General features: G+C 41.7%; 4 protein-coding genes across 11 annotated transcripts; 3 read left to right on the forward strand and 1 right to left on the reverse strand.

The window, feature by feature from the left end:
• The first annotated feature begins 13,064 nt into the window (after positions 1-13,064).
• LOC109895020 (pleckstrin homology domain-containing family F member 2-like) lies at positions 13,065-15,930 on the forward strand. Its single transcript, XM_020488676.2, has one exon. The coding sequence runs from the start codon at positions 13,336-13,338 to the stop codon at positions 14,236-14,238; it is 903 nt and encodes a 300-aa protein (XP_020344265.1). The 5' UTR covers positions 13,065-13,335; the 3' UTR covers positions 14,239-15,930.
• LOC109895482 (protein C19orf12 homolog) lies at positions 15,750-26,573 on the reverse strand. 7 transcript variants are annotated; one of them, XM_020489187.2, is made up of 7 exons: positions 26,416-26,573; positions 25,680-25,762; positions 25,371-25,551; positions 25,059-25,209; positions 24,719-24,846; positions 18,888-23,609; positions 15,870-17,130 (listed from the first exon to the last, which is right to left on the reverse strand). In XM_020489187.2, the coding sequence occupies exons 2-6, from the start codon at positions 25,743-25,745 to the stop codon at positions 23,419-23,421; spliced, it is 717 nt and encodes a 238-aa protein (XP_020344776.1). In that variant the 5' UTR covers positions 25,746-25,762; positions 26,416-26,573; the 3' UTR covers positions 15,870-17,130; positions 18,888-23,418. The 7 variants fall into 7 exon arrangements, with proteins under 7 accessions (XP_020344777.2, XP_020344778.1, XP_020344779.1 ...); XM_020489185.2 differs by lacking the exon at positions 26,416-26,573 and adding an exon at positions 25,836-25,981; XM_020489188.2 differs by lacking the exons at positions 24,719-24,846; positions 25,059-25,209; positions 25,371-25,551; positions 25,680-25,762; positions 26,416-26,573 and having other exon boundaries at positions 15,750-17,130; positions 18,888-19,061; positions 19,746-19,862.
• Positions 20,247-23,408, forward strand: LOC109895484 (tumor protein p53-inducible nuclear protein 2-like). 2 transcript variants are annotated; one of them, XM_031830750.1, is made up of 4 exons: positions 20,247-20,296; positions 21,786-21,952; positions 22,156-22,276; positions 22,388-23,408. In XM_031830750.1, the coding sequence occupies exons 2-4, from the start codon at positions 21,826-21,828 to the stop codon at positions 22,614-22,616; spliced, it is 477 nt and encodes a 158-aa protein (XP_031686610.1). In that variant the 5' UTR covers positions 20,247-20,296; positions 21,786-21,825; the 3' UTR covers positions 22,617-23,408. The 2 variants fall into 2 exon arrangements, with proteins under 2 accessions (XP_031686610.1, XP_020344781.1); XM_020489192.2 differs by lacking the exon at positions 20,247-20,296 and adding an exon at positions 20,385-20,530.
• Positions 26,574-26,672: 99 nt separating the features above from the next.
• On the forward strand, positions 26,673-31,500 carry LOC109895481 (G1/S-specific cyclin-E1). Its single transcript, XM_020489184.2, has 12 exons — positions 26,673-27,014; positions 27,517-27,564; positions 27,748-27,835; positions 27,937-27,996; positions 28,220-28,389; positions 28,757-28,892; positions 29,331-29,477; positions 29,585-29,680; positions 29,961-30,095; positions 30,295-30,406; positions 30,548-30,705; positions 30,815-31,500. The coding sequence occupies exons 2-12, from the start codon at positions 27,551-27,553 to the stop codon at positions 30,929-30,931; spliced, it is 1,233 nt and encodes a 410-aa protein (XP_020344773.1). The 5' UTR covers positions 26,673-27,014; positions 27,517-27,550; the 3' UTR covers positions 30,932-31,500.
• Positions 31,501-71,168: the final 39,668 nt, after the last annotated feature.

The raw sequence follows: 71,168 nt of genomic DNA on the forward strand, positions 1-71,168 counted from the left end.
CTCTAGGCTCAGATTAAAGATATGACAGATAGGAGTGGCTATAGAGTCATCTACCATCCTCAGTACCTTTCTATCTAAGTTGTCATTGCCAAGAGCTATGTCATTATTGATCGATAACAATAATTCGTCCACCTCTTCCACACTAACTTTACAAAATTCTAACTTTCATTATTACTTTTTTATGCATGAGTACGATGGCTCACTGTTTGTTGTTGGCAATTCCTTTCTAAGATTTCCCACTTTGCCAATGAAGTAATCATTAAAATAATTGGCATCATCAAATGGTTTTGTGACGAATAAGCAATCTGATTCGATGAAAGATGGAGTTGAATTTGTCTTTCTGCCCAGTTTTTTTTTTTCTCCATCATTCTTTATATAATTGATCTTGGCTTCATAACTTAACAGAGCTGCAAGGAAGAATGTGAGAAAATCCCCAAATCCAGATATGCAAAGCTGATACAGACATACCCAGATCACAGATCACTCAAATCTCATCACCGTGAAAGGTGCTTCTATAAAGAATTGGCTCAGGGGTGTGAAGACTTGTGTAATTGAGATGTTTCTGAATTTAATTTAATGAATTTGCACAAATTTCTAAAACCATGTTTTCATTTTGTCATTAAACATTTTTTAAATCCATTTTGAATTCAGAATTCAGACTGTACTTATGTGGTATGAATACTTAATTTTTATTTTAAATTTTTATTTTACCCCCTTTTTCTCCCCAATTTCATAGTATCCAATTGTTAGTAGCTACTAACTTGTCTGATCGCTACACGTACGGGCTCGGGAGAGGCGAAGGTTGAAAGTCATGCGTCCTCTGATACACAACCCAACCAAGCCGCACTGCTTCTTAACATAGCATCCAACCCAGAAGCCAGCCAATGTGTCGGAGGAAACACCGTGCACCTGGCAACCTTGGTTAGCGTGTGTGCACTGCGCCCGGCCTGCCACAGAAGCCCTCCCTAACCCGGACGACAGGCCAATTGTGCGTCGCCCCACGGACCTCCCGGTCGCTGCCGGTTACGACAGAGCCTGGGCGCGAACCCAGAGTCTCTGGTGGCACAGCTGCCACTGCAGTACAGCGCCCTTAACCACTGCGCCACCCGGGAGGCTATGAATACTTTTTAAAAGCACTGTATGTTGCATCACTTCTTCATCGGTATTGCTGTCACAGAAATGCAGGGCTCTGAAATGGACCGATGGGAATTTTTATGTGAGCAGATAGTTAACAGAACACCCTCTACTTGGTGCTACATTTGAATAATTGCTCAAAGACAAAACCACTGACTTTTATAGCCAGACACATGGTTATAAGCTTTTATTTTGCTTGTCAGGGAGATTTATTTTTGGTCATTCATTGTGACAGACATTTTGAGTCCTCCTAAATCATTGAGGACCTTAGATATCAAGCTTTCAATTATTATACATTTTTATATGTGATTAATAGTGTCAATTACGGCACTATTCAGTATACAGAGATTAGATTTTTTTTAGCATCCAATTACATTCTGCTCTTGCTCTTTAGTTCTACCATAGTTCTTGGGATACTGTCTGTAACCCTATGGCTAGGGTTCCAAATTTGTTATTCGGCTGTCCCAATAGGAGAACACTTTTTGGTTCCAGGTAGAAAGAACCCTTTTAGGTTCGAGATGCACACACGTTCCTTTTTAATTTAGTAGACAATTATTCCTACAGATTTGCAGTCCCTACAGTTGCGTATTGCTCATTCAATGATCAAACCCCAACTGTGGTATTATTAGCTGTCTGTTCTAACCAACTGAGCTAACTCGCCCCCAAGCAAGTGTAAAAACCTGGAGGACAGAACAACTAAGTCTAAAGAAGAGCAAAGGTCAGTGAAGCCCAGCAGAGCTGCAGAGGCCGAGGGCCAGTACATATCAAGTGAATTAAAACTGATGTGTGACCTTCCCAAAAACACATCAGAGCACACCAGTAAAGGAGAGCTCTAATCCCCCAGGTATCCCCTGGGTAGCCTAGCTACTGTGGCAGCAGGCAAAAAGGGCCAATGTGAATTTTAAGAACAGCCAAATCAATAGTCAAATCATGACTTAATTCTCACTTCCGAGGGCATAAACCAGAGTACAATAATGTAGTATTTAAGGTAAAAAAAGAAACAGGCACAAGAACACAAGTCAGTCAGCTAGATAAGGAAAACAGGGGTTGAGTGAAGATGCTGAACATCTTTTGAGGGCCTCCTTAATAATATTTGCTGGAGTACATTGAGACTTCCTAAACTAGAAGAAACACACACGTGCATTTAACAAAGGAGAGCAGGTATCAGGGGAGCAGAAAGCAGGTGGGCATAACATAGGCTTAGTGTACTTTATTTCCCAACAACAACCTTTCGATAATTCACTGAAAACAAGTTTTTAAAATAAAAAAAGTTATGTAACTGTTCTGGCGCTAAATTGATCTGTCACTCCAAATAAAACAGCATGCTTGTTTTGAGGAGGGGGATTATCATTGTTGGTGCAGACTGACTACAAAAGAGAATGTATCGGCAGCAAAAAAAGGTGACTAATTGTAACATTTGTCTGGATGCCATTTTTGTTTTGAAAATGCTATACCTATGCTATTTTAGGAGCCGGATGCATGCTCTGACTGCATGACTTATGGAGAATAACTAGCTAGCAAAACATTCAGTAAATGACTCACTCACGTATCAGCTAAATAATGTGATAACCATTCATATTAAGCCTCTTCGCACATTAATCTAATTGTACGGTAGCTAGTATCAGTGGACTGGAGCTCCGATGTCACATAAAATGACGTTTTATAAAGAAAATACTGATTTCAGCACCCAAAGAATAGCCTGCAATTACACAGAACAATGGCGTATGTAATTGCAGGCTATTCTTTGGGTGCTGAAATCAGTAGTTGTATTTTTTTAAATCGAGAAGATTGAAATACTGCTAGGTTTAATAACTGATAGTCTTTTGTCAGTATGCTAGGCTAGCTAATGCTGTATGCAGTCCATTGGATCAGATTTGGATATAATGATGAGATGCCAATGTCTCCACCCTAACAATGGGATATATTGCCCACAGAGCAGAACGGCGGGCTGTCAAGCTCCTGCCTGTTCCTCTCTTTGGATTGGTGGATAAAACTTTTTTAAATATTCGATGTGGGATGTTGACGTCAACTGCCTGTATTCAATGGAGAGATACTATACTACTAACCTCATGTCATGAATATGCATAGCCATCGAAACAACTCCTATATGAAGTGTTTTTTCTCAAAGTTGCTCGTAACAACCTAAGCATTACAAAACTTCTAAACCTCAAGTAGCAAATAAGCGCAAAAATGTTCTGTCGACCTAATTCGACACTCTCATTGACCTCCATACAAAACTCCTCGCTTGGTGAGCAAAATAAATGAAATAACGCCAAGTCTCCATTCTCTATTACTCCTCAGCTGAGTTCACATTTAGGTCGCAAATGTTGAGGATTTGTTTGCCGGCGCAAGTCTAGACAGCATTAGCTCGATTATGCCTACAACAGTGAAGTTTCAGTCCGCTAGGTGCATCTCTACAGCATGGGCATATCTCTGGGTGAAGTGGACATCCGCATGCATGCATCTTATCAAAATATGACTAATTCAGTAGTACACCATCCCATTCTCTGGGCTCTGGCTGCAATCATAACCAGTAGTATATACGAGGAATAATTAATCATAACCAGTAGTATCTACCAGGAATAATGAATCATTACCAGTAGTATCTACCAGGAATAATGAATCATAACCAGTAGTATCTATCTGAGGGGCCCCTGTGTTGAGGATTGTAATATTTGTGTTGTGAAGAAATGACCAGGCAGAAGACGGGAGTACAGTTAGTTTTCGTTTAGTCAAAACCCCTTGTACTCTACAGTTCGCGGCACCCCAGTGTGCATGTGCATTTCCTATTAGGTGTAGTAACGTAACACTGCCGTAATACATTATATTAGTTACTAGGCTGTTACTAAGCAGTAAACAGATGTAGATCCCAGATACTACAAGGATCAGCGTGGCAGATGTGTTGTTACCGACTCTTACCACCTGGGGGCGGCCCATCAGGAAGTCCATGATCCAGTTGCAGAGGGAGGTGTATAGTCCCAGGGTCCTTAGCTTATTGATGAGCTTTGAGGGTACTATGGTGTTGAACGCTGAGCTGTAGTCAATGAATAGCATTCTCACATAGGTGTTCCTTTTGTCCAGGTGGGAAAGGGCAGTGTGGAGTGCAATAGAGATTGCATCATCTGTGGATCTGTTAGGGCGGTAGAAGGCCAACATCCCGGAGTCGACTCTTCACTGTTGACGTTGAGACTCGTGTTTTGCAGGTACTATTTAATGAAGCTACCAGTTAAGTACTTGAGAGGCGTCTGTTTCTCAAACTAGACACTCTAGTGACACTCACCCTTTTGCTCAGTTGTGCACTGGGGCCTCCCACACCTCTTTCTATTCTGGTTAGAGACAGTTTGTGCTGTTCTGTGAGGGAGTAGTACAATGTTTTACGAGATCTTCAGTTTCTTGCCAATTTCTCGCATGGAATGGGCTTCATTTCTCAGAACAAGAATAGACTGATGAGTTTCAGAAAGTTTTGTTTCTAACCATTTTGAGTCTTATCAAAACTACAAATGCTGATACTCCAGATACTCAACTAGTCTAAAGAAGGCCAGTTGTATTGCTTCTTTAATCAGCACAACAGTTTTCAGCTGTGCTAACATAATTGCAAGTATGTTTTCTAATGATCAATTAGCCTTTTAAAATGCTAAACTTGGATTAGCTAACAACACAATCCCCATTCACGCTAATCTATTTTCCTACAAACAGCAGTGCAACAACACTAAATCAATGATGAAATCATTTTTGCTTGTCTTTTTTGTGCATTTGTGGACATCTGCATTCAAAAGACCGGAGCATACATAAACACATACCTCTCCTCATCACGCTTTGAGCAAACTGAGGAGTAGAAGCATGGCTCCCGTTGATGACATCACAACATTAACACAATTTAGAAAATAAATACACTAAAATAGTGAACTCTTGAAAGTAGTGTAATACATCTCAAAATAACCTTAAAATAATACATAAAAATAAACATGAGGGCTTTTTGATGAAATACATAAAGTATATTTTAAACCTGTTACACATATATTTTTTTAATTCTGATTTTTCAGTCACCGATCCCGTAAAACGCCTCCGTACAGAAGACGCCTTCCTCCAATGACTCTTATATGTAATGTAATACATAGTAATGATCAAGGGCTAGGTTTAGGGTAGGGATGTCTCAAGGATCCCAGATAGCACGAACCATAGCCTCAGTGTGTCAGTGTTTCAGCCCTTAGCCGTTAATTGTGTGTTTAACACTTGTATCTTTCATCAATGTTTATGATGAGTATTTCAGTAATTTGATGTGGCTCTCTGCACTTTCACCGGATGTTTGTTTGAGCGCATTTTGGAAGCTGTTTTTTTCTGGATCAAACACGGCAAATTAAATTGACATTTTGGATATACAGCGGGCAAAAAATTATTTAGTCAGCCACCAATTGTGTAAGTTCTCCCACTTAAAAAGATGAGGGGCCTGTAATTTTCATCATAGGTACACTTCAACTATGACAGACAAAATTAGAAAAAAATCCAGAAAATCACATTGTAGGATTTTTTTATGAATTTATTTGCAAATTATGGTGAAGTTGTACCTATGATGAAAATTACAGGGCCTCATCTTTTTAAGTGGGAGAACTTGCACAATTGGTAGCTGACTAAATACTTTTTTGCCCCACTGTATATGGATGGAATTAATCAAACAAAAGGACCAATTGTGATGTTTATGGGACATATTGGAGTGCCAATAAAAGAAGCTCGTCAAAGGTAATGCATGTTTTATATTTTATTTCTGCGTATTGTGTAGCGCCTGCAGGGTTGAAATATGCTACCCTCTTTGTTTACTGTTGTGCTATCATCAGATATTAGCGTCTTATGCTTTCGCCGAAAAGCCTTTTTAAAATCTGACATGTTGGCTGGATTCACAACGAGTGTAGCTTTAATTGAGTATCTTACATGTGTGATTTGATATCATTTTTTTTTATTTGCCGTGCTGCATTTTCCCTGGCTTTTGCCCAATTGGGACGCAACCGTCCCCTATACCATAAGAAGTTAATGCAACCGCTGTGTCAGATTTCATTTTTTATTTACGGTAACAGCACACCATTCAATTATGTTAGGTCAGCGCCTAGCCACAGAAAAACAAACAGCCATTTTCCAACCAAGGAGAGGTGTCATAAAACTCAAAAATAGCGTTATGAATATTCACTTACCTTTGATGATCTTCATCGGAATGCACTCCCAGGAATCCCAGGTCCCGAATAAATGTTTGTTTTGTTTGATAAAGTCCATAATTTATGTCCATATACTTTTTTGTTCTTGTGTTTAGTTCACACATCTAAATTCACAAGACGCAGGCACTTAGTTCAGATGAAAAGTCAAAACAGGTCCATTACAGTTCGTAGAAACATGTCAAACAATGTATATAATCAAACTTTAGGATGTTTTTATCATAAATCTTCAATAATATTCCAACCGGACAATTCCTTTTTCTTTAGAAATGAAAAGGAACGGAGCTCGCTCTCACGGCCGTGCGCATGGCATTCTGCCAGGCCCCTGAGTCAAACAGCTCTTAATCGCTCCCCCTTCATAGTAGAAGCCTTAAACAAGGTTCTAAAGACTATTGACATCTAGTGAAAGCCTTAGGAAGTGCGATATGACCCCCCATAGGGAATTCCAGAGGTCCGGACAACAGGCCCTCCGATTTGACACCCTGAACATTATCTGATAAGTAGTTGGTGAAACAGGCAAGGCAGTCATTTGAGAAACCAATGCTGTGGAGTCTGCCGATGAGAATATGGTGATTGACAGAGTCCAAAGCCTTGGCCAGGCCGATGAAGACGGCTGCACAGTACTGTCTTTTATCAATGGCGGTTATGATATCGTTTAGTACCTTAGGCATGGCTGAGGTGCACCCGTGACCAGCTCGGAAACCGGATTGCACAGCGGAGAAGGTACGGTGGGATTCGAAATGGTCAGTGATCTGTTTATTGACTTGGCTTTCGAAGACTTTAGAAAGGCAGGGCAGGATGGATATAGGTCTGTGACAGTTTGGGTCTAGAGTGTCGCCCCCTTTGACGAGGGGGATGACCGTGGCAGATTTCCAATCTTTAGGGATCTCGGATGATACGACCGAGAGGTTGTACACCAGACTGGTGTGCGTAGCCGGGAGGAAAGCATGGTCAGCCGTAGAAAAATGCTTATTGAAATTCTCGATTATCGGTGGTGACAGTGTTACCTAGCCTCAGTGCAGTTGGCAGCTGGGAGGAGGTGCTCTTATTCTCCATGGACTTAACAGTGTCCCAAAACATTTGAGTTAAAGCTACAGGACGCAAATTTCTGTTTGATAAAGCTAGCCTTTGCTTTCCTGACTGACCGCGTGTATTGGTTCCTGACTTCCCTGAAAAGTTGCATATCGTGGGGACTATTCGATGCTAGTGCAGTCCGCCACAGGATGTTTTTGTGCTGGTTGAGGGCAGTCAGGTCTGGAGTGAACCAAGGGCTATATCTGTTCTTAGTTCTAAATTTTTTGAAAGGGGCGTGCTTATTTAAGACTGTGAGGAAATTACTTTTAAGGAACGACCAGGCATCCTCGACTGACGGGATGAGGTCAATATCCTTCCAGGATACCCGGGCCAGGTCGATTAGAAAGGCCTGCTCGCAGAAGTGTTTTAGGGAGTGTTTGACACTGATGAGGGGTGGTCGTTTGACCACCCATAGCGGATGCAGGCAATGAGGCAGTGATCGCTGAGATCCTGATTTGAAAACAGCAGTGGTGTATTTGGATGGCAAGTCGGTCAGGATAATATCTATAAGGGTGCCCATGTTTACGGATTTAGGGTTATACCTGGTGGGTGAGAGCTTGTTTATTTGGTCAAAACACTTTTGCTGTTAATGTCACTAATCGATGCCAATCTTCAGGACCTTAATTAGCACATCTATGGCACAATATACATAATCCTGTTGATGTAACCCTAATGTTTTTGCGTGTGTGAAACAGTGGCCAGGTCAAAATGCCCCTTGTATGTAGGCACCACAGGAATCCTAGTGCAGGAGATGAAATGTCTTCAAAATCATCACAAAGGAGGACAAACTGAAATGTTTGTACACCACATTTCGGTAACTTTGTTTAGGTACCCGTTCAGTCTGCTGTTATTGAACTGTTTTTCAACTGCCAAACTGACATTCAATTTACTGCCTTATCTCTCCCTCTTCTGCAGTCATACCAAGCGAAACAGCGTGTTTGCCGTGAAGATTGATGTCTTTGTCTCCCATATCTACGGCAGCAAGTTTAAACTCAGCTCAAGCGAACAATCGGCAAAGGATTTTAAAGTCAAAGGAATCATAGACCTGTGATGGTGTTGATGGAGTACAGTACCGCCTGTGCAAATGACAATGATGAGTGACGACCTGACCTGCAACTGCAGGTGGAGAAATAAGACTGAGCTCAGACACTCAAAGTACAGAGAAGTAAACAGCTCCTGTCAGGATCTATAATAAGGACTCTCACCATCTTCAATTCTTATTTTCAAGTCATACGGGAACCTCAGCATCTATTTTGGATGCAAGCCCTGTTCTATAGCATTTCGTACTGTGGCAAAGACAGGAGACCTGACAGACTCAAAGCAATCAAAACATAGTTGTGATTAGAGAGCATTTGTGTTGGTATTTTCCTTTTTTGTAAAGTTATCCATTGATGGGTCAATGATTTTACATAATTGTAAATACATTATGATCGGTTTTCAGTTTTGAGCAACACTACCTATATCCACAAGGTGGCACTAAATAATTTGTCTTCCTCAATGTATGTACAATAAACATATCTATCTCCTTGCATTTTTGTCAGGTTACATTTACTTGATTACATAGTTTGAAGTAACACAATGAGTTACAATATAATGATACTACTATGTGGAATCTGAAGATGCTTAATTTCCCAGGCATTTGGGAATTTCCTAGTTGGCCAACATTTGTGGTGGTGTGTGTATGAGACAGACTGGAAGCGAAAAACTAAACGTCATCACTTCTTCACTGGGACTTCAAATATGCTTGCTGTTCTTTCTTTTCACAAGGTGTAAGGTCTTCGTCAAAAGGACTGGTGTATCAGTCCATACAATGCAACATGTACGTCTATGACCATGTTTGATGCTGCAAAAGGCATACATATAATTAAACCCCCGTATATTTAATATTCAAGTGCAATGTTTCTTGCATGCAAAAGTGCTGTCGATTTGTACTACCCTGGTGACTTGGCATTCTATGCTAAAGAATACCCATACTGTGACATTGCTTTCCCTCATAAAAACCACAGGATGCACAGTAACCAGATTTCACAATTTAAAAAAAATCCACATCTGTATTCTTCTAAAGTGCAATGCTTGTTGGAAATCTGTCGTCTTTGTCATGGTATTACAGCTAATAGTATTCCTTGAAACAAACTGCACATTAATCTAGTGTTTTTTTTCTAATGAAAAAAAAGCCAACCTTATCAGCTGTAATAACTCTTAGCACCTAGTTCAATGATACACATCATGTTTGAGCTAACACAACACAATTACATTGTTTACGCATTCTTTTGGTGAGATGGTTGTGTTTTAAATGGCAAATTTGTGCGTTGGCTTTTTTAATCTGCTTGTTCCATCATAATGTGGCCTGAGAAGACACCCCTACTGAAGGAAATCCCTTATGACATTTTTAAAATTGTGATGACATTACATTTTTCAGGCATTATTGCTTCCGCATCAGAAGTTGGTCTTCGTGTAGGCCAATATTTAAGTGTAATGCCCGAGAAGCGGTGTTTATATATTGGCACGTGCTGGTTAGGCCTGAGACAAAGTCGAGGCAAGCCTTGCCAACATATCCTCAAGACACCGGCTTCGACGGCTTTGTTACCTTCATACAACAGGTTACCAACATATTCAAATAATGATTTACATATTTTCATTAAAAACATTATTTTGATTAATTTATTAATGGTATTTATTTCTTCCACAATAAATAGTCCCAACACAAATCTAGGGTTGCTACCCAAGCTGGCTGGTCATTTGTTCTATCGGTTCGGTTGCCAGAGAAGCGACCCAGTCGTTCAGTCTTTTTTGTTCTGTATCTATGGACGCGACCCAGTCCTTCGTTATAAATGTTCCTTTGCCATACTGGCTGGCAATGTTCTTATCCCTTGCTTGCTAGCTAGCCAACTACGGCTAACTTACAGTCACATCACACATTGCAGACAGAATAACAGCAAAGTAGCTGCATTTGTTTTGTTAAAGCTGTTTTCTAGTGACATTTATTTGGATACACCCATAACAATGAGCTACAGAGGCGCAATTTCGCCTGGCATAGAAAATGTGCTCACTCGTCAGGATACTGTTGTTCAGAGGAGCTAGCCAACAACACAGCTACAGTACAGTAACACAATCACTTCAAACAGAAGCTGGAAAGACTGCAAACTTGCTGCACTTCATTTTGGCCATTTTTCAATTGACATTGTTTTGTGTATATCCATAAATGATGCCAGGTGATTCATGATTTCGACTGGCTGAGAAACGCTGCCTGTCTGTCTGTCCCGTCCCGGCTCCCCGACATGTTCCTTACTATGGGACAGCAGGATATCGAATTTGAATATTGAAACAATATTGCGAATGTCGGAGAGACAGTCAGCAAGGTTTATACAAAAAAAACAACTAAATGTTACTCTAAAACAAATGTGAGATAATGTCTAGATGCTTTTTAGAGTGGAGATCAAGTTTCTAAATTGACTGGCTGGGCGGATGAGACGGTGGATTGTGCAGTCAGATGGAACAGAGTAATAAACAGGCATAGATTTAGCAGTGGTAAATTGTGAAATAGGCACCGGCTGGAATGTGGTTTTAACCAATCATCATTCAGGATTAGACCCACCCATTGTATAACCTAGTTTAAACAACATTCCATAAGAGTGATCAATCAAGGGAACACTTTCTCATACTACCCGAAACCTGATACTCTAATATTTGTGGTTTTCCCTGGAGCGAAAATCTGATCAACATACCAGCAACCATGATTTCTGTTTTTCCATTCAATGCTTCTTGTCAATTATAGCAAGTACATTTTTTCATTTTTCAGTTGCAACGATTATCTAGTATCACTAACCATCACAATTATATTCCTCTAATTTATAGCCATGTGGTTTATTTCCTATCGTTACATTGTTATTAATATTTCTTCCTAAAGCTGGAATCCTAAACTGTTACATAAATGTTTGGACCTATAAATTAATGATATACTTTGAACGGGGTATGGTAGTAGGCAGTGGTGTAAAGTATTTAAGTAAAACTACTTTAAAGTACTCTTTTAAATAGTTTTTTGGGGTATCTGTACTATTTATATTTTTGCCAACTTTTACTCTTACTTCACTACATTTCTAAAGAAAATAATATACTTTTACTGCATACATTTTCCCTAACACCCAAAAGTGCTCGTTACATTTTGACAGGAAAATGGTCCAATTCACACACTTATCTAGAAAACATCACTGGTCATCCCTATGGCTTCTGATCTGTTAGACTCATTATACACAAATGCTTGTTTGTAAATTATGTCTGAGTGTTAGTGTGCTCCTGGCTATCCATCAATAAAAATGTAAATAAAATTTTGCCATCTGGTTTGTTTAATATAAGGAATTTAAAATGATTTATACTTGTACTTTTGATACTTAAGTACATTTTTAGCAATTCCATTTACTTTTGATACATAAGTATTTTTTTAAACAAAAACTTTTAGACTTTTCCTCAAGTAGAATTTTACAGGGTGACTTTTACTTTAGTAATTTTCTATTAAGTTATCTTTACTTTTACTCAAGTATGACAATTGAGTACTTTTTACACCACTGGTAGTAGGTGCCAGGTGCACCGGTTTAAGTGTGTCAAGAACTGCATTGCTGCTGGGTTTTTCACTCAATAGTTTCTATATATAAAAAAATGGTCCATTAAAAGGGGGTGCAACTCAATTTCCGATGGTGTTCTTAATGTTTTGTATACTCGGCCTCAATTCGTCAGGGCATGGATTCGACAAGGTGTCAAGTGTTCCACAAGGTGCTGGCCCATGTTGACTCCAATAGTTCCCACAGTTGTGTAACGTTGGCTGGATGTCCTTTGGGTGGTGGAACATTCTTGATAGACACGGAAAACTGTTGAGTCTGAAAAACCCAGCAGCGTTCAAAGGCACTTAAATCTTTCGTCTTTCCCATTCACCCTCTGAATGGCAAACATACACAATCCATGTCTCAAGGCTTAAAACCCTTTCTTTAATCTGTCTCCTCCCCTTCATCTACACGGATTGAAGTGGATTTAACAAGTGAGATCAATAAAGGATCATAGCTTCCACCTGGATTTACCTGGTCAGTCTATGTCATGGAAAGAGCAGGTGTTAATGTTTTGTACACTCATACCCATTGATTATTGAATAATATAACTTAGAAATTCCACATGAGCTTAGTTCAACTTTTGTTTTCCAATGTTTGTAAACAATGTAAATGTAAACAAACACTGTGTAGCCTCAAAACATGGTTAAAACTGTAATTTTGATAGCATGGATGGTCAGTCCTTGCATCCATAACTCTTGTCTTTGAATTTGAGAGTGTTTACATTTCTCCAAGGCCCGTCCCTCAGCTTTTTACCAAAACACAGGCGAGATGACAGCTTTGTTATTGTTTCAATTAAGGATGCTAGCTTTAATGCTGTCCAACAGTTTTTTTTCTGTGATGTATTAATAGTCATAGAATTAGCAATACTGTTGTTCACTGTAATTTAATAGGATCTCTGAGTCACATCCCATCATCTTTGGGAAACTGGTATGGCCTGTTTTCCCTCTTTCTAGTTGCTTTCTCTCTCTTTCCCCATCAAGTTGTTTTGGAACTCCCCATGCAATGCGGCTCAACAGGAAATGTGATTTGCACATATAAAAGGGACCTCTCGTGGCAACTCACTCTTCAATACAGAAATTACTATTTGACACTGACAAAACATACTGTATGGTGGTCAGACGGGAACTAAGCGACTTACTACCGAGACAGACTGTTACAGCGTAAACAAGAGAAATCACAAAACAGAGTAAAAGGACAAATTAACTATTTTTCACTAGCCATTTATTTGATCATTAGTGACATAGGCCTACCATTTGTCTCATTTGTAAATAGATTTATTTTTTATTTTTATTTTGTTAATTTCCCGTAGTGCTGTAATCTTGCTCATCATGTTGGACCAGCTGGCTTTCACGCAAGAGAACAGAGAGCGGATACAGGCAGTGGAGAACTCCTTTGGCCCCTCTGGGATGTCCCTGATCAGACCTGACCGGGTCTTGATAGGCGAGGGGCGGCTGATGAAGCTGTGTCGACGCCGCCCCCAGTCTAAAGTATTTTTCTTGTTTAATGACATTTTGGTGTACGGTAGCATCATCCTTCATGGACACTGGCACAGGAACCAGCATGTTATCTCCCTGGAGGATATCCAGCTAGAGGACCTGGAGGACGGGGTCATCATGGAGAACCAGTGGCTGATCCGCACACCACAGAAGTCCTTCTATGTGGCAGCTGCCTCTGCTGAGGAGAAGCGTGCCTGGATGGAGCACATTGAGGACTGCAGGTGTAAGCAGCTGCAGCATGCCGGCTGCCAGCCCGGGTGCACCTTCGCCACCACCTGGATCCCTGACCGGGCGTCCGCCATCTGCATGCGCTGCTCTAAAACATTTCGGCTCAACAAACGTCGCCACCACTGTCGTCGCTGCGGCTTTGTCGTGTGCAACGCCTGCTCCAAGAACCGGGCCGTGATCTGCCACATCTCTACTAAGCCCGTGAGGGTGTGTCGACTGTGTCACCTCAGTCTCCAGGACCATGGGGAGCTGACTCAGGATGAGGTGCATCTACGGGGGGACAGTGATGGGAGGAAGTGCTCTGATGAATCTGACCTGGTCATGCCTGAGTACGAGGCGACTAGCGACGATGAGGCGAATGAGCGGGTAGAAAACCACGCACCAAGCAATTGGGTTGACTGTCACAACTCTTGGACCCCATTTAACTATTTAAAACCGGACCATCAAAGTCTCAATCTCACTGGATTGTCAAGTCAATGTGAGAGGACCCTGAAAAGTATTTACTGAATGAGTAGGTGGAGAAAAGTGCCAAATCAAGACGATACATGATCACATGTAATCATAAATATTGCACAAATATGAACACTAATCCTACCCATATAATGTATGCATTACATCAATTTTTTCCTGTTAATAATTATAATAATAATATTCCTTTGAGTAAAAGGTTAACTTGTAGTATTCATTGTTGACTAGCCATTATGCACACACGGAGCATCTTATTTTACATGAAACACATTTCGCACTGAACACTTTTATATTTGTCCTATACTTATCGTGTTTTTAAAAAAAAGGCACATTGACTACGATAACGTGCCTATATTAAGTGTACCTGTAATTATAACTCTAAATGGCAGCAATAACTATACCTCTTTATTTATCACAATCACATCAACCATTTATCTTGAAATGAAATATTTTGATAGCAACCTTTGGTCATCCTTGTCCTGAACACCTGATAAGACTGCTTATTGACCCCCCAAAACAGCTGTAATCAAACTATTTCGTGCTTAGGTGTTACAAGCCTCCTGCAGACACATGAACCAGTCCTGAGGCAACAGGTGCAGTAGATAAGCCTTTCGAGAAAGTTCTTGCGTCATTTCATTTTAACAACTCTAGTGTTGTCAATGGCAATACTCAGGCCAACTGCCAATGACTTTTTTTTTTAAAGAATGTATTCAAATGCAACATGTCAATCATTAACATTTTATAGGCATTTCAAACCAAAAAACAGTTTAAATTGTGCTCTCTGGTTTCTGAAAAGAACTGTCTAAAAAAGTTTTTTCTATGAAGATATAAGACTGCTCTCACATCCCCAGACTACCAATAAAGTGGTGATGGAATATGATATCTTGTGACTTCAATCCATTTGAATTTGGAAAAAGCTGCTAAGACACTGTTTCTTAGTAAGCCATAGGTACAAGACTGACATCCATCTCTCAGAAACGAATGACATAACTTCTAATGAAATTTCCCCTCAAGATTAATGACCAATCTTTCGCTGTATGATGTTATGAGAACCGGCAGGTCCAAGCTTGCTTGCAAAGAATGAACAAGGAAACTACTAGAACTACATTTGAAACATTGACAAAGAGGAACTATATTTCATTGCGTATGATCTCGGGAAACCCAGAAGAAAAAAATCTTGCGAAATTGCGACAGAGGAGATTACAGGACTGATTACATTGCGTAGCATTGTCTTCCTTCTCTTTTAAAATTTTTTTTTAACCTTTATTTTACTAGGCAAGTCAGTTAAGAACAAATTCTTATTTTCAATGACTGCCTAGGAACAGTGGGTTAACTGCCTGTTCAAGGGCAGAACGACAGATTTTGTACCTTGTCAGCTCGGGGATTTGAACTTGTAACCTTTCGGTTACTAGTCCAATGCTCTAACCACTAGGCTACACTGCCGCCCGTTCTTCCAGAATGTGTTAAGGGGTTGAATTTCCCTCACGAAACTGTCAAGTTGATCCACTGAAACAACATGTTTTCTGGCTTAATGATGTCATACTAAAAGCTCTTGGTGATCATACACGTCCCCGTTGTCCTTTATTTCATTTATCATGATTTTCATACAAACACTTTAGTACAAGAGCACTACAAGATTTCCCCAATTAGTTCATTCTAGGACTAGGTGGCACTTATCACCATTTTATGCGCCAGAAGTATCAAGGCCGGTTTCTCCGAAGTACTCATCTCTTACAATATTCACATTGCATGAATCACTTGAGATCCCAGGCACACTTACAAGAGGAGTGATCAGGGTCCTTTTTTTTCATTGTCTTGCATTTGTTGCAAATCATGTCAATTATACATGACCAACAATATTCAATGTGTACATTTCAGCGCAAAATATCGGCAACCAATTATGCGCTACAATATATATAAAGTGCACCTTTCTGGTTAATTGCTGGACTGTTCGTATAAGATACGTTTCAATCATACCGCGACATTCAGAGATAACAATTTCTCAACTAAAACAAAACAAACGTGTACATTAAAGTGCAATTCCGCCACTCTTCCACCTCATATTCATTATCTCCGAAACCATAACAGTGTCTACACACAGTATGTGAAAACAGCGAGTTTCTATGATCTGTGGTTAAAAAGATAAGGTGCAAAAAAAAATTTCAAATGCTTCTCTGTAACATCACATGGTAGCATTAAAAGTAACAAAACAGTGATTTTCAAAACAGAGGTTTTCTAGCCAGAGGGAGGGTGTTTTCTTGCTCCTCACATCACTGGGAATCTCCTAGTGCCTGAAAAGCACTGTTTTTAAATATGTTTTACTTTTGATGGCGTCATTGGGTAGAACTTTTAACTTTATATTTGTTTTGTAGAAATGTGCCGTTTTCACATATGCAGACACTGGTATTGGGCTGGGGATAATGGAAATGACGTAATGAAAGTGGCGTAAATGTCATTTAAGCGCTTCATCAAAGGATATTAAATGGACATGATCAGATATTAGGTAACATGACAGGTCTGACATGAGTCACAATGTAACTCTCATAAGGCCTCTTTCAGTGAACCTACAGTATAAAAGGTTCTTTCAGTCTCCAGGAATAAGCTTGAGTTGAATCTGAGTACAAATGTTCTAAGGAGTTTCCTCCAGATATTCAGTCTGTGTAGATCAGTCCCCATATCTCACCTCTGCTCTCAGTTCCTTTGTGATATAACGGAGTAGGGCAGCAGTGACCTGCTGCTGGAGAGTAGCATTCCCCACGACCAGGGCGGTCAGCTGGGCCAGGTCTGTCCAGTCCAGTGAGCCCAAAACGGCCATGATATCAGCATAGAGTCTCTGCTGCTGGTGGGGAGGCAGCTCCATGATGATCTGAGGGAGAGGTCTGAACTGTCCACTGGTCATCCACCATCCCAACAGGCCACCTAATGCACCACCTAAAGAGCAGCACAAACAAGATCTGTGTCAGAAGATCAAGAGGGGAGAAGAGCTCACAGATTTAAAACACTCGTGGTTATAAGATCTACAGAGAAGACAGAAATGCCAAAAGTGGAGGTGTGGCTGTTTATATTCAGAACCACATTCCTGTAAAGCTGTTTAAGTAATATGGCTACAGGTTAATCTGCTTCACCTGAAGCCCATTCTGGTGGGAAGCTGCTATAGACCAAGTGCTAACAGTCAGTATCTGGATAACATGTGTGAAATGCTTGATACTGTATGTGATATCAATAGAGAGGTATACTTTCTGGGTGATTTAAATATTGACTGGCTTTCATCAAGCTGCCCACTCAAGAGAAAGCTCAAAAACTGTAACCAGTGCCTGCAACCTGGTTCAGGTTATCAATCAACCTACCAGGGAGTTACAAACAGTACAGGAATGAAATCATCAACGTGTATTGATCATTTCTTTACTAATGCTGCAGAAATGTTCCTCAAAGCAGTATCCAAATACATTGGATGTAGTGATCACAATATAGTAGCCATATCTAGGAAAACCAAAGTTCCTAATGCTGGGCATAATATTGTGTATAAGAGGTAATACAATAAGTTTTGTAGTGATTCCTATGTTCTTGATGTGAAGAATATTTGTTGGTACGCGGTGTGTAATGACGAGCAACCAGACGCTGCACTTGACACATTTATGAAATTGCTTATCTCAGTTACTAATAAGTGTGGATTGATGAGGAATTGAAAAATTGCATGGTTGAGAGGGAAGAGGCAAAAGAGATGGTAAATAGGTCTGGCTGTATAACCGATTGGCAAATGTACTGCAAATTGAGAGATGGTCACTAAACTGAATAAAACAAAGACAAAACTACACTATATTAAAAAGCTTTGGAGCACCTTAAATGAAATTTTGGGCAAAAAGGCAAACTCCGCTCCATCATTCATTGAATCAGATTCATCACAAAACCAACTGATATTGCCATCTACTTTAATATTTTTTTCATTGGCAATATTGGCAAATGTAGGCATGCCATACCAGCAAAAAACACTGACACTACACATCCAAGTATATCTGACCAAATTATGAAAAACAAACATTGTAATTCTGAATTCCGTAAAGTGAGTGTGGAAGAGTTGAATAAATGATTGTCATCTATCAACAATGACAAGCCACTGGGGTCTGACAACTTGGATGGATAATAACTCTATTCCACATTAAGTAACTCATGCCAGCAGTAAAGTTAGATTAAAAAAACAGATAAAAATACACTTTATGGAACCGTGGGACTGTGAAGCAACACAAACATAGACACATGCATACAAACACGGATAACATACGCACTATACAGATGTACCCATGGATTTTGTGTTGTAGATATGTGGTAGTAGAGTAGAGGCCCGAGGGCACACACTTAATATGTTGTGAAGTCTGTTATGAATGTATTGTAATGTTTTTTAAATGTATAATAAAATGTATCCCTTAGCAGCAGCTAATGGGGATCCATAATAAATACAAATAGAAATAAACACCCGTATTTATCAAAATCGACCTCCCCACTCATAAGACAACATTGGCTGAGAATTATTCTACCCTAACGCCATACTTTATAGGCCTACCACATATACACTGAAAATCTCATAGCTGCAATCAATACAATAGGTTTGAGAAAGGATATGGCTCCACCTTGTGGTTGAAGTAGGGAAAAGCAGATCATAATTTCACTTACTAAATTGAAAGGATCCTTACCAACAGCAATCCCTGGGGGACCACCTAGAAGACCTCCTAAAAATGCAGTCCCTCCTGCCACTGCTGATCCTTTCCCAGAATTCTTCACTGCTGCTTTTATCTGCTGATTTGCAGACAGGTCACAGCATAGTTGCATGACATCATCCATACGTGGAGCCATGGTAGCTGCTCTCCCTGGTGTGATGATACGAGACACACCGAAGATCAGTTTGCAACCAACCCAACTCATCGGATCTCTAGTATAAATTGCAAGTACAAATAGCCACTACCAATTTAATACTAGAAGAGATGTATGACTTGACTTCTGTCAGATATCCTGAAGACTAGGAGTAAGCCATCTTCTGGTAATGAACTGCATTACACTGCTGAGAGTAGCCTCTACCAAAAGTAAAATAAACGATTGTTCAAATAATGTTATAGGTCTTTTTTACTCCAAATGTTGACAAAACCAGGAAACGATATTATTGTAATCAATTCAGTTATCATATTTAGCAGACAGAGACTGGTTAAATAACTGATGACTTAATGCAGACCATTGTCATTAGTCAAAAACTTCTCACACAAGAGATTCGAAATGCTTCCCTCCGATTGATGTTATGACCACAATAATAACAACCGCAGTTAATAATAATTATACTTCCCTTATGATATATAGGCCTTTTTTAATGGCGTAAAACGACATCTAAAAATAGGAGATAGTGTTAGTGTGTCATCATGTGGCCATCAGCATTTTCTCTCCATTTAAAGTGTGGCAATCACCTTTACATAACGACATAGTTGTCACCATCACACAGGACGGACTCTCACGTTGGCCTACATGAAAATAGTCTAAAGTACACATTGGTGGCGAATCCCTACCGTCAGATCTCGCACTTCGATGATGTGTTAATGTTTGTGTATCATGAGTGTTGGTAAAAACTATGACCGCGGTGAATGACGGGACATTTGTTTTAGGACAAGCCCACATCCTGTTAAAACGATTCGCGGTTGTTTTTAGATGCACAATAAAACAAACATAGCCTAATACATAGATCTCAGTGGGGCAACCTGGCATAATTGTCATTTACTCCGCAAATATTTGCAACAATGTTTCAAGAAAAGCCATTGATACAATTCCCTCCTTTTCATAAAATTGGTGGGGTTCGTTTTGCAGGGCCCGGTGCCCGGGGTGGGTGGAGATTTCTCTTATGAATCAATATAATTATTAAATAAAAACAAACTCCGCTCACACGGGCCACCGGGCCATGCAAAACGAAGTCGACCACTGTTGTGAAATGCAAACCGTTGTACATTGAAAAAAAAAATATATATATATGTATCTTCCACTCTAATGTATTTTGTCTTGTTGTTATAGACTACACGCCTAGACTATTCGAAAGATTGGACGTCGGTTGAAACCAGGTATTTAGGTATGTTTCAAGTAAGGACACATTTATTCACTTGACAGCTAGTTATGAGGACAAATGTTAGTTGTGCGCAACCTTCTGAAGCCACGCCTTCGAGTTGGGATTTTCGCTTACGTTCACCACCCACCAAAGCAAAAGAGTTGGTGTTCAAAAACAAGTCTGTATCAAAACAATTGCAGACCGGTTATAGTTTCAAGCTAACCGTCGGCCACCACTTGTTAAATATACATTTGTGAGGTAAGGAAAAAATACATTGTAGCCTTCAGCATTGTGCGACATGTTGTATCCTAAGTCTTAGTTCGTGTGTAGCATAGACACTTTTCTTTAGCCTACTAACATATCTATCCATTGCATGTTTTTATTGATTTCTACATCCCAAAAGTGTCCTATTAGGACAACTTTTTAGTTGTGTAGACTACCATGTAATTGTAACCATGTCATGTGTCATTTTGTATGTAGGTTGGGTTATTTGTTTGATTGTCAGTGAATTACATAAATGCCGTGCTTAATGATTAACTTATTTATTGAAGAAGTTTAAACCCAATTAATGCCATATCAAGTTCACCCAAACGACCCTCCTATGTTTTTTAATGATTTGATTGTTTCTATCACACATTTATTATATATTAAATAAGGCTAATGTAAGGATTGTCTGACATGTCTTTAAACTTCCAACTTATGGACCTTTTGATGGCATACCAGAAAAGATATGCAAGTGTATATGTAATCTATACATTTTGCACCTTATGAGCTAATTCTGTCTGGGCACTATTGGATCTTCCCTTGCTGGCAGGCTGGGGTGTAGCTGTATATTGACAGTATAGGTTTACAAGTACACCAAGGCATTCAAAGACCGTGGGTGTCTGGACAGCCCTCAGTCTAAAAGTGGATGTTGTGGTATTCTGTCTAGTCTATGACACTTTAAGCCTGAAAGATATACCGTTTATACCTGATTCTATTTTTAATAGGCCTATTTGACCAGAAATGTCAAAATACAATTATATACACTAAAATGTATACATATATATATATTTTTGCAAACCCTTTGTTTTCACCCTAGTTTGGCCGATTGGCTTCATATTCACCATATTAGTTTATTCATAACATGTCTTAAGATTCAAATACAGGCTTGAAATGAGTCAGAAAGGATGCCATGACCTTCCGTCTGCAAATAGCTTCCAAGGGGCATGCTGTTCCTGATTCTGCTGTGCTGGCAGGGTCATTAAGCCAGGACACAATGTTAAAAACTAAAGGTCATCATGTAAGGTGTTGTTCAGATTCTGCTTTCTTGAAATCATTTCAGATCTATCTTCTGTCAATGTGGATATTAAACTACACATACCTTTTCAGGTTGTGCTGTTTTCTTGTATTTGATGCAATGTTTACCATGATCAGTTTTACCAGTTTAGCAGTAATTGTATCCGGTCTGCAAATTTTTTTTCCTTATGGGGGCAACATACTATAACACTATGTTAACTCATTTTCTTTGCAGACTGCAATAAGAGGGCCAAGGGAGGCAAAACATATACACAATGATTGGAAAGATACTTGCCCATTTCCTTGGTAGCACAGATGACGATTTTTCCACAGATGACAATGAAACCTATGAGGAGCTCATTGAGTTTGAGGCGGGAGGATGGGTGGTTATCAACATTCAAGGTAAGCCGATAATTTTCACCGAAAGTTGAAATCACAAGTTAGTTGTTAAACTGGTATGGGCATTGTTGTCTGCAGTTACTTGTTCTGTAAATGGTAGTATTGTAGTTATTTGGATAGTAGATCTAATGGACACTATTAGAGGTCTCACTGGTGTTTTTCCTCTTTGGTCTCGGTTTAGTAAATTTGTGGTCTGATGTTTCCAGAGAACAACTCCCTGACCCCCCCTGAGGAAGACCCTTTGGAGAACCTGCTGATTGAGCATCCCAGTATGTCTGTAGACCAGATCAGACACCAGCTCAGCGATGAAGAGGATACTTCTCCCAGGTCAGTTTTCATCCAGGGGATCCATCTACTTTAGTCAGTGTGATAACACAACCATTATCCTAGAGAAAGGAGTGTCACATTACAGTTATTCTGTCCTTCCCCCCCCTGCAGACCTGTGCCAGTCAAACAGCATGTGTCCTGGAGGCTAGCTGCCCGGGGCAGCCCGCTTCCATGCAATATCCAACTGCTTGCCATACAGCGAGCCAGGACTCACTTGGAGTGCAAGAAGCTGACCAGGAGTGCTCTCCAGAGACAGAGCTGTGCCAAGGTGCGCTTCTCCCACTCTGACAGACGCTTTGGTCACTTCAAACAACCCTGCCAGCGTCTGTACAACTACTGAGTGTCTACTGAGTAGCCACGCCACTGTCTGAACCCACTTAACACACAGACCTTAGACCTATGACCTACCTTAGACCTATCTCTTTACCCTGATCAAGGGAACCACATTTGCTGAGTATGTTATTAACATACTGAGCCCAGTTTGAGAGTGAAATAGCCTTGAGTAGATGTGTGTGTGCATGTGAAAAGTATTATAACTGGCTTGTTACAGTTAAGTCTTATGGCTCTGATGAAAACTTTTATGTATTGTATAAAATGCAAAAGGTTTTAGCACTTTGCAAATATTCATTCTATTGTATATAGAATACTTTTTTTGTATTACTTTGCGTGCCTTAGATTTAGATACGTTGTGAGTATATTGCTTTAAGTTGTTTCATAGCTATGAAAAGCTATTTTGTATATATGTGATGATGACACAAAACATCACTCTTGAGTAATTGGACCTCTTTCGCTATATTTTTTAATAACAAATACAATGTATGTAAGGATTACCAAATAATGATGAAACACTGTTACTAATGTATGTTTTGTACTTAGTGATTCACTTTGTTTTTATACATTTATTCCCAGTGTGTTCTTATGTTTGCTGTACTGTTACAAGCCCGGTTTGTAAATATATTCAGATTTATTTGGTATTTTGGTGTATATTTAAATGTTAAAAGATGTTAAATAAATATGTTTTGTTTAGGTATTATTTGTGTTTTATTAAATAGCATGAAACATAACTTCAGTAATTACATGTATTATTACCAACAAATGTCATTGTTCTGCAATAAATTATTTTAGCAGCAAATTGGTGGATTTCAATTTCGAAGCAAATGCACCTTCCCCATAAACTTTTTAACGCTTTCTGGATCAACAGCATTTGCCCAAACTCCTCCCCTCTTGAAATGAGAGCCAATTATCATTGCACTAGCATCAAGGTAGTATTCCACGTTGTCATAGGTCACTCCTGAGCCAATAAGAACTGGGAGTCTTACAGACCCTGCAACATCTGCAAATAGAAAAGAAAGGATTGCTGTAAATATTTTGAGATGCTACATTAAATTTACTGAGTTCATTGTATTGGAAAGCTGTGCGTGAGCTTACGAATACGAAACAAATACCTAAATGGTTGGATTTAGGAATGCATTGCAAGTGTCACGCATCATCTCTGATAAGTAAATAGTGAATGTAGGTTCAGAGATGATATGAGTAAAACACATGAAGAAAGAGATAAATCCAGACCCTGGCAGCTCCATTTACCCATCTGACAACAGAGCCAGCCCAATGGAATTGTACTGGGAGACTCTAGGAGCACCTCCAAACTAGGCAGCAGGGTTGTGTAGCAGTCTGGCCTGAGCCTGCCTGTGTTTACATCCTTCTGTGTAAGTCAGCCATCTGTAGGCTGTGCTTAAAAATAGCAGACGATGTTGGTGTCTATATACGCCAAGCAGGCAAGGGCAGGACCGGGCTGTGTGCCCATGGTCAGCACGATCCAGACTCGGGGGACTATGAGGCTGCCATCCTCTCCCCAGACGAGACTGCTCTTTATAAGGCCAGCAGCGAGGCTCAGAGGCTCCATGGGCTTTAGGGAAGCTTAACCTCTGGGCTATATGAAAAACTAACGCCAGGAACTATCTGTCCTTGCAAACGTAGGAAGTTTGCAATAGACTGGTATGCAGTGGGAGTGGTATGAAATTGAGTGAAGTGACTGAACATACTTTTGTTAGGGTGTGTGTTATGGTTTATGAGAATGTATGAGATTTAGAAAAAAAGGGCCACTCCCCTATTAACCAAGACTACAAGAGTGTTTGAGAGAAAATGAAAAGGGAGAGGAAAGTAAACTTTATTTATACTAAGGTACACGCTGAGCATTCCTAAAATGATACACTGAGCATTATGCCTCAGATATATAATGTGCTGAGTGTTGGCTGCCCTTTGATCCAAATGGTAAAATTGTGATTACACCTATGCATTATTTGTTTCTTAGGAATTAATTTAAACGAGTTCTGGGTCTTTTTCTATTACTGTATGTGTCAGTATGTTTGTGTGTCATACCATACATGTGCGTATGTGTCATACATGTGTGTATGTGCCAGAGCAGTCAGAGACAAGACACACCTCTGAGCTCCATTGGATCTGCCTGAACCCCTGTGGCTGTTCCAGTGATGATGAGACCATCAGAAAGGAAAAACTCAGCTGCTCTGGCCGTCTCCACTATGCTCACATCTGAAGTCAGGGCATGGGAGCTAGGAACACAAACACATACTCACAAATCTGAAAACATCCCATTACACTTACTACAACAGTCAGAAATGTTACTTTCATCTCCTTGCAGTACCGTTTATGGATAATATTAGCCGCATTGCCTGCATGTTGAAAACCTTCTGAAGTACCATATCAGGACATCTAGGCTAGCCAGTGGGGTTGTCTGACTGGAGTGTTTTGAACGATTGCTCACCTGTGCTTCTTTTTTATGTCAGTAAAGATCTGCACATGTTCAGCCTGCATTTGCTTGCGGTATCGTAAAAGGTCTCCGGCACATCCATTCAAAAGGCCTTCATCAGCAACATGTGAGAAGACATATCCCTCTGCCCTGATAAAATCCATACCTTGGAAAGAGACAACAATGGAATAGGTAGCTAAACATTTGCTTTTCCCAAACTCTTAATACGGATCTTTCTATTAAACTAAAATCCCAGGCTAACCTGAAGCACTCTTAACCATGCATGTATTAACCAGTAATAAGCAAAGCAAAGCCAGCTATATCAACCTGAAGCCAGTGCAACAGCAACAGCTGAGCTGTTTGCTGCAGACAGGATCTGAACTCCAAGAGGCAGAGACGGACAGATCCCCCTCACCGCTGCACACACCGCTGTCATAGAGGCACACACCTCTGGTCCAACTGAGAATGTGTATGGAATGTCATGCATGTTCTCAATGATCAGCCCATCCTGTTCAACAGATCAACAGACAACAAACAATCCATTTCCAGTCACCCTTGAGGATGAATATTGTGGTTTACATAGTCAGAGGCTACAGTATTAGTAACATCAAAAAGTGTGTTTTTGCTTATACTCACAATTCCCGCATTGTGATAGATTTCTGCCTCGTGGCATGCCTCCTCGATAATTTGAGGAATGACCATGCTTCCTAAAGGTGTGCCTGAAAAACATAACATCAAAGTTAAAAACAAAAAGAGAGTAAAAAACGACATATGCGTCCCAATAATATTTACCTGGCAAGGCTTGAACATGAATCATTCCAATAACCACAGATTTAGCACGTCCAAAGAGTTTCAGAAACTTCATTTTTTTGTTGTTGTTTCAAACCAGTTGCAATGTGGATGCAAAGGTGGCTTTGAAATGAGACTCGTTCACGTGCAGCTGCTAGCTTGATCACGTGCCTGGTCAAAGTGTAAGTTAATACAGGTTTCAAGATCTCTGAGTGGTCACCCAATACAGTGTGTTTTTTTCTTTCGTGTGGCGCATGAAACATATTAAAACACAATTTTAACAGTTATGACTGAGACAAGACACATAGGTTGCAGATTAGCCTCCACATTTCCTTTATCTTCTGATAAGAAAACGTAAAAGTATGAATTACATATGAAAGCATAAGATGGTGCCTGAAATGTATTTTACTAAACCAGCACTGTTTTTATCTCCAACAAATAAATTGTGTAGACGAGAGGAAGGAGACGAGGAGGAAGCCACTAAACGTAACTAATGCACTATAGCGCAGAGCCGCGCGCCATCACCATTATCGTTGACCAATATTACCGGGCATTAATTTGATTTAAAAAAATTATGACATACCTCTTGAATTGTGGACATTGAAAGTCCATTATGTCGGCTTGATAGAGACACATTTAAAAAATATATATGTCTGTCAAAATCGGCATAACGTCAGGATTTGCAGGTTTTTTGAGAGGGGCACAGTCTTTGTTTACATCCGTCTTCCCTAGCCACGCGGTACTTCGTGGTTCCGGATTCTAAGCACCGCCCCCCCACTAGCCACGCCTCCCTTTTTGCCGGCAAAGTGCAATATTTCTCACAGTATTATACTGTATATTTCGCACACAACATAATACTTCAGATGATTTGACTCTTCACGTCTGAACAATTAATGACGAATAATAATGTTCGTTGAAATGTAACTGCGAAGGATTACTGAACAGCGCCAAGTATTTAAATCACCCGCTCGGACCGCCCCATATATGTAGACTGCAAGCAGTTTATAAGCCAAGGCGCAAAACTCACTGCGCCAGCAAAGAACAAGTAGCTAGCACAACTCGCAGTTAATTGTTTTTGATGACAAACAGAGGCCACGAATCGAATAACTAGCTAGTAACTTGTCATATTTTCTCTGATCCTTTCAAGCAAGTGTGGACTTCTTCGCGGGGGAATATTTTTAGGTAAGCTGGCAAAAAAAATGAAACATCTCTTGCTAACTAGCAGTCTTGCAACTTTTCAATCGAACTCCCTCAACGTGATTCGAAATGAACGTGTTAGTGAGAAGATTGTAAATATTCTGAATCTGAAAGACTATGGACAACATTGTCTTTTTTTTTTTTTTGTGGGAAAGCTTATTAGAGCGGGTGAATGGAAAATGGCATACTTGATGGCTCGGCCATTTTCTGGCCAGCGTCTCTCTAATTTAGTAGAAATGAACTAGTTCCCATCGACTGTATGTCAAACTGTTAGGGTTTGGTGATAGTGTGGAATCCGGTGTCACTGTATGCGTGGTTTTGTGACAATTATTGCATTATTTCAAATTGTTTGTCGTCCTTTAACATGGTCCCACTTCCATTTGCCCGCGCCCACATCTTTTGACGAGTTGGCTTTGTAGGACTTACGTGGGGGGTTGGTTGTGGTTATTAGCTAAATAAATTAAATGCATACATTTCATGTTTCCAGGGTTTATATATTGGAGGGATACGCGTGGGATATAATGCCAAGCAAAGGGTAAGTTTCAGTTTTGTAATTTGACCTAGTCTTGTCAATGTCGCTAGCTAGGTGACGAAAAAAAAAGTTGCACGTTAGGTAGCAGGCTTGCTAACTAGCAGCTAGTTAGCTAGCACTAACTAACGTGTCTTACCACTTCAGTAGGGCGCATATCATAATTCAATATTTACCTTGCAATTTCAGGGAAAATGTGGAATCCAGGACAATTGATCATGAGATGCCCAAAGAAACTGCAGTGAGATCCAAGAAAAGAAAATCCGACGTTGCCGTTGTAAGTTCTTGCGATCTGCGTTTTGCTACTGTAACGAGCTGGTTGCCTGTGTCTTTTTAAATGGTTTGTCATAATGAACATTCTCATGATTAAATCCTCAGTATTTACAAGACCCAGATGAAGTGGCAGAGATGACGAAAAAGAACCAGTGTGACGCTTTGGTAACTACATGCATTTCACAATTCCATGGCATTCCCTTGCCATGCATTTGTTGGATTTAGCCTACACACACCTACACAGGTTAATCAGGACTGGTCAATAACTGACACAATTGTGTTTAATCAGTTGCTATTGGTGGCACTGTCTCAGAATTCTCATGCTGTTTATTTTTATCAGTCGGTAAACTTTCTTATCCTCCCCTCTTCTTATCCCTCTCCTGTGCAGGTGTGCTGGAATCCTGAGTCGGTTCACACGATCCCGTGCAGCCGGATCCCCACGCCTGACAATGAAGTCGATCAACCAGTTGCTTTGAATGCCACTGGGTTTTCTACTCAGTACACCTTCAAAAACATATTTGTCACCCCCACCAGGTCTTCCCCTCTTCCTGTGCTATGGTGAGTCACTTCTGGTATCTGGGACAATATGGGCAAGATGCCGCAACGCTGCTAAGTAACAGGAGCGGTTACCTGCCACATTTGATGTAGGATTTTCATTGGGAGGTTGCTTGAACTCATACTTTGAGCTCTGCACTTGCGCTGTCTAAGGCTAAGCATTATGATGACCAATGTAACACACACAATGTAGTCTAGTGTGTAATCTGCTGTTATAACAAAGGCTTGCCACGCATATTATGTGTACCTGTATACTATTTCATCTTACAGTTCTGTGTTTGCACTCTCTAGTTGCGGGGTTCTTTGTTTATCCCGTTTTGATAAATACAAGTGAACTAGACGCCAACCCTCTGGATATGTTTCTCTGTAGCTGGGCAAGCAGCGACGACGTATGGAACAACCTGTTGAAGAAAGACGACACGTATTCTCGAGACATCCACGTCATGAAGAAACACCCACACCTCCAACCCAAGATGAGGGCTATTCTTCTCGACTGGCTAATGGAGGTTTGTAGCTCCCTCTGTGTCAAACTCCTAGGCTAAATTCCTTTCCCACAGCAGTATCTGCTGCTTTATCAAATCCCTCGCGTCACTTGATCAGTGTCGTCCATGTTTATCTTAAGGTGGTGAGTGGATTAGCTTTAACAGTAGACGTATGGCCCCAGTTAACTGTAGTTGTCTGTACAATATTAGCATAACCTATTTGAGAAATGGCTGTCAGGTGATGCGTATTAGCTGAACTCTTAACAGATTCTAAGGGGAAGCATAGTCTGCTGCACAATGCATTTAACCCAACTCTTCTGACTCAGCATTGTTCTTAGTTTGGATCGTTTCAAACCCATTGTAAAGAGAACTATGATCAATTTTCTTACATGGTGTAATCTTCCTTAGCTACTCTGTGATATTGCCTTGGAATTGTGTTCTCAACCTTGTTTTCTCTCTCAGGTGTGCGAGGTGTACAAACTTCACAGAGAAACCTTCTACCTGGCTCAGGATTACTTTGATCGGTTCATGGCCACACAGAGCAATGTTTTCAAGTGCACACTACAACTCATCGGCATCTCTTCTCTGTTTATAGCTGCCAAGATGGAGGTAGGAAGAAGCCTCTTCTACAACCTGTGTAAAGTGTTCTTCATTCTCTATTTTGTATATTCCAGCGGGAGTTTTTTAAAACATGTTTACAACTGCTTCTTTTTCAGGAAATCTACCCTCCAAAAGTGCATCAATTTGCCTATGTTACTGATGGTGCCTGCACTGAGGATGATATCCTATGTATGGAGATAATCATTATGAAGGTATACCTCTCAAACACTTTACATCCCAGTGGTTTTCACTACGGCTTGGGTCACAAATCCTTACTGTTGTCTGAAGCTTGTTGAGCCATGAGCAACATTTAGCCGTTACTAGTAAAAAATTACATGTATTCCAAATGATGCTCTTCCTAATGGTAGTTTCTGCCTAACTTGATAGTACACAAGTTTCTTTGAGTCTCTTAATATCTGTTCTGGGGAACACTTCACTGTGGAATGAAATCATCATGTGGCTCTTGTTTCTACCGTGTGACCCTTTGCTCAGGAGCTGAAGTGGCGTTTGAGTCCCCTGACACCTGTGTCCTGGCTAAACATCTACATGCAGGTTGCCTACCTGAAAGAGTCCGAAGAGGTTCTCATCCCACAGTACCCGCAAACTACGTTTGTGCAGATTGCCGAGGTAAGTTTACGACTGAGGTTTCCCGCCACTCGCATGTGATACAGTGTCTTAAAACAAGGCAAAATATCATGTTAATTCTCAGACGACACTGTTATTGCTTATACAAGTTGGATTTGTAAGACGATGGTTTCCCATTTCCTCCCCTTAGACTGGCTCATTGCCTCTGAAGTACATATGTGGTGTTGTGCTCTCTCTATAGCTCCTGGACCTCTGTGTGTTGGATGTGAAATGTCTGGAATTCTCCTACGGTGTGCTTGCTGCCTCTGCCTTGTTCCATTTCTCCTCGCTGGAGCTGGTGGAGAAAGTCTCAGGTAGGGCGTGTTCATTCGGCGGCTGTTCAGGTCAATCAGCATCTTCAATCCAACTGAGTTATCGTGGCTTGGTAGACTTCCCAGGGGTGTTTTTTATTTTGATAGCCCTAACCAGATCTCTTTCTGTCTTGCTCTGTGCAGCTCTGAAGTGGTCTGATGTTGAGGAGTGTGTGAGGTGGATGGTCCCCTTTGCCATGTCCATCAGGGAAGTGGGAAGCTCAGCCCTGAGGACCTTCAAAGGAATCCCGGCAGATGACATGCATAACATCCAGACCCATGCTGCCTATCTGGACTGGATGGTGAGTGCATTTGTTTCTATGGCTTTCAATCAATGTCCTATACCAATGTGTGGCATTGTTTCTTGTGTGCAATTGCAGCCTGTATTGAGAGCTCTGTTTTCTTCTTTAGGCGAAGGCATGCGCCTACCCACAAGTGGATGTAGATCGCAGCCAGAATTCACCTATACCATCCGGAGTGCTCACTCCGCCCCCTAGCAGCGAGAAGCCAGAGGGCACAGTCTCTTGATTTCCATTGGGTTAGTATGGGCACGGGCTGAGGAAGTCTCAAGACAGGACCAAGATATTGCAAGACTGGGAGAAATCCATGGCCTTACACACGTGCTCACATGATTTTGTTACATGTGTGCACATGTTTTATTCTGTGAGTTGTTTTGGTGCAAAGGTGAATGGCTGTTTTTTGGATGTCTCTGCCTTTTTTGAGTGAGTGATGGTTTTTAATTGGAGTGATGCCAAGCTGGACCACCTGCCAAAAACTCCAGAGTTGTCACTGGCTCTGAGTGCTGCTAAAAAGGTGGACTTAGCTTGATGGAACAGTGGATGGGTGTGTGTGCAGCTAATGCCTGCCATTTTGATGTTTGCTTGTGGGACCAGTAGCTCTGCTGCCAAATTGGACAAGTGGAACAGCCTGCATCAGAAGCAGAAATATGGATTGTATTTAAGATTTTATCTCCAGTTTTCTCTTCTCACATTTGAGTTTTTACCAAAATGTATGATTTTGTTTTGAAATGGGATGCTGCTACTTTATCTTTATATTTTTAAAATAAAGTCACTGTCGCTGACAGCTTTTATGTTTTACAATGTTGTGGGTCTTTGCTTTGGCCAGGGACTGGGATTGTAGCCTGCTTGAACAAGCCTGACCATTGTGCTCGCTTTTGTTTAATGCAAGTGAAATGGATTGGTGACCTCCATGATCAGGTTGGTTCCACCAAGCTACAGGGATGGGTCAACATGCATGTTGGCCGTGCGCAGTAGGTCATTGGCTGGTTGACTGTTTCGGGTGTGGCCACGTTTTGCGATTTGTCTTGAGTTCTGGATGGAGCCAATAGTTTTTCAATAAGGCATCATGTGCTCGAGCCCAATGAAAGCAGCTGGCAAGCCAACAGCATAACCATTTGACTGTTTAGGAGCCTGTGGAAGTCCTGCTGTAGCATGTCGTCTATGTTATATTATTTTTGTCCTGTGTTATCGGTGGCCTGAGCGTAGGTCTACTGTCTCAATTTTAAGAGGACCACAATGGAAATTAAGTAAACTTGTCTTCAAATGTGTTATCCATGTGTGGTTGTATGTCCAAATCTCTTTCCTAGATTAGGATCCTAGATGCATGCACAGTGACTTTCACAGGTATGTAATGCATGCAATATGTATAGAGGAGTTGGACGTTTCGTGGGCAATGATGTGCGTCTACGACTCCTTAGTGTTCATGCTTCTCAATGTGTAAAAAAATATTCCCCCCCCCTCCTGTCGGTGCACCTCCCCAACTGGCTCGGGTGGTGAAGGTCATGCCCTAAGCCTTATCCGTTTTATACTTGCCTCTTGCTAAAGTTTATGCTGAAAGTTCAAGTGCATAACGTAATACTTAATGTTTTAAGAGTGATAAGCACATGTTGCTATAAAATATAAATCACTAGAAACTGCTGCTTTTCTTTAAAATCACAATATTGTAGAAAGGTAATGTATTGGTCAAAGGGGACATCTGAAGTAAAGTAAACAGGAGCGACGTGAAAGGTGTAGATGTTTACATCTTCAGTGGTGTCTGTTTGTGCTCACTGTAACTTGCCCTAATGGGGAGTCAAAGGGGACAAAAATGAATGTCATCTGAATGAAAACAAAATGGAGCATAGGGATGGTCTCTATAATGGCTGTCTCTTTCATGCATTCACTGACAGACAGTGCCCTCTGCTTGCAGTCAAGGAGTGTGTGTGCTTAAAGATACACAGGACTAATCCACTAGATGTCAGTATGACGCTTCCACTGTCAAAGCTGCTCCAAGACTTGTCGGGGACTACTCGACAGATGCTGCTGGGAGTATATCTTGGACTTGTCTAATTCTCTTGTCCTTCACTTTGTCACAAACCAGATTGGATCAACTAAGGGTTGTTTTTCATCGGCCAGCTGAATTATCAGATGCCTATTTCAAATGGATTGATAGTATTGTCTTACTAAATCATTTGGATTTTGTCTACATCAGTTCTTCCAGAATATGAATGAACCATGCCATCTTAAATTGTGCCCTATATTCCTTCTCAACCATTTCAAACCATTGTTTAAAAAATATGGACTGTTCCTTTTCTGCTCTGGTACTCCACACACCCATCGACTGTTCTGCATCAATGTTCAGTAATTAACGCTGCATTAAAGCAGCAGGGGCCCTTGCTGTCTCTTTAAAGAGAGGGGGAGGGCTTCACCCATCAGACAGGCTCTTGGGGCATGGGGCCCTCAGGCAGCCAGGCAGGCAACAGCACAACAGCTGTTATGCACTCAATGGCCCCTTTGTTCTCGCAGCTCAGACGCTTGTGGCAGCAGCAGGTGCCCATTGGCTGAACCACCAGTTCACACCTAGATAGGGGGTACAGGAGACGCCAATCACTGACCATGCTAAAGGGATTTCCACCTACATAGTAACAGTCATAGGCCAACGTTTGTGTTTTATGTCATTCAAAATTGCAATTAAAAATGGCAGAATGAGTCAACATCGGATTTACTAAATTGATGTAAGGATTCTGCTTTGAACAAGAAAAAGGTGCACGTATAATACCAATCTGGTCAAAGGTGCAAGGGGAAAAATGTGTTGGTGTATTTTTCAATTGGGAGTCTGACTGTGACACTTTAGGGTCGATGGAAACATGTTTTGTCATGTCAAGTAGGCACTTGGTGACACATTTTATCCCTGAGGCAAGGCAGGGGGCAGCAGAGGGACGGTAACAGTAAAATAGCACTGATATTCATCACGTTTTCAGGTTTCCCATAGTCCCACATGCAGTATTTTGATTTTTAAATGATTAATATCAATCAACATATTCAATACAATGAATATGAGTTAAGCTCATATTGTTTTAAGAATACATACCTACACAAATAATCTATATCTACCTAGGTTATTTAGTCAGTTTTGTGGTCTGAAGTTGACGGGTGTGTGTGGGGTGGATGGTTGCCCTTGCTATGTTCATCAGAGAAGTGTGGCAGTTCAGCCCTGAAGACCTTCAAAGGACTCACAGAGATGACATACACAACAGCCATACCCATGTCGCCTATCAGGACTGGATGGTGAGTTTCTGTTCTTCAAGGAGCTAGAAAGAATGGAGGGAATGAACACAACTATGTGACCTAGAGTACCAGTCATAAGTCTGGACACACCTACTCATTCATGGGTTTTTCTTTATTTGTTCTATTTTCTACATTGTAGAATAATAGTGAAGACATCAAGACTATGAAATCAAACATATGGAATAATGTAGTAACCAAAAAAAGAAAACAAATCAAAATATATTTTAGATTCTTTGAAGTAGCCACCCTTTACCTTAATGACAGCTTTGCACACTCTTGTCATTCTCTCAACCAGCTTCACCTGGAATGCTTTTCCAACAGTCTTGAAGGAGTTCCCACATATGCAGAGCACGTGTTGGCTGCTTTTCCTTCACTCTGCGGTCCAACTCATCCCAAACCATCTCAATTGGGTTGAGGTTGGGAGATTGTGGAGGCCAGGTGATCTGATGCAGCACTCCATCACTCTCCCAATTGAAAACAAATTATAGTCCCACTAAGTGCAAACGAGACAGGATGGAGTATCGCTGCGGAATGCTGTGGTAGCCATGCTGGTTAAGTGTGCCTTGAATACTAAATAAATCACTGACGGTGTCACCAGCAAAACACCCCCACACCATCACACCTTTCCTTCGTGATTCAATGTGGGAACCACACATGCGGAGATCACAAAGACACGGCGGTTGAAACCAGAAATCTCAAATTTGGACTCATCAGACCAAAGGAAAGATTTCCACCGGTCTAATGTCCATTGCTCGTGATTCTTGGCCCAAGCAAGTCTCTTCTTATTATTGGTGTCCTTTTAGTAGTGGTTTCTTTGCAGCAATTCGACCATGAAGGCCTGATTCAAACAGTCTCCTCTGAACAGTTGATGTTGAAATGTATCTATTACTTAAACTCTGTGAAGCATTTATTTGGACTGCAATACTGAGGTGAAGTTAACTCGAATGAACGTATCCTCTGAAGCAGAGGTAATTCTGGGTCTTTCTTTCATGTGGCGGCCCTCATGAGAGCCAGTTTCATCATAGCGCTTGGTTTTTGCGACTGCACTTGAAGAAACATTCTGACCTTCATGTCTTAAAGTAATGATGGACTGTCGTTTCTCTTTGCTTATTTGAGCTGTTCTTCCCATTATATGAACTTGGTCTTTTACCAAATAGGGCTATCTTCTGTATACCACCCCTACCTTGTCACAACACAACTGATTGGCTCAAATGCATGAAGAAAGAACAAAATTCCACAAATGAACATTTAGCAAGGCACACCTGTTAATTGAAATGCATTCCAGGTGACTACCTCATGAAGCTGGTTGGGAGAATGCCAAGAGTGTGCAAAGCTCTCATCTACGGCAAAGGGTGGCTACTTTGAAATATCTTAAATATAAAATATATGAGTAGCTGTGTCCAAACTTTATACTGTAGGCCCACTTCGTTGTACCCTATAGGGTAGGCCCTCAGATCAGGCTGTTGTTAGCAGGCCAACCTCACCAAAGCCCCATTGCTGTCTTTTTAGGAGGGGGTGCTAATGAACCACATCCCACAGGAACTTTCATTCAGTCAGAGCACCTTTAGTGAACAGGATAAAGTGAGCAGTCTCTGAGGGTGACCTGTCTAGCTGTTCACATAGGCCTATACAGTACATGTTGTCCTACTCTCATGCAAATGAAACAAAAATGATATCGTAATTACAGTAATGCAATACAATGTTATACTAATTTGGGACAGGCTATAGAAGGGCTTAGATGCTATTTTGCATGATATATTCAAATCCAGGCGTCAAGGTTCGTAGCACTGCTGGTTTTCATCCTTCCCCTCTAGGACTGATTGGGTCCTGGGACCTGATTGGCTAATCAGTAATATTAGTCAATCAATTAACTACAAAGACAAGAGCTACAGTTCTGACCTCAAGCCCAGTATTTACATTTCAACCTGTAACAGTATACTAGTTCACTCGATAAGCTATGATACCACAGTTTAAAGCAAGAATCCTTAGTTGCTACATAAATGATTTGACTTATGAATTAATCACGTGTACCCATTGATTCTTGAAGAATATAACTTAAAAATAGCTGATGAGTTAAGTTCAACTGTTATACCCCACCAGAACCCCAAAATATAAGCTCCAATGTTTGTAAACAACATACAAGGAAACAAACACTGTATAGCCTCAAAGCATACATTTGATATCATGGATGGTCAGCCCTTGCATCCATAGCCATATCAATACATTTGAGAGTGGTTACATTTCTCCAGCCCCCTCCCGTAGCTTTTTAGCGAAAATGGGAAGGTAGAAAGCTTTGTTATCGTTTCAATGAAGGATTATAGCTTTAAATCATCAACTCTCACAAAAATATGAAAATATTAGAACGGATGGAAACGTCATAATGCCAAAAAGAAAAATCCTGATAATCAAGAAAAACAAATAGATGAGCGAGAGAGAGCTGCAGTATCTGTCACTGTCACAGAAGCTGTCAATAAGGGACCACGTGGGTTTCAGACGGCATGCCAGTGTTTACATATGCGACAAGACGAAACACGCCCCGTAGTTCTTCTCACGCCCACAAAGGGAGGGGCGGGGAAACTCTATTTAAATAAACCACACCCCAACATTGAATGAGCAAAACGTCCCTGAGCACTGAGCGGAACGAAATCTTGGGCTGACGCTGTCCTTGTCCATTTAATTTAGAAAATGTGTTGTGTCCAGAAGTCGATTACAATTGAAGATGGAGTTGTGTCACGCGTTAAATGTAAAGTGAATGCATTTGCAACCTTTTATTATACTGAACGGCAAACGTTCAATTTTCCCGACCGGTAGTAGTTGAGAGAGGGAAGTGGAGTCATTTTTGAGACAGCATAGCAAGAAGGAAGTCATTCGCCAAGGTAGTGCCGCCGAATCCCCCCCCCCCCCCCCCCCCCAAAAAAAATCATTGTTTTTCAAGTCCAACACATATGTTGTTGGTTGCACTTGCAAGTGACATAAATACAGTCCAAGAACCTATGTAGGCCTACAAACATTATACCGGTAGACTGCTGACAAACACAACATTTCAATCTTGAGACATCTTATTTAAGATACTCTTTGAAGAGGTGTTTATTTGAAACATTTAAAACATAAAAAATGCTAGTTTTTTTTGCCAAATTAAAAGTTTAGATTCATTGTCCAATGGGGAAGTGTATTTTTATCTACATATAGATGTGCAAACTTATTTATAAACTTTATAATTCAAATTAGCCTATATTCATACAGACTAGTTTTGGTTGACTTACAATATGTTGTGGATTATTAAAAGTATATACTTTAAATTGTCTATTTGTAGACCCATAGGCCTATGACGAATAGTGTCAACTAAAGTGTTTGTTGTGTTCTAGCCCATGCAAAGACAGTAAGCTATATTTGTGTTTGGTGTATGATTACAGACGATCTTGAAGCACTCATCAAAGACACTTGATGAAGCCCTACCCATCGGATAAGAGGTTTGTGATATACTCTACTGTGAAAATATGAGTATTTGAAAATATTCTACTATACATTTACATACTATGAGGTGATTTTTATACTGACCTCAGCCACAATGGAGCCACAGGAAGTTAGGATGGAAATACTGGTAAAACTGATCATGGAAAACCAACAGATTTTAGATGCAGTATTATTGTAACTGTGCCACAGATATCACCTCAAAATGTTCTAAGCATAATCTTATTCACTTATTTATCTAAATTGGTTTCAGTATCCCTCATAACTCAATGCATGTTTACTGTATGGTCTTTATCCATCTTCCACCATCTGCATGGCAACTGCAAGTGTCTACAACTTTTTACTGCTACATGTTACATGTTGCCCAGAACTGTAAGAAGTAGGTTGAGGGTGGAGGTGGGTATGATACGTCCTAGAAAACACTGCCGTTTTCTCTGCTGATATTTCATACTTCCCACAGCGAGAGGCTGTTCACAGCACTTGTTTTTGGTTGCTAATAACCAGGCTATTCCCTTCAGGGACACATTAGCTCTTGTAAACAAGTTGCTACAGTGTGTATATATGCTTTGATGTCACTGATTTAGTATCTATCTCTTACGCGTCAATATTTTATTAACTATATTCATCATTACGATATAAAGCAATGCTCATGAAGATATTAAATAAATGTAACGCCTCAGCTAGCCAACAGTTCAGCTTTTTGTTTAGGTTACAGAAGTGGAACCATGCTCTTAGCCAAGCATGGTTTCTACTACTTGAATACTTGAATATTAGTTTTTTCTACATGTTCCATTTGTGCTATTTTCATCAAAGCCATGGTTGCTTGTTGCAACTAAATTACCGTACAATACACTTCATTGTTGCTAATTTGTCCATTTGGTTCATTATAATCAGTTTACTTCACTTCTCCCTCAAATAACGTAGTCAGACCAAGATAGCGTTTGCCCGTCAACATCATTTTTGTCAGGACACAAATCTTGATTTGGTTATGATGTTGCTATACATCTTGTGAAGGCTTATCTCACTGATATATTGAGGGAAACATTAAGGAGCGTGGCATGGTAAAATGAACCTTATCATAGTGGTAATTGTTATTAATGACAATAACGACTGTGTTGATAAAGGAGATTAACGCAAAGTAAAATGTCAGGGAGGGTTCAGTATTATAATGCAATCGTAGAATTGCCCTGCTGCCCTGCTAGATGAATATGGACTCTATTCAGGAACGAATCCTGATGTTTTGCATTTGGTACATGTAGTTCTGAATATCCTTATGGCTACTGTTAAGCTCTCATGGTGGTGATCAACAGCTGTGAGCACTAGAGATCTGATCTAGTTCATCTAGTGCTCTTCTTTTATGTGAAATCTCTGTTGAACAGACACTGGAGCAGAGAGATTGAACATCATTCAGGTTTTGTCATGCTGTTTAAGTGTGCATCTGCCACCCCCTTGTGGCCTCTCATATTAGCTACAGGGTCAGTGAAGCCATGGCTTTCTAAAAAAAAGCAGTTTGGGAGGGAAATTGTGACCATTTCCCTTATTCTTTGCTACATCTGCACATTTGGAGTTAAATATTCTCCTTTCTTGTGATTATATATTTAGTGAAAGTCTAATATGATCCATATTTTTTTAGATGGCCCATATTCTGCCTCCATAGTGTTTGGACGACAATAGCTCTCACAACTGCCAGTAGTGTAATTTGTGATTTGAGATCTTGCTATGATGTGTAACCTAACGAAGTGTTGATTCAATGTCAGAAGAAGAAAAAAAAATCTCCTACGATCCTCTTATTGTTATTTGCTGTCATTTCACAAACAAACCAGCAGGGTTATCAATTGCGTCATCCTTGTTAATAATGAAAAACAAACATTTCATTTGTCTAATTTTAACATGATATCTGTAGTTGCCATAGTACCAGTCTTTGGCCTAGTGTTTTAAATTGAGGAGGACAGATATGATCAAATCTCAAACCAGACTGTACAGTGCTGTGTATAATAAAGCATGAGGGAATTATAGGCTTATTTGAAAAGGGCAACACAAAGACCCTCTTGTTCCTTTAAGTCTTTATGTTTTTGGAGGGAGTGTGTGTCGAACACGAGGGCCGCTTCCTGTCAATTCTGTTCCACATATTCCCGGTTCCTTTCCATTGTAATTCCTTTAATTAAAGTGATTTTATTCACAGGCACACAGCTGGCGTCGGCTACTTTCCATTAGGCATCTGAGTGGCCGCCTCGTTGGTTGGAGGACCCGCACTGGGGCTGCTTCCTAGGGAGCACAATACTATTTTCATCTCCCCTCTGAGTTTGTTGTGTGTTTTGAATTTATTAATCATTGATTTTAATGCGCGCCTCTTGACAGTGGCAGCTACCCGCACATTAATTAATTCCAGTGTCCCTGTTTAACAAAATGGCATTTAGAAACAATGTGAGGTCGGCTGGTGTTCCCTCTGACCTATAAATGAAGGCGTTTGAATGCAAAATGTCAAAATTTGCTTTTATTTGTTCTTCACTATTTGTACTTGGTTCTATTTATTTGATGGGCGTAGATATAAATAAGGCTATTTCTGCTCTATTGAAATATCTGTAAACACAGTTCATTTTTTCATATTCAGCAGTATTTTGGTAGATCATAATAATATCTCTTTTGTTCAGCATCCTTCTTCAATACTCCTGCTTTGCATGCGGCTTCTGTCGGTCGCTGAATGGCATATTCTCAAAGGAATTGTCGGTCTTAAAATGAGCATAAAGGTGCTGTGCCATCAACAATAGGTGGGCTATGTTTATCCTTTGAGGTCTTAAATAAGTATGTTAAAAGATTGCCTTCAGTGAATTACCGAGGAATAAAAAGAAAGATTTGATCTCACCATAGGCATATGGTGTTGGAATTTGAATTGGGTTAGGATTTGAATGTATTTATGTGAGTATTTTATAACTAAACTATTCATCCATTTAAGTGAGTGGCTGGTATGTGTGGTTGAATAGATAAAAGCGTGCTCATAATCCTTATTGACAAGAGGGATGCGTAAAGATAGCTATTCCTAAATCCCTGCCGTGCCCTGCCCTGTGGATGGGCCTTATCCTTATTCAAGGAGGGTTTCTTAATGCTAAAGATTTCCTGACAGATTGCTTTCACCAGATTGATTAGCACATGGTGTTAGTAAGTGAACTAACTGTGTGTGTGTGTGTGTATGTGTGTGTGTGTGTGTGTGTGCGCGTGCCTGTGTGTGTGCACGAGCACCTTTGAGAGAGGGGGGGACATGGGGTGCTTATCATTCTGAAAATTAAAAGAAGCAAACAACCACAGCCGTAACATGATGGCATTTAGCTGGCATCCTGCTGGGGTTTAGCACAACACTCTAACTGTGCTGACATCTGCAAAAGATAATGCAGAAAAGAGACTCAAGGCTCACCTCACTCAAACTCAAAGTGCAGTAACTACACAGAAGTATACAGTATGTATGCATAATATTATGTTTTCCTGTAGTCAAAGCGGGCAGGATGATTGCAGAATGTAAAATAGCTCGAAGCCTCCTCACAGGTCATTCCGTCCAGTTTTGTTGACATGATGTTCCCTAGCCTTTGTATGAAGTAATGGTGTGAAATTGCTTGTATGCAAATACACTGTATAGCATGTTCAATTAGACCCTTGTGATGAAACAATTAGGGCTTTGAAGAAGGTTCTCACTATTCCTGCTGCACCTATGAAGCCTAAAGCAGGTTGGCCTTTCCCTCCCTCCCTCCCTCCCTCCCTCCCTCCCTCCCTCCCTCCCTCCCTCCCTCCCTCCCTCCCTCCCTCCCTCCCTCCCTCCCTCCCTCCCTCCCTCCCTCCCTCCCTCCCTCCCTCCCTCCATCCCTCCCTCCCTCCCTCCCTCCCTCCCTCCCTCCTCTCTGAAGGGGGGATAACAGAGAGGAGAGGATCCATCGATCAGTGCCGATCGTTCAGCGCCCTGCCTGCACCCTGCCTCATTGTTTTTATCTTGTCTCTCAAGCAGGGCGAACCCTGTTGCCATGGCATCCCCCACACATTGGAGATGGCACTTCAACCCTTTTGCTTAATGATCTCTTGGATGATAGCATACTTGTCAGGCATTCATGTTCTGTTGAGACGCGAGGGTTTCTGAACGTTCTATCATAACCTTACTGTACCGAACACGGGGGTCCATTCTCTTCTTTTGCAAATCAAAGTGGGCTTCTTTCCCTTTGAATTATTTCAAGTGCTATGATTTGTTTCCACTGGGTATGTTCTCAAAGACGGACCTTCTAAATGGAGAGAAACCAATTTGCATTCATTTACTGCCTTTTTTTTTGTTTTTAGGCATTACTTTAAACCGTCACTCTTTTGGCAGTTCAGTGCTGGGCGAGGGATTATTGCTCACATAAATAGCTGCCATTGATTTGACAAAAAAAGAGACTACTCTATGTCATTATGGAGGCAGAAAATCCTAATTTAGAAATGTGAACAAAAAAGCGGAGCGTTCAATTCAATTCCATAATCCTCCATATTGCATGAAATCATGGGTGTCGTGTTACAATACACCGTTTTAGTCAATGCTGGGATGGAGACAAAGGTAGCGCCTGCAGCCATCATAATGTACTGAGCAAGGAAATGTGTTCAGAATCTGTTTTATTTTATTATTCTATATCTGTCAACTCCCATGCAGTGTCTTTTCCAGTTCTATATGTATCTGGTGTGCCTGCATGTGTTATGTGCTCTAAACATTTCATAAGACATGCAGTGCAATGGTTAGAGCCCCTGTTAATTAGTTGAATGTATTCCCCCCCCCCCCCCCCGCGCTCGGCAGTGGATGAAACAGTCGTGTCTAATCGTATATGACTTTGGGGACATGATACGTGCCACAATGCCATCACGTTTCCTGTTATTTAAATATGGAATCAAGCGTCTCAGACATTAGTGACCAGTATTGATTGTGAATCCGGGAAGAGCTGTCTGGTGTAGTTCGATCACATCTGACCTATTATTCATGTGGTAAAAGAAAAGGGGGGGGGGGGGGAGAGAAGTTTGAACATAATTGGGAGAAGGACAGAGTTGTTGCTTTGGCCTCGTTAAGATTCGTCTCGCGTCTCATGGATCACTCATCAACAGTCTCCAAATACCACCATGGGAAGCGTGTGAATGATTTTTCAAGACTTTTGTGATCTTAGAATGGAGGGAAGGCTACTGGTTTATTGGTTGAGGAACTTGCATTTGGAACGTTCTCCGAGTGTTTCTTCCGTTCGTTGTTTTCTTCTGTTTTAAAGGGCCTGTTGAGGTAAAGCAAGCACCTGTGTCTGTCGGCAAGGAGCACAGTTGATATCAGAGACAGTGGTCCTTGCATGGCTCACATATAAAGCATAAGATTTGAGGGAATTAGAGAATGGGTATTTTAGCACTATGCAGGATGACTCTGATTCATAGCTCCATATGCTCCACCAAACACTAGCAGTGGGTGGCCATGTCTCTTTGTTTTATTGCTCTGTCTCAAAGGCAGGAGAAATATGTTACCCGTGTCTGTTCCAAAATGATTTCTCTCCCTTTATTAGTCTTTTGTTTAACCTGTTGTTACCCATAATGTGTTGCATTTCTTGTGAGCCAGACACCCCCCCCGATCTAAGAAATGGCTTTGGTAAATTTGTTTTATCACCAATGGCCAACGTTTTCTGGCCCATGGTATTTACTTCTAAGTCAATGTCGTAATTTCCCCTATGTCTCCACAGACATTATTTTGCTATCATTCCAAAGGCTTCTGTGGACTTACGGACTTGTAGATAATGTAGTCTCTCAATATTTGCGGCGGCTTTTCTCCATAAATGAGAACACAAAACTCTCCTACTAGGTTAAGTTCAGTTCGGTCTGGAGTCGCTTGCAAATCTTTTTTTTTTCTATAAGATTGTGTCCAAGACGCACACGGCTGGCGAGCAAGACTGAGTAACATCTGTCTGGTGTATTCTATAGCTGGGAGTGACGTCTCAGACAGTGTTGAGAGTTGTTTGAATCACTCAGAAAGGATCATCTTCACTACTCCACACTTAAAGAAAAAGGTGAAAAATGAACCTTCTTCTTTGACATGCATAAAAGCATACTAGAGCCTACAGAACCAGCTTGATGTCTTTTCACTCTCATAATGCGATATGGGGAAGACTTCCTGCATGTCATAAGGTATTGGAAGGTAAAATTGAATTAAACTAAAGAGCTCTGAAGAATGGGACTGGGAAGTACTCACTTTCCCTCTATTTGACAATGAGGATTGCTGTAAATTGACACTGAAATGGTTCGTCTCGCACCCGCTCAAATGACCTCTCAAACGGGTAACATGCATATTAACTGTCTCATCGCAAATTGTGTTGAAATGGGACAGAATGCAGTAAATGAGATATCCATCGTCTCCGTGATGAGCACTTCCCCTCATCAGTGTTGCTTTATTTCCCCACTACCGTTGATGGGTTATGGCGTCGGCCAATTAGCTGACCTTGTTGCACTGTCCTCTCAGGCTAGCCTACGTTGTGTTGTTGGACAAAACTATGGGTTTAATGTGGGTTTGCCAGCATTTTCTGTACTTAGGCACATTGTTTGAACTACATAGACCCTCATGCCTGCGAAATGGATGTTGTATGTAGGTACGTGTTCTAGAGGGTACTATCAGTACTTAGTTAACATCCTTCCTTGGATTTAGTGTCATGGGGATTCTTTTTCCTCCTCGAGTGGCAACTGTCTGGGAATATTTTTGTGCATCTGAAAAAAAGAGATGCCTTGAATATACATATGATTAATAATTAACTCCATACTTTATTCCCCTTTGAAAGTTATTATGCAGAATTAATATTTCATACGGGTACAAGCCTTACATGACAACTGTACTAAGACAAAGGATAGTAATGGCACAAAGTTTGGCAAGTCTGTGTAGGCCTGTTCTAAAATCATTGGCCTTCATCCTAGGTTTATCATTCAAGAGATGTCAATGGCGAATCTCTGTATCTGTTTATGTATTCTGTTTTTGTTTTCTGACTATCGTGTAAACATATACACGTCCTTACATTCTGAATTATAGCCTAGTCTTTCCCGTGCTCGACTGCTCGCTCCTACATTTGGAGTTGGATAGCAGTTTGTGGCCTATTTAGATCTGAGACCCATCTCTTTTGTTTCCGTTTTGACTGGGTCTAAACTGAGCCCGTCTGCATGGGGAAGTAACAGGCCAGATAACTCAGTCCTCTTCTCAGTAAAAGGTTTCAGGATCCCTGACTTGGTGTGCTTTTGGCCGACGACATCACTGTCCCCCTCTCGCGCTGTCTCTCTTCGGTCTGTGTCTCTTTCTCCCACTTTCTCTTGTCTCCCAATATGCCGCAGAGAGACACAATTATCCACTTCATTTGAGTCGTCGTGGTAATGGTTCGCCCACCCCTCTCGGGGAAATAGGTAGCAGTAATTGTAAATTGTGTAATGAATGTGGAATCGCGACCATGGAGGGCGACGCCATTATAACCGACCCGCTCATAACCTCCGCCCCATCAACAAGTGAGACCCCTGGCCTTTAGTGTTCATGAGCCACAGTGGAAATATTTAGGCTCTAAGACAATTAATCCCAAGTGATGTGCTTTTTACCTCTTTCATTTCTTTCCCTCCATTTGCTTCTCTTTATTTCCTCGATTCTCTCCTTCTCTGACACCTTTTAGCGTGTCATTATGATGGTATATAACACTGTTATACTGTTTGAGGAACTTCTTCGTCTTCCTCTTCCTCCTCTTCTTTCTGGCCCTGCAGCAGCTGTTCTTTGCTCAGAGGGTAGGAGTGAAAGACTAGATATCCTGCTCCTCCAGCGATGACACCTCTGCACCTGTGCAGAGACAGGTGAGCGAGCTCAGTGACGCGCCCCAATTATCGGAAGTGACATTGTGTCAGTGAATTATCTTGGTTAAGAAGTCTGGAGTGCTGGGGAGCAACGGGAGGCCACAGGACCCGAGGCACTATTAATCTGAGAGTGTTGCCGTTGAAACACCTTCTCCTTGTGTGTGTGATGAGCCGCTTATCATGGATACCTGCTGTTTCCGAGTGGGGAAGCGGTGGGTTTGCTTTAAAATGCTTTGTATTAATTAACCCCCCCCCCCACACCCACTAGCTCCCTGTTGTACACCGTGTCATTTTACTTTGTTGTTCTTGAATCACGGCTCCTTAGTCCTGTAATGTTCAGTTCAGCAGTTTTAGTTCTTACAGACGCTTGACTTTATTATGGCTGCCCCAAGGGCACTGCTCATGGCTTTGCACAATGTTACAAGGGCCAAAAGGCTGGCGATTTTAAGATGTCATTTTCCCTCTTACTCCATGAAGGTAGATGGTGTTAGATCCAGAGGTTGGGCCACAGACAGGAGAGGAAAACAGGAGGTCAGAGGAGCAGGAGGCACTCATAGAGGGAGACTGTTACCGAGGGCCCACATTTCTGTTTGATGTATAGCACATCATAAGTCCTTCACTTACTAAGTTAAGAATCCAGCTTTCAAAGATTGGGTCAGTGAGAGAGACTTCGACTGTGTCATTAACAGAGACTTAGGGGGAAGATCACTGAGGCAGTCTGAGATGGGGAGGGTATAGGAGACTAGAAGGTAGGCGTCTGCTGTCCAGCTGAGCCTTGTCTACTCCCCTTCAGCCTCCAGCACACCCCCTCATTGTCATAGAGTAACTCCCAAGAGGCATTGCGTCCTCAGTGTCTCTCTGCTGAAGGGGAGAAGCAGGATGTGGACCGACAGAAAGCCTGTCTATCACACTCTCTGTCATACTCTCACATGCTCCCACGGGGCTACATTACTGATAATGTCTCATATGGCAGAGAGGACCTGTCAGTGTCCCTCCTATCAGAGCGATTCTTGTTTTGTCCAGCAGGGGGTGGTGTTGCAATTGGTTTACCAAGCACCTGTGGGATAGAGAGTTGAAATGCCACTACAGTCTACAGAATGGGGAAAGAACGCACACACAAAAAACACATCAGACATTTGGAATTAACGGAGTAAAGAAAGCTTATTGTTTTTCAATGTTGTGACGTCAAGGTCATTAGTGAGTCAAACGGTGAGATGTGATTGTGTTGCCATTGTAACTAAAAGACATGATGAGACATTCATCTCAATTCCCTGAACATATGTGTTTGATCAGGGGGTAAGGCATCATCTAAATAAATCATGATGAATCATTGTGGTCTCAAAACACTGCCATTCCTTTCAGTCTTTTCTATTGTGTAATGAGTATATATTTTAGCATGTGTGTATTGAATTACCCATCCTTAAAAAGATTATATAGGCTAATCCAGATTTGTTCAACAACAAGACCCACCCCCCATTGATCTGAGTAAAAAATATGCCCTTAAAAATGCTATTCCACCGGATTTAAACTCAGTCAGGCACATTATCAGGCTGGGCTCAGTGAAGCAAAAACATTCCATAACCTCAACCTTCTCCCTGACCCCTCCCTGCTTTTAACAACTGCCGACATAGTTTTGCACTGTTATGTGATCATGCTTGGATGAAATCTGTCAAACAGCTCCCTGAGTTATTAGGCTGTCTGCGTCTGACCTTTCCGCAATCAAAGATATATGACTTAAGGGCTCAGATTTGCCATGGCAACGGGTCCAATTTGCCGCCGTGAGAAAAGGTCTAATTGTTGCAGAAATTTAATGATCTAGCGCGACATCAGGGGCTGTGAGATTTTATGAACTGTTTACGCTATAATTTTCTTTTGTTAATGCATTCCAGTTTAACCCTTTCCCTGCTGGATGCCTGAAGGGGGGAGAGGGGGCTCTCTGCTGCTGCTGCTGTCTGTGTGAGCAATCTGCCTCAACCTGTTTGCATGTCTTTGCGCCTTTAAAAAAGGGCACTTCTGTCTTTAAGAAAAACCAGCAACATTATCGCCTCAACGATGTAGACATCAGTAATATATTCTACAAGGTCAAAGACAACTGAGATTAAAATGTCTAATCAGTTAATTTGTTTTATTGAGAAGGACTGGTGTGTGATTGGACAGAGTGGGAGAGAGAGGGGGGGGGGGGGGATAGAGATGGAGGGGGTGTTGGAGATGCTTAGATTTGTACATTGGTATTTTGACTGTGCGTGATGCTGGAGAATATGGCTGTGGCGTTCTGTTATAGAATGTTGATGAACCTCAGACACCCTGTTTTTTTCCGTCTTCCTTCCCCCACCCTTCGTCTCTCTTCCGCTCACCATTCATTTTCAATCTATGGCACATTCATACGAGACTGATTGTATTATTTGCCTAAATAGACTTATATTTTATATCTCATTAAATATTCAAAATAAATTCAGCATATTTGAGATGTTCATACATATTCAGTTTTGGGAACAAGGATCAGAATATTTTGATTGAGCCCATACAGCGAAGACATTTTGAATTTTCTTTCTGTGTGCAGATAATTCCATTCAGAGGAATGAGTTGAATCACAATTGATCTCATTGTTTTCTTTTTTCTCTCACAATCAAATGTGAAAGAACATATTTTGTATTGCCAGGCTATTATAGGTTTATACAGTATGTAGATATTTGATAACTGTTTGATTCACTCGAAAATGTAATCATTCTCGAGTTTTTGTTTATGCACACATCACATCCTCATATACATCAATCAGAATTTTCCAAATATAGTCCTAAAACATATTATGTTCTCTCCCTATCCATATCTGTCTTTGAACTAAAAAAATAAGGGTTTTGTCCCTTTTCCTGCCTGAGAATATTCAATCATGTGTGTGTTGGGTAAATGAGTCTCTCTGAATGTGACCCCCATTAGGTCCAGGGAAAGTAGAGCCGTCCAGCTCTGTTTGTTTTGCGTTAAGTTGCTGGAGTGGCGGCCAGGCCTTGATTTATTAGCACCGTGTGCCAAATGACCATGATGAAGTACATTTCCATTTTAAAGGACTTTACAGCTCAATCTGGAAAAGTTAAGAAGCAGAAACAACTCAGCCAGAGGAGGGGAGGGGGCGCAACCAAAGCTAGAGGAAAGGAGACTCAGGCTGACAGATGAGTTGTGAAATAGGCCAGGTGTAGAGAAGAGGGAGAGATGGAGAGAGAGACTGTGTTTGTAGAAGGGACATTGATGTTTAATATTTAATCCTGGGTGCAGTTCTTAACATACAGTATGTAAGATGGCAGATTTAAGGAGAAAAACATTTGGAGCACTCAAGGCCAAACTTTGCAATCATGCGAGGGTTTTATGAGGAAAATGTTGTTTTGCTAGAGTACACGAGCAATACTACCTCCCTTTGACATGGTAATGTGGCCACATTTCTCCACCAAGAAGTTCACACAAGTGATTTGGTAACAAAGTATTATTTTCTGGGTGACCCAAGGTTACTGTAAGGTTTGACATTGAATGTAGACCCACCAAAATGCACCTGCGTGCATCTGTAGAGTGTGCAACAAACAGGCTTACATCCAGAAAAGTGATGAAGTGATTGTTAAATGAAAATACACCCGTCTTTAGGACAAATATGTGGCACTAATTACTTGTCTAACCTATATCTCCCTGCACCAGATGTTGCTAAAATATAGTGAGACAGAGACAAATTGCACAATGTTGTTTTAGCCCTCACATAAATATAGATGTTTAAATCATCTTTTCCTTGACCCTGTTAGGGAGTTGTTCAATGTGAATGTGAAGTTCGCTGGCAGAAACTAATTGTAAAGATATGGTAGGTATCGCGTAATCTTGCCTTCTAAAGCATGTCCCTAAGAAGGATTACGTTTGGATCTTCTCCTCTTTTAATTCAGATCTCTATTTCAGTTACAGTATGTTGACTTCACCCCCACCTCCCTCTGTATCCTTCTGCTCCCTCCTCTCTACTGGTCTTGGCTCAAGATGTAAAAAAAAAAAAAAAAACACAAAAAAAACAACGTACTTGATGACTTGTACAAAGTGGTGAAGAATTTCGAAGCCAGAGTCGGATTCGCAGAAGACCTTGAAAAACTTTCAGGTGTAAGTTACAGTAACTCAATAATAACCCTTTCATAAGAAGCCCTTGCCCCACCCCCGTTTGACTGCCTGCTATAGCAACCGATAGAGCAATCAACTCTATCCCCTACCCTGCTTCTCTCTGTCTCTCTTTTGCCTGACTGTCCATATTTGAATTACAAGTGAAGGGGAAATTATGCGCGGGCACCACGAGCACCTTGCCTATTCCTTTCTTTAAAAGACAGGATAATGAGACGGAATATCTATTTGCACAGCGTAATGTGTGTGTTCCAGCCAGCGCTAAGAGACTCAAACGTCTTCTAGTAGACGTTCTCCTCCAGCAGGATAAAGTCTGAACAGGAGAGGAGGGGAAAGACTGGATTTACATTACAGTGCTCAGAGGTAGATGAGAGAGCAGTGCAGGTATATCAGCCTTAATGTACTGTATCTATCTTCAGCTTGTTATATCGGCCTTTTACAAACAAATGCATAGCCTTCCCTCAGTCCTGTCTAGTTATTCATCAGATTAAGGTAGACGTCAGGGAGTGTTGGTATACGGGTAATAGGTGACCTGTGATTGGTCCGTCGGCCTGTCAGTCTTAATCAGGGCTAACTGGAATGGAACAGAGGTAAATATGTCCATTAGTGGCCGCAGAGGGAGGGATTAAACCAGCGAACGGCTTCTTAAATGCAGATTGTCCTATTCGGAATGCCGTACACAGTGTCCTGTGTGATATCAGTCATGAGCATTCATTCTAATTATTTGGGCAAATGTACCAATTAGATATCAGATGCCCCCCTTATCATCCTCCCCAACATCTTTTGTATTCAAAATAGGTTCCGCAGCATGGGAATTTTTCAGGCCATCAGCAAATATTTACCAGTTCCATCTCATTACTTTCTGAACACCGGTTTGTGGTTAAAAGCTGGCCGTGAATATCTTATGGCCCTGCACATGTGCTCTAAACTTTGCCTTGACCTTTTCCCACTGGCCGGCTCTACTAGCATGGTGCTGTGTGTTCATTTGTAGATACACACTGTGTTCCTCACGCCTGTCTGACTGCTCAGCTCTGGAGTTAACACTTAAACAAACTGAGGATTAGGCATAGAGAAACCCACCCCTCCCCTCCCCCATAACTTGTCAGTTAATGTCCCCATCACTGGGCCTGGGTTTGATCTATCCATTAACAGACATCCCATATATTTCAGCTTTAGTACGATCAGGGGAAATGCTGACCCTTTTCATTCCTTTGGCTTAGTGATTAGCAAGTTGGGACTTGTCAATACAATAGTAATGAATGATTCAGATAAACATGAATTGGGGCCATAATCATTTTTTTCTGTGATAGTTTGATATTGCTGGTCTGCATTTTTGCTTAAAAAGAAAGTGATTAATCAATAGTTAATTTGAAGCCAGCACATTGATAGAGGCGAAGCGATGTGAACATTCCCCATAAATCTGTGCTTTATTACCAGCGCAATTGAAAGATGCGTAACAGAGGCTCATGTGTCATGTTAAGTATGTTGTGAACATTCTGTATGGTTAGCGAGAGCCCACGCCTTTTCAAAAGCTCAATGTGTCTTGTTTTGCTGCCGAGAGACTCTTTGCACATCTCTTTGTGCCCATTAATTGCATTTGGAACTTGGAAGTTCATCTCTTCAATTGACAAATCTCAAGAATGGTGACACTTAACTTTTGAAGAGTCTTTGTTGCAGAGACCGTGAGCTTCTCTGGCGTTGTTCCTCAGTAGAGCATCACGACTGGTGGATATGCTGATGGATTGCTCTACAGCAGGGGCTTGACCATTCCCCTTGAGATGATCCTGAATCTAGCTGTTTACCAGTCAGCTGTAAAACGTTACTATACACAGAGAGTAAGTCAACTTTACTAGAATGATGTTTGCTGCAATCATTACATTTCATCCTATTTGGCCCTGTATCATAATGGCTTCTGTTCAATGGCTACTCATTCATCCTCCAGTCAGACTAGAAGGACTGATTACATTTCAGCAGACATTAATAGGAAACTCGAATTCAATTTTGACATTTTACCCAATATCTAGATGAAGCAGATCGACAGGGCTGTCTGCGTCAACGCTTCACCAGCAGTGTCTGAAGCCTGAGTGATAAAAACAAAAAGTTTTCGCCCCAAAATATCCAGCTTCATCATCTCCTCCGACGTGTTGAGGCATATGTGTTGTGTTTAAAGACAATACTGTGAATTTAAAGACAATGCTGTGTACGTGCCAGAGCTTTGATGATGAAGCCAAGTTTCTCTCTCCCAGGCAGTATTTACCCGAAGCTCTTCCTACAGCATTGTTGAAGCCTACCAACGTACATTTTTATAGCCACATTGTTGAGCTGAATGGCTTTTTTTATTTTCATTTACTTTTGACTATGTGGTGTTTGCTCTGTGCTTTCACCTGGAAATGCCTAGGTCATTTTTTATTTATTTTTTGCAGTTGAGAGTGCAGACATGACTGTAAAGACACAACATCCTCTTCCTCCGACGAAGAGAAAGATCATGGTGACCGCATGGACGTCTAGCTGCATGGCCCCCTGTCCAACTACGGACTGCCAGGACGTGTGTGTTTGTGTGTTTTGAGGTGTTGTCTGAAGTCTCAGTGTGACCATGATAGAGACCCAGAGGAGGAGTAGAGGAGAAAGGCAGTTGTGCTCCTGCCATCTGCTTGCCTCACACTGTGAAGCAGAATAAGGTGAGGTCTGTCCACATCCCCTCTGGCCCCACATCAGAAAGCCTCCGTTGGCCCTGCTGCGTCCAGCCCGACCCGAGCTGCTCCGTTTGATTTAATGAGTAGAGCTGGGGTGCCAATGGCCAGAGACGGCAGAGAGTCCCTCACACGCCCAGCCTATTCAGCGCTGCCATCACACCCACCCAAACCCAGCCAACCTTACAAGTATGTGTGGAAAGTCACATGACTATGGAAAAGTCGCAGCTGAAAAATGAAAATGGAAAAGAGTATACCCTTGTGGTTTTCTCACCTTTTTGGATTTTCACATATTTGTAGAATTTGTAACTGTTTATAGGGGGGGGGGGGGGGGGGGGGGTGGAAATGCAAATAGCCAGGAGTGTGAAAGCCTGCCTCGTCTCTCGCCCAGCCAGCAAGTGTGGCAGTGTTTTAATGATGCATCTGCTCATGTCAAATGATTCTGGACACATGGCAAACTCTGGGCTGCCGGGCTCTTTGATGTCATTGAACACACACAAACACATGCACACAGACACACACTCATATGCAGCTATGTACCAGGCACGGGTTGACTTGGGCCCCCTCTGGTGCTGTGGTGGCTGGTTTTAATGTCCCTGCCTAATGATCTGGCACGCCTCGAAAGGTAAATGATAATTTGCTTTAAGTGGAGCCTTTAGGCGGAAAAGCCTTGTAGGGCTTAACTCTTTTTCAAAATGACAGTGTTTACGACAAGCAACCGACAGATTTTGATTTCAAATGGGATTTTTTTGGTATGAAAATGCGTCACATCGCAACACCACACTGCTGACTGTCATTTGAACAAACCGATGGTCTGTATGACGATTCTGTGAGATCCTCCATGAAGGCCGCTAGGCTGTGATTGAACAGGCTTTCAGTTGGAGCCTAACTGGTGGACACAGCAGTAAGAATTACAGAGAAGAAAGGACTAATTCTGGGAATGATGGAGAGGATACTGGGAAAGCACATTCTGCAGAGACTGCGTGGACATGCAGCCTAGTGTCGTCTTTGTAGAGGAAATCTGGGCGATTTGAAATGAGTTCTCATCACTGAAAAGGACTCATTATCACTTTTGTATACTCTCTCCATTTCATTCTTCATCAGGCCTTTGTAAGCATAAAAAGTGCTAATACAGTTTTTGCCAAATTCCTACTACTTGCAAATAATTTGAAATTCAGCACACGTGATGAGTTAAGGACTTCATAATGGATGTATTATAAACACTTTAATAACCACATTCTTTCTCTGGCATTAGGCCCATAATCAATATGCAATGCCCAGATCCCCCTGCCCCTACCTGTCCATTCCCTATCCCCCTTTCATTACAGCATCTTCCTCTCCTCTTTAGTTAGGAAGTGTTTAATTAATACACTTTTTCCCCCCAAACTGTGCTGGATGCTGCTGCAAGTGTATATTTAGCATGAACTTGAGTCTCCAAAGAGCTGTACTTGTGCTGTCATAGTCGTACCTCGCATTCTAAGTTGAACAGGTGTCAGATGAGTGAGCAGTTTGTCTGTCACCAGTCAAAACCCTGGACTGTGCTGAACCTCCTGTGCGAGAGCTGTGATATCATGAGATCTCAGCATCCTTTGTTGGGTTGAGCCGACAGGGTTAGATGGCAGCCATGGCAGTACTGGCAATACTAGCAGCAGTACCCAAAATACCAGACCAGTACCAGCAGTACCAGATGTGTACAAAGCAGTACTAGCAGTACCAGTCAGTAGTACCAGCAGTACCAGTCAGTAGTACCAGCAGTACTATCAGTAAAAGCAGTACCAGCAGTACCAGTATTAAAATCAGTAGCAGGAGTAAAACAGTACCAGTAGTAAAAGCAGTAGTAGCAGTAAACACAGTACCAGCAGTAAAAGCTGTACGAGCAGTAAAAGCTGTACCAGTAGTAAAAGCAGTTGTAGCAGTAAACACAGTACCAGCAGTAAAAGCTGTACCAGTAGTAAAAGCAGTTGTAGCAGTAAACACAGTACCAGCAGTAAAAGCTGTACCAGTAGTAAAAGCAGTTGTAGCAGTAAACACAGTACCAGCAGTAAAAGCAGTACCAGCAGTAAAAGCTGTACCAGCAGTAAAAGCAGTACTAGTAGTAAAATCAGTACCAGTAGTAAATGTAGCAGTAAAAGCAGTAACAGTAGTAAAAGCTGTACCAGTAGTAAAAGCAGTAGTAACAGTGAACCGCAGTGCTAGTAGTTAAAGCAGTATTAGTAGTAAAAGCATTACCAGTAGTAAAAGCATTACCAGTAGCAAAAGCTGTAGTAGAAGTAAAAGCATTACCAGTAGTAAAACCAGTGCCAGCAGTAATGGTAGTAGTAAAAGTAGTACCAGCAGTAGTAGCAGGACCAGTAGTAAAAGCAGTACTAGTAGTAAAATCAGGACCAGTAGTAAAAGTAGTACCAGTAGTAAAAGCAGTACCAGCAGTAATAGCAGTAAAAGCAGCACTAGTAGTAAAATCAGTACCAGCGGTAAAAGCAGTACCAGTAGTAAAGGCAGTACCAGTAGTAGTAGTAAAAGCTGTAGTAGAAGTAAAAGCAGTAGTAGTAAAACCAGTGCCATCAGTAATAGTAGTAGTAAAAGTAGTACCAGCAGTAGTAGCAGGACCAGTAGTAAAATCAGGACCAGTAGTAAAAGTAGTACCATTAAAAGCAGTACCAGTAGTAAAAGTAGTACCATTAAAAGCAGTACCAGTAGTAAAAGTAGTACCATTAAAAGCAGTACCAGTAGTAAAAGTAGTACCATTAAAATCAGGACCAGTAGTAAAAGTAGTACCATTAAAAGCAGTACCAGTAGTAAAAGTAGTACCATTAAAAGCAGTACCAGTAGTAAAAGTAGTACCATTAAAAGCAGTACCAGTAGTAAAAGTAGTACCATTAAAATCAGGACCAGTAGTAAAAGTAGTACCATTAAAAGCAGTACCAGTAGTAAAAGTAGTACCATTAAAAGCAGTACCAGTAGTAAAAGTAGTACCATTAAAATCAGGACCAGTAGTAAAAGTAGTACCATTAAAAGCAGTACCAGTAGTAAAAGTAGTACCATTAAAAGCAGTACCAGTAGTAAAAGTAGTACCATTAAAAGCAGTACCAGTAGTAAAAGTAGTACCATTAAAATCAGGACCAGTAGTAAAAGTAGTAACAGCAGTAACAGCAGTAAAAGCAGCACTAGTAGTAAAAGCAGTACCAGTGGTAAAATCAGTACCAGTAGTAAAGGCAGTACCAGTAGTAGTAAAAGCTGTAGTAGAAGTAAAAGCTGTAGTAGAAGTAAAAGCTGTAGTAGAAGTAAAAGCTGTAGTAGAAGTAAAAGCAGTAGTAGAAGTAAAAGCTGTAGTAGAAGTAAAAGCAGTAGTAGTAGTAAAAGCAGTAGTAGTAGTAAAAGCTGTAGTAGAAATAAAAGCAGTAGTAGTAGTAAAAGTAGTACCAGCAGAAGAAGCAGTACCAGTAGTAAAAGCAGGACCAGTAGTAAAAACAGTAGAAGCAGTACCAGTACTAAAAGCAGGACCAGTAGTAAAAACAGTAGAAGCAGTACCAGTACAAAAAGCAGGACCAGTAGTAAAAACAGTAGAAGCAGTACCAGTACTAAAAGCAGGACCAGTAGTAAAAACAGTAGAAGCAGTACCAGTAATAAAAGCAGGACCAGTAGTAAAAACAGTAGAAGCAGTACCAGTACAAAAAGCAGGACCAGTAGTAAAAACAGTAGAAGCAGTACCAGTAGTAAAAGCAGGACCAGTAGTAAAAACAGTAGAAGCAGTACCAGTAATAAAAGCAGGACCAGTAGTAAAAACAGTAGAAGCAGTACCAGTACTAAAAGCAGGACCAGTAGTAAAAGCTGTAGTAGAGGTAAAAGCAGTACTAGTAGTAAAAGTAGTATCAGCAGAAGAAGCAGTACCAGTACTAAAAGCAGGACCAGTAGTAAAAACAGTAGAAGCAGTACCAGTAATAAAAGCAGGACCAGTAGTAAAAACAGTAGAAGCAGTACCAGTACTAAAAGCAGGACCAGTAGTAAAAACAGTAGAAGCAGTACCAGTACAAAAAGCAGGACCAGTAGTAAAAGCAGCAGTAGTAGTGAAAGTATTACCAGTACTAAAAGCTGTACCAGTAGTAAAAGCAGTACCAGTAGTAGTAGTAAAAGCTGTAGTAGAAGTAAAAGCAGGAGTAGTAGAAGTAAAAGCAGTAGTAGTAGTAAAATCAGTAGTAGTAGTAGTAAAAGCAGTAGTAGTAGCAAAAGCAGTAGTAGTAGTAGTAAAAGCAGTAGTAGTAGCAAAAGCAGTAGTAGTAGTAGTAAAAGCTGTAGTAGAAGTAAAAGCAGTAGTAGTAGTAGTAGTAAAAGCAGTAGTAGTAGTAAAAGCAGTAGTAGTAGTAAAAGCAGTAGAGTAGTAAAAGTAGTAGAAGCAGTACCAGTAGTAAAACCAGTAGTAACAGTGAACCGCAGTATCAGTAGTAAAATCAGTGCTATTAGTAAAAGCAGTACCAGTAGTAAAAGCATTACCAGTAGTAAAAGCATTACCAGTAGTAAAAGCATTACCAGTAGTAAAAGCTGCAGTAGAAGTAAAAGTAGTAGTAGTTAAAGTAGTAGAGGCAGTACCAGTAGTAAACGCATGACCAGTAGTAAAAGCAGTAGAAGCAGTACCAGTAGTAAACGCATGACCAGTTGTAAAAGCAGTACTAGTAGTGAAAGCAGTACCAGTAGTAAAAGCAGTAGTAGCAGTAAAAGCAGTACCAGTAGTAGCAGTAAAAACAGTACCGGTAGTAAAAGCAGTACCAGAAGTAAAAGCAGTACCAGTTGTATAAGCAGTAGCAGTAAAAACAGTACCAGCAATAAAAGCAGTACTTGTAGTAAAAGCAGTTAAAGCAGTACCAGCAGTACCAGCAGTTAAAGCAGTACCAGCAGTACCAGCAGTTAAAGCAGTACCAGCAGTAGTAGCAGTAAAAGCAGTACCAGCAGTAGTAGCAGTAAAAGTAGGATCAGTAGTAAAATCAGTACCAGCGGTAAAATCAGTACCAGCAGTTAAAGCAGTACCAGCAGTACCAGCAGTTAAAGCAGTACCAGCAGTACCAGCAGTTAAAGCAGTACCAGCAGTAGTAGCAGTAAAAGTAGTATCAGTAGTAAAATCAGTACCAGCGGTAAAATCAGTACCAGCAGTAAAGGCAGTACCAGTAGTAAAAGCTGCACTAGAAGTAAAAGTAGTAGTAGTTAAAGTTGTAGAAGCAGTACCAGTAGTAAACACATGACCAGTTGTAAAAGCAGTACTAGTAGTGAAAGCAGTACCAGTAGTAAAAGCAGTACCAGTAGTAAAAGCAGTAGTAGCAGTAAAAGCAGTACCAGTAGTAGCAGTAAAAACAGTACCGGTAGTAAAAGCAGTACCAGAAGTAAAAGCAGTACCAGTTGTATAAGCAGTAGCAGTAAAAACAGTACCAGCAATAAAAGCAGTACTTGTAGTAGAAACAGTACCAGCAGTAAAGGCAGTACCAGTAGTTAAAGCAGTACCAGCAGTAAAAGCAGTACCAGCAGTAAAGGCAGTACCAGTAGTAAAAGCTTCAGTAGAAGTAAAAGTAGTAGTAGTTAAAGTAGTAGAAGCAGTACCAGTACTAAAGGCAGGACCAGTAGTAAAAGCAGTAGAAGCAGTACCAGTAGTAAACGCATGACCAGTTGTAAAAGCAGTACTAGTAGTAAAAGCAGTACCAGAAGTAAAAGCAGTACCAGCAATAAAAGCAGTACTTGTAGTAAAAGCAGTACCAGTAGTAAAAGCGGTACCAGTAGTAAAAGCAGTACCAGTAGTAAAAGCAGTACCAGTAGTAAAAGCAGAAGTAGTAGTAAAAGCAGTATTAGCAGTAAAAGCAGTACCAGTAGTAAAAACAGTACCAGCAGTACTTACCAACAGTAAAAGCAGTACCGGCAGTAAGAGCAGAACCAGCAGTACCGGCAGTAAGAGCAGAACCAGCAGTACCAGCAGTAAAAGCAGAACCAGCAGTACCAACAGTAAAAGCAGAACCAGCAGTACCAACAGTAAAAGCAGAACCAGCAGTACCGGCAGTAAAAGCAGAACCAGCAGTACCAACAGTAAAACCAGAACCAGCAGTACCAACAGTAAAAGCAGAACCAGCAGTACCAACAGTAAAAGCAGAACCAGCAGTACCGGCAGTAAAAGCAGAACCAGCAGTACCAACAGTAAAACCAGAACCAGCAGTACCAACAGTAAAAGCAGAACCAGCAGTAAAAGCAGAACCAGCAGTAAAAGCAGAACCAGCAGTACCAACAGTAAAAGCAGAACCAGCAGTAAAAGCAGACCCAGCAGTAAAAGCAGAACCAGCAGTACCAACAGTAAAAGCAGAACCAGCAGTAAAAGCAGAACCAGCAGTAAAAGCAGAACCAGCAGTACCAACAGTAAAAGCAGAACCGGCAGTAAGAGCAGAACCAGCAGTATCGGCAGTAAAAGCAGAAGTAGTAGTAAAAGCAGTATTAGCAGTAAAAGCAGAACCAGCAGTACCAACATTAAAAGCAGAACCAGCAGTCAGTGGAAGTAGCAGCAGGAGTTTCCTCATTCTGCTCATTCTGCTCCTACACCGACCACGTCACAGAGGAGTGAGATAAAGCGAGTCAGAGTGTCGGGGACGACAGAGAGCAGATCCCCAGGGCCCAGTAATTGGTCGGGTGGAGGGGAGTTGAGGACTCCTTTTGTCCTGTGGTAACAGGAGATGAGAGTCGAGGTGCTGCCCTGGCCCCTGTGGCGACGGCCTGTTGCAGTCTGATCAGAGAGGGGTGCTGCTGCATGGCATGGCGTGGGCGCCCTCTCCCCTCACCCTGTCCCCTCAGAGGGCTTGGGAGCAGACAGATGCTCTGATAACTGCCATCCCTCCCTTCTCTCTACTGGTTTTGAAGGCCAAACTCTTCCCCAGTGTGTCAGACAGACACACTGAGGCATATACACACTAACTTGGTCTGCTTCAGTACCTATTTCTACCCCTTGCCACATACAGACATGGGCAAACAGAGGTAGAAGATTGCATTTCTTTTCCCAGGATGGAGCACTATAAGGAGTCTTGACTAAATGATTTTAGTATTTTCCCCCATTGTCTTTATCTTTTTATTTCTCTTAACGTTGGTGAAAAAAATGCTTTTAACAATTGATGGTGTAAAGTGATGGAGGAAATGCGATTCCCAGGCAGTAGGCATGTATTGTCAGGGTAGCTGTGGGGAAAGAGAATAGTGATATCTTTGGTTGTTGATTCCTGCATGATAGGGAGAGGGAATCCCTAGGGGTGAAGCCTCAGGAAATGTCTGGATTGCTCTTAAGCAGCCTCTCCCTCCTGCAGTAATGGAGTTGTAGAACACAGAAAACTGCATTGTTTGCTGCACTAAGTACTCTTTACTTTCAGTTTACTTTAGTGGATTGGTTCTGCAGTAGAGACAGAGATTGAGAGGCGATTGGAGGAAGGCCCACAGCCATTTTCTCATGGCCATGGTAGAAACCAGCTCTTTCTCTGTTTAACCTAGGGACAAATCTGAAAGAGAGGATTAACCTTTGAAAAAAGCTGCACCCCCCCCCCCCCCACTGCAATTCTGTATATATTTAGTACCCATTTCCTCCAGTAAAGTAAGAGAGTCAATTTACAGGAAAACACGACATTAGTCTAAAAGCTACATGTCGTAGACACCATTTATCTATAAATATTTGGACTGTACACATTTTTTGGCCTTGAAATTAATGAGAAAACATTTAAGTCGTGGTTACATTGGCAAAAATGGTCATGTGTACACTATTCACGGCCTCCACCCAAGCTAATTTATTTAAAGACATAGAGTAACTCAAATTACGTAGGACCCTACTTTGATATGCTATTTTCCTTTCTTCGTCGGCCATCTTTGTTTCCTCGGGTGATCCGCCTCTCTTGCACACAGCTGCTTTCTTGCTTGTTGTTTTTGGCACCGCATTCAAACTCGCCCGCCCGCTCTCAGCTTTCTCTGGTGTACTCAAAAGACACGGGACATCAGAAAGCTTTGAGGCGCTGGCGACATTAACATCGCCGAACTCTTTCTGAGAGGGGCTGCAAGCACAAGACCCTTGGCTCTTTGTGTGTAAATGTGTGAGAGTAGCTGAGTGCCCTCTCTCTCCAATACAAAGACCCCAAGGTTACCAGGAAGTCACTGATCCCCTTCCAGGAGCTGCATTCCTCTCGGTTCCGTCTCATTCCATGCCATGCCATTCCTCGCCTGCATGCCTGAAACAGGTGCTGTTTTTCTGACCTTGGCTGTTTGTGGAGATTATATATTTACCGGCTCCTCTGGATAAGCACTGTCTTGTCTCTCTCTTCCACTACAAAGCACCATTATTCAGTCTCTCTCTGTTCGTGTCCTCTACTGGATTACACTGTGGATGGATGAGCCAGAGACAGAGGCTGTGAACAGCTTTGACTAACACACACCCATAGTTTTTGGTGTGTGCGTGTGACTGTGACTGTGACTGTTTATACCATTGCAGGGTCAGTAGGTTTCAATCACTGGGCTTTGTTGGGATGAACTTGCAGAGGGTTTGAATAAGATTCAACTTCTGTGAAAGTTCAGCATGATATGAATATGTTCAACCTACTATTGACAGAGACATTTGGTGTTAAGTGTCACCGGCTTGACAGAGTATGAGTATGATGGAATTGAACATTCTATTTGATCTATATTCCTAAGTCAAGTAAAGGTAGTTCCATATGGAACATTTCTAAGTTGTTACTAGATGATATTAAGTGTGGCCGGCTAGCTTGTATTAGCAATAGATGTATTACCTGTGAGCGTGGTGTGGTTAGCTTTGTGCTGTTGTGGTACAGCCGCTGTAGGGTGTTAATAAGGCTGGCAAATGGGCAAGGAGGAGGGGGGCAGTTTGGGGGTTAGATGGGATAGTGTGTGGGGGGCTACATGGTTACCACGGAAATGGATGTGTTGGCCTCATCAGCGGGCTCCCAGCTGGTGAGGGCTCGGAAGCGCGTCTTGGCAAGCGTTCGGTCAGGGGAGAGTTTGCATCTGTGCTGCCTTGGCTCTCAGCCGGAGGGGGTAGGAGCTGTTCACCCCCCTGCACCCCTCTCCAACACCCCTTCTCGTCAGGTCTTAAAGGGGACCCACCCACTGTCAAGGCACAGCCTCATCACACAGCTCACTGGGAAACTGCCTCCGAGTTGCTCTCTCTTTCTCTCTTCCCCTATCCCCAGTTCCTCTTCTCCACCTCTTTTCACCCCATTCTCTCCCTTTCACACCATGATTTACTCGTCTCCTCACCCTCATTTATCCACTGTCTTTCTCTCCTCTTTCTCCTCTATCAGTTTCCTTTCCCTTCTCTCTCCTTCATCTTCCTCTCCCTGCACCACCCTCTTTTCAATTTTTCTACTCTCTATTTTTCTACTCTTTCTCTCTCTAGCCGATTATATCAGTCCTGTACCGCCCACCCTGTAGAGACGTTTTGCTTGTCCAACAGATGCATCCTCTGTAGTGTCTTTATTTGATTTATTTCTCATTTACTTCACAGGATATTTGTTGAAGGGTAAGATTTGAACAGTTTTACAGGATGCCCCTTTCCACTAAATGTGCTAGGGATTAAAGTTCCTTCTCATTCCAGGGAAAGCTGTAAAACAGACTATTTCGCCTGTCCAAACCGCAGTGGTGTGGATGGGTGACATATCAAAGGAGAGGGTTAAACGCAAGCACTCAGGAAATGAGCTGGAACATGATTTGGTGACCTCTGAATCCTCTACCTTGTTCCCATGGAGTGTGTGTAGTTGGGGGGATTGTGGGTATGTGTAGGCTTTGATGTTCTGGGTCGTGGAGTTACCACCATGTGGCTACTGTACAGGGAGAGGAGTCTGCAGCACAGGGCAGCCCCTGACCAGGGAGGACTGGAGGAAAACCATGGCAGTGACATTATCGGTGACATGGGAGGTAGTCTGTCCTGGCTTTGCCTCCATGCACCTGCCCATCATCTGAAGGGCAAACGTCCTATCCCCCAAATCACCCGCATGCTCCAGATCTAAGATTATTTGTGTGTTCTTTGTGTTTTCATCTGTCCGGTTCTGTTTCAAGCCTTAACTTGAGCTTAACTTGAACGAGAGACAGACGGCCATAAAGTGATCAAAAAAAACGCCAGAGAGTCCCGCTGATAACCATCAACGGAAAGAGTGAACGCATGGGGAGAGTGACTGGACCGGGTGCCAAGTGCGACGATACACTCTGTCCATCTGTATCAGGCGTTAGTCTGTAAAATGGCATGTGTAAAGCCCTCGTCATATCTGCCTGGGTGAAGCATGGTTATTATGGAGGCAGGCGGCGCGGTGCTGTGGTGACGCTACCCCGTCAGGGACAAGGCCAGCTTTTGTTCATTTTCTGGTTCCCTGCATCTGCTTGTAATAGACAAGACCTCTACTGTGTCGTCATGTTTTGGCTTTGATATCCCTTTCAGATCCAGTTAGGCTGGGGGGTGGAATGGTGACATATGGAACATGCCAGAGATCACTTGCTTTGTCTAATTGTGCTGTGCATTTGTCCCATAGGCCTATGTGATCAGAAAATGGCTACGTTGCACTGTCCATGTCCTAGTGTACTGCATTGTCCATGTCCTTCATGACGAGTGGTCACACCAGGGTGGCACATTAAAGGAAGGTGGACCTTGTTGGCATGAGAGCTGCACAGAGTAGTGATGGTGTCCGATACTGCTGGAGTAAAGGAACAAAGGAGAAGTGTTATCACTGACTGACCCCCTCACTGACGCACTCTCTCTCTCTCTCTCTCTCTCTCTCTCTCTCTCTCTCTCTATCACTCTCACTTTACAGTGTATCCCTCACATTGTCTCTCTGTTGGATGTAAGACAGTGGCTGTGTGTGAGATTCTGAAGTACACCCAGCCCACACACCCAGACCACACATCTGTCTGTCCCCAATCTCTCAGTGGTGAGTGGACTGGGACCGGGACAGCCATCCTGGTGCTTTCTTCATGTTCAACAGCCATCACACCATCTCCTGTAGTAAGAGATAGAGAGAGACTCACTCACATGAAACACACACACACACACATAAAGGTACCAGTCAAACGTTTGGACACACCATCTCATTGGGTTTTTCATTATTTTTTACTATTTTCTACAATGTGGAATATAAGTGAAGACATCCAAACTATGTAGCACATATAAATAATTCAGTAAACATAATTCTTCAAAGTAGCCACCCTTTGCCTCGATGACAACTTTGCACACTCTTGGCTTTTTCTCAACCAGCTTCATGATTGATTGATTGTGGACTTCAGGAAACGCAGAGGGAACACCCCCCTATCCACATTGATGGAACAGTAGTGGAGAGGGTAGTAAGTTTTAAGTTCCTCGGCGTACACATCACAGACAAACTGAATTGGTCCACCCACACAGACAGCATCGTGAAGAAGGCGCAGCAGCGCCTCTTCAACCTCAGGAGGCTGAAGAAATTTGGCTTGTCACCAAAAGCACTCACAAACTTCTACAGATGCACAATCGAGAGCATCCTGTCGGGCTGTATCACCGCCTGGTATGGCAACTGCTCCGCCCACAACCGTAAGGCTCTCCAGAGGGTAGTGAGGTCTGCACAACGCATTACCGGGGGCAAACTACCTGCCCTCCAGGACACCTACATCACCCGATGTCACAGGAAGGCCATAAAGATCATCAAGGACAACAACCACCCGAGCCACTGCCTGTTCACCCCGCTATCATCCAGAAGGCGAGGTCAGTACAGGTGCATCAAAGCTGGGACCGAGAGACTGAAAAACAGCTTCTATCTCAAGGCCATCAGACTGTTAAACAGCCACCACTAACATTGAGTGGCTGCTGCCAACACACTGACTCAACTCCAGCCACTTTAATAATGGGAATTGATGGGAAATGATGTAAAATATATCACTAGCCACTTTAAACAATGCTACCTAATATAATGTTTACATACCCTACATTATTCATCTCATATGTATATGTATATACTGTACTCTATATCATCTACTGCATCCTTATGTAATACATGTATCACTAGCCACTTTAAACTATGCCACTTTGTTTACATACTCATCTCATATGTATATACTGCACTCAATACCATCTACTGTATCTTGCCTATGCCGCTCTGTACCATCACTCACTCATATATCTTTATGTACATATTCTTTATCCCCTTACACTTGTGTCTATAAGTTGTTGGTTATTACTGCATTGTCGGAACTAGAAGCACAAGCATTTCGCTACACTCGCATTAACATCTGCTAACCATGTGTATGTGACAAATAACATTTGATTTGTTTTGATTTGAGGTAGTGGAATGCATTTCAATTAACAGGTGTGCCTTGATAAAAGTTCATTTGTGGAATTTCTTTCCTTCTTAATAATGCGTTTGAGCCAATCAGTTGTGTTGTAACAAGGTAGGGGTGGTATACAGAAGATAGCCCTATTTGATAAAAGACCAAGTCCATATGATGGCAAGAACAGCTCAAATAAGAAAAGAGAAATGACAGTCCATCATTACTTTAAGACATGAAGGTCAGTCAATACGAAACATTTCAAGAAAGCTTTGAAAGTTTCTTCAAGTGCAGTCGCAAAAACCCATCAAGCGCTATGATGAAACTCTCTCTCATGAGGGCCCCCACATGAAAGGAAGACCCAGAGTTACCTCTGCTGCAGAGGATACATTCATTAGCGTTAACTGCACCTCAAATTGCAGCCCAAATAACTGCTTCACAGTGTTCAAGTAACAGACACATCTCAACATCAACGGTTCAGAGGAGTCTACGTGAATCAGACCTTCATGGTCATATTGCTGCAAAGAAACCACTACTAAAGGAATCCAATGAGAAGAAGAGACTTGCTTGGGCCAAGAAACACAAGCAATGGACATTACACCAGTGGAAATCTGTCCTTTGGTCTGATGAGTCCAAGTTTAAGATTTTTGTCTTCAACCGCCGTGTCTTGATCTCTGCATGTGTGGTTGCCACTGTGAAGCATGGAGGTAATTTATTTAGAATTCAAGGCACATTTAACCAGAATGGCTACCACAGCATTCTGCAGCGATACGCCATCCCATCTGGTTTGCACTTAGTGGGACTATCATTTGTTTTTCAACAGGACAATGACCCAACACACCTCCAGGCTGTGTAAGGCCAATTTGACCAAGAAGGAGAGTAATGGAGGGCTGCATCAGATCACCTGGCCTCCGCAATCACCCGACCTCAACCCAATTAAGATGGTTTGGGATGAGTTGGACCGCAGAGTGAAGGAAAAGCAGCCAACAAGTGCTCAGCATATGTGGGAACTCCTTCATGACTGTTGGAAAAGCATTCCAGGTGAAGCTGGTTGAGAGAATGTCAAGAGTGTTCAAAGATGTCATCAAGGCAAAGGGTGGCTACTTTGAAACATCAAAAATATTTTTGGGGTTACTACATTATTCCATATGTTTGATTTCATAGTTTTGATGTCTTCACTATTATTCTACAATGTAGACAATAGTACAAATAAAGAAAAAAACCCAAAGGAGTAGGTGTGTCCAAACTTTTGACCTGTACTGTGTCTACTACTGTACATAGCATTTTCTTACACTGTTATACGCACTGCATATTTATATACTAGATGCTTCATATAGCTCACTGTAATATACAGGTAACAGGAAACAGGAACAGGAAACACCAACATAAAGTGTCTTTAAAATAGGGTGTTGGGCCACCACGAGTCAGAACTGCTTCAATGCACCTCGGCATAGATTCTACACCATTCTTCCATGAGAAATGCCATAATTTGGTGTTTTGTTGGTGGTGGTGAAAAACACTGTCTCGGGCGTGACTCCGGAATCTCCCATAAGTGTTCAATTTGGTTGAGATCTGGTGACTGAGACGGCCATGGCATATGGTTTACGTTGTTTTCATGCTCATCAAACCATTCAGGGACCACTCGGGGGCATAGCCATGGTAGCCAAAATAATAGCCTAAATAATGGCCTGCCCAGCATTTTTATATGACCCTGAGCATTATGGGATGTTAATTGCTTAATTAACTCAGGAACCACACCTGTGTGGGAGCACCTGCTTTCAATATACTTTGTATCCCTTGTTTACTTAAGTGTTTCCATTATTTTGGCAGTTATCTGTATCTACTGAAGTACATGTCATTCTTAGTATATCTGTTTGGTGTATAGACGCATAGAATGCATTTGGATTACTGATACAGTGTTATTTGGGTTGGTAACTGGATTCGTTCTGACATTCGTGATTTCTTATTTCTAGTTTTTGAGTATTATTTGTGTACTTGTTTGACATTTTTCCTGCACTTTTAGGAGCTAGTAACATAAGCATTTCTCTGCACCCGCTAGAACATCTGCTAAACTGTGTATGCGACCAATAAACCTTGATTTGATTTGAACAGCATGTTAGCATGTCTCAGCTTAGAGCCCTGCCCTGCTTAATCCTCCAAAACAAGAATATCTCAAAAGCATACAGTTTTCTGTGTACCACTGAACTACCCTTGTTTGTATATTGAGCATTAGTGCATGGGTTTATCCTATATGTAGGCTAGTTGTGTGCGTGTTTTTTGGTTGGGTTTGTGCATGCATGTGGTTGTCATTCCATAGCAGTTCCAACATCAAAGGTTGTCTGCACATCTTGGTCTTTAGATAAATGCCTGATCGGGTGTAAGCACAATCGTAGGATTTCTCCGATAGGTCTCTCCCTGTTTTAATGTTGCCTTTGCCCACCTGTCTGGCCTGTTTCTCTCTTCTCCATCCGAGCTGATCTAATGATTCACGGGGCTGCATCGAGCCGCTTGTCGGAGATCAATCATCTTCGTCAGAGCATTCTGCCGATTGTTTGAGTAGGGGGCCATTAGAGAGAACTGTTTGGAAGTGTTTTGTGAACTTAAGCTGCTTCAAAGGTCAGAGGGAAAAAAAAGTGCTCCTGTGTGTGTGTGTGTGTGTCTGTGTGTGTGTGTGTGTGTTGCAGAGAGAGAGAGAAATGGAAAGAGAGGCCTTGTCAGCCTATTCGTGGCTCTGCTGCCCTTTGTTAGTGTGAATACTTAAACAGCTCGCCACAAGTTCAGAACCTGGGATAAATAATTTCCACTGTCTGTCATGCTGATCTGAAATATGCACAGTGGAGGGAGGGGGGGAGCTAGAGAGAAGAGGAGAGGCGAGGCGGCTAGTCGGTGTTGTGTTGAGTTGCTGGTAGAGCCAGAAAAACCTCTTTAATGTGCCTTGTCAATAGCAACTAATGAGAATTTTGCATTGTCTTGTATGAACTCCATATAGTTCTAACATGATGGAAACTTTTTCAGAAGGCTGCCTCCTGAAATGCGTACCTATTCTGTTTGAAAGTCATGAAATGTTGAAAATGAAAGTTGCACAGTGGAGAAAATAAAAAGATTGTCAAGCTCATTTCTGAGAGTCTAGAAACTGCAGTCTGCTTTGATATGACATGAGATTGAGATGAACAAAATGTTTTGATACCAAGGTTCTAGCCTGAGAGTTTGACAGATTTGTAATGGTGACATTAGCGTGATTCTTTATAAAGGCAAGATTAGCTATAGTGCCGTGGTTCACTTACTCCAGTGAATAGCTGAGGTTAGTGGAGTTTTCGACATCCCAACCATCTCTGCTGAGGTTAGACCTCTAGACCAGATGGTTTTGACCAGCAGTAGAGCTCGCCAGAACCCAGACTCACAGCCCTGGTAAGGCACAGATAAGGGGGAGGGGTTTTAAATGTTTACATGTGATAGCTGGTTTAAGATGTTGCGGATTGCCAATAATTGGGAAAGCTGGCACAGCAGTTAAGACCTTTGTTGCACACTCAAAAACGGGTTTCCACTTCAGAGGAGAAAGCGGAATTGAAATCAGCTGGATGTCGTTGATTTAAGGCAGTTTTGTGTTACATTGAGTCACATATAAGATGGCTTTAACCCCAAGTCGAGCGTCTGTTTGCCAGACCTGGTTTGCTGTCCAAGTCACTTTCACTAAATCATTTTGAAAAAGTCTGAATGTTTGACTGTCTTCTAGCCATTTAGATGTTCCCCCCTTTTATCTATCACAATCAGAGGCAGAAATTCAGGAATTTTGTGAAATATGTTGCTAAACAAAGAAGTTGATACCCACTCTGGTAATGATCTTATTTCCTTTGGATGGTAGTGTGCATACTTAATGATGGTTTTATTTATTTGTTTATTCCTCTTTTTTTTTCTTAGCTACTCGCCTTCGACTTCTTGGGAAGAATGAAAAGTAGGGCGCTCACTTAGCAATTATTACTCAACCCCAAACAACTTCTGTTTTTTTTAAAGGCACTGAATTATTTTTTAAAATAAACAAACAAAAAAGCGACTTTACACTGGAAGAATATTTAATTGTTTTTTGATTACTTAGGATATAACCAGGGGAATTTGCTGTCATCAAAATTTAAAGAGATTTAGAATGATGCCATATTTCTGTTTTCCATTAATGTTTTTAAATTATTATTATTAGTCTCGGAATTCAGACTGAAAATGACTAAAAAGGGAACTGTATTTATGATGCAGTTCAGACAGCAGTCCCAAAAGCCAGCAGTGTGAATTCAACGGTAACAGCAAGTACCACTGGCAACCAGGAGGTGGCAGCAGTGAGTAGCAGCGTCAACAGAAGGCTGCCAGTCACTGATTATCATTTATGATCCATTTCTATTATAGGTGGGATGTGCAGAGATAGTTACAGTAATAATTATCAGGACTGAAGTGTTTCCAAGGCAACCATCATTCCCCCCCCCATTGAAGCTCTCGCGGGGAGAGTGTCTGCGTAGCATGACATGGCTGGATCAGAGGAGCATAGGCCTCTGTTACTGTTGCCACTGCTGCTCTGGGAGGGAGGTTAGCTTAAGCACATATGGTAGAATACTATGATACTATGGCTGGCCTATGAGCACACACGGACTGAAACTGTCAGCATTGCCTTATAGGCCTTCACTGCTGTTGTACCACCAAGTAACACTCAAACAATGTGTGGCCTACCTGTTTTTGGTTTGAAGGTGCTTTGTTAGTAGAAAGCATGTGTATGTGTAGATATGTGATGGATAATGGTTTCAGGCCGTGTGTAGAATGGACTTAATAACATTTGTCTACTCTCTTCATTATTGTCTGTTCGTCTGGTGGTGTGGTGGCACAGGATTGGACGTTCCTCCCCTTTTCACCTCCACTCTGACATCCTCTTGGGCCTTGCATAAACCCCCAGCTGCAATTATAAGACAGCCCTAATTTCTTATCATAAAAATCTAATGGTCTTGCAGTTGGAGCAATAGGCATGTTGAGGCTAAACAAAGGGGGAAACACTGTACTGTGTGTGCCATTAAACCCAGCAGGCTAGCGCTCAAGTGTTCGTTAATTCTCTTTTTTGTGGCAGCACAAAATGGAGGGATCAAGGGGAGGTAAGAAATAAAGAGCAATAGGAATATTAAAGAGCAGGAGGAGAGAATTGAAGTTCACATTCCCTGTTTTACCCATCTAAACCTCTGTCTACTTGTGGAGAGAGAAAGAGAACCGTACACACTGTAGCCTATTCAAAATGACAAATGGGGGAAAGGAAGAACTTTTGACTATTGAGCGCTAAACAATTCCCTCCGAACAGACCGTCTTGATACGTTACAGAATCCACTGTTATTGGCCTGTACAGTATCACAAATAGATATACATATAAGCATTGCAAAACCCACAATGCACATGACTTGTGTTCATGCACATTAGAGACTGGTAGTAAGTAACACCAATGCGCCCAGTTGATGAATGGTTTCAGATGAGATGCCGTGTGAGTGTCTCCCAGAGCAGAGCAGATTGTGTGGCGTTGGTAGTGGCTGGCATTAGTGGCTCTTGGATTGAATTAGTAACTGGATCCATAGCTCTCCTCTCCTCGCCTCGTGCCACACAGGGTTAAAACCTGCTGGGGTGCTCTTTCTCTTCATCGAGCCCCCCCCCCCCCCAAGAGTCTGTCATTGATTGAGGCACTTGGCTGATCTGTCACCAACAGGCACACAGATGGATGCAAGTAAACACACTCCAATGAGCACCTTTGGCACCCGGCGGAAGGCTAACGTGTGTGTCTATGTTTGGTAGTGTTTCAGGTTGCAATGTCAGGGCTTCTGGATGTTTGTGTTGTGTTGCTGGGGTATTCTTCCACTAATGTGTCACACAGAATCCTCAAGTGTCTCCTCTTCTGCCTCTCTGTCTCGCTCTCCCTCTCTTTCCATATCTCTCTGTTTTTCACTCTATCTCCTTTTCTCTCCCTCTCGTCAACCCTGAAGTGCCCTCTTTAATTGAACAGTCATCTGTCTGCTGTTTTTCTCCCCCCACACCCCTCCCCGATATCCGGGGAAGCGTCCATCCGATGGCTCCAGCCCTCTTCTTCCACGCTGCCATCTGCTTGTAGTGCTGGGGCTGATGAGGTCCGTGTCATCCTTTTCTCCCTTCTCTCCTCCCTCCCTCCCTCCCTCCCTCCCTCCCTCCCTCCCTCCCTCCCTCCCTCCCTCCCTCCCTCCCTCCCTCCCTCCCTCCCTCCCTCCCTCCCTCCCTCCCTCCCTATGTACCATCCGTGAGCATTGTTTGTTTGTGAGGGACGCTGTGCCTTTAAGAGCGCTGCCTGCTACTCGGGCCTAATGTCATTAATCTGTACAAACTTGGTGTGACAGAAGCAGGAGGCACCGCAGATTGATGACATTTTATTGTTATTGCAGTGCTACTATTAACTGTTTGCCAGTTCCGCTGAGGTTTTTACCTCTATACACCAGGCACCGACAGAGAAAAAAGAAAACGGCAAATTGAACACATCGCTGATTCGATACAGAGAAAACAGATTAATTTAAGTATAAAATTGCTATTTTGATTTGTATTTTCTGTGGTGTTTGTATTTTACGTTTGGGAGAGTGGGGGTAGTTGAGCCAAAGGGTTAGTTGAGCCACTCCTAGTTTCTAGGAATCTATACACAAAATGAATCATGTGATCAAATATTTAGGAACAGGTCATCTTTTCATGGAGTCTGTGAAGCAAGAATCCGCATAGAAAAAGTATTAAGCAAGTTAGGTCCTAAAA

Source organism: Oncorhynchus kisutch, linkage group LG8 (genome assembly GCF_002021735.2).
Source record: "Oncorhynchus kisutch isolate 150728-3 linkage group LG8, Okis_V2, whole genome shotgun sequence".
In the NCBI taxonomy this organism is placed as follows: Eukaryota; Metazoa; Chordata; class Actinopteri; order Salmoniformes; family Salmonidae; genus Oncorhynchus; species Oncorhynchus kisutch.

Coding starts and splice junctions, on each gene's coding strand:
- LOC109895020 (XM_020488676.2), top strand. CDS start 13,336: ATGTTGGACCAGCTGGCTTTCACGCAAGAGAACAGAGAGCGGATACAG.
- LOC109895484 (XM_031830750.1), top strand. CDS start 21,826: ATGATTGGAAAGATACTTGCCCATTTCCTTGGTAGCACAGATGACGAT. Junction 21,953..22,155: donor GGTGGTTATCAACATTCAAG/GTAAGCCGATAA, acceptor TGATGTTTCCAG/AGAACAACTCCCTGACCCCC. Junction 22,277..22,387: donor GAAGAGGATACTTCTCCCAG/GTCAGTTTTCAT, acceptor CCCCCCCTGCAG/ACCTGTGCCAGTCAAACAGC.
- LOC109895482 (XM_020489185.2), bottom strand. CDS start 25,908: ATGAAGTTTCTGAAACTCTTTGGACGTGCTAAATCTGTGGTTATTGGA. Junction 25,763..25,835: donor TCATGTTCAAGCCTTGCCAG/GTAAATATTATT, acceptor TATGTTTTTCAG/GCACACCTTTAGGAAGCATG. Junction 25,210..25,370: donor TGCTGTTGCACTGGCTTCAG/GTTGATATAGCT, acceptor TCTCTTTCCAAG/GTATGGATTTTATCAGGGCA.
- LOC109895481 (XM_020489184.2), top strand. Junction 28,390..28,756: donor TCCCCTCTTCCTGTGCTATG/GTGAGTCACTTC, acceptor GTTTCTCTGTAG/CTGGGCAAGCAGCGACGACG. Junction 30,706..30,814: donor CTGCCTATCTGGACTGGATG/GTGAGTGCATTT, acceptor TTTCTTCTTTAG/GCGAAGGCATGCGCCTACCC.